Below are 72,089 nucleotides of genomic sequence, written 5' to 3'. Positions count from 1 at the left end.
AGATGCGGGGAGGAAGGGGAAGAGGACAAAACAGGGGGAGAGGGAGAAGAGACAAAGGGTGAATTCCAATTCCTTGCTTAACCCTCAATCTTAACCCTCAATCTCAAAAATGTGCGCTCCCTCTAGTGCAAGTGCTGTCCCGATTCTCAGAAAAATTAAGTTGAGGGGCAAGTTTAAGGGCTGTATCGCCCTCAATATTGAGATTTTCCGAGACCACCTTTGGGAGCAAGGGCTACCCAGAATGCATTGCGTGTTTTCACATAAGAAAGATGGCGTCGAAAGCAGCGAAGCGAGTGCGATACAAATGAAGTATTTTCTTTGTTAATAGAGATATAAAAATGATGAAAACCATTGTATTATCTTAGTTCAGACCCATATTATGGATTACTGACGTCATTGTTGCGTAACATTTATTTTTATTTTACGATCTTTTGTCAATAGCCGGCCGGTGCGCACACGCGATCGTTTGCTATGGTTTACTTTTCAATAAGTCGTGGTGTGTGGTAACTGTCAGCTGAATATGTCTGTGGTTGTGGTATTTGTATGAGTATCATCTTATAACTAACTGACAACCTAATAACTTGACTGAAATAAAATAATAAATAAATAATCGTGACGTAAATGTGTTCTTCTTCTTCTTTTTTGGAGTTGACAGACTGGACGCAGCTTTCGCGTTATTCTGCCCCCTACAGTCTGAAGACGTATCTGCATTTAAGGGGTGTCCCATTTCTAAGTGACAAAATAATCCTCAACACTTGGTTTTGAGGGCAGTTAAGATAAGGGTTAAGATTGAGGGTTAAGATTGAGGGTTAAGATTGAGGGTTGAGATAGGAATTGGAATTGGCCCCAAATACATAGGCAGATTCCTAATGAAATTTGAGCTACAGTTGTGGACCATGTTGTCAATCACAGCCTCACAATGGCTGAGGCTGGTCGGAGGGTGCAACCAAATGTTGGAAGAACCACGGTGAATTCAATCATTCAAACATTTCATAGGGAGAACAGGTATGTATAGTATAGTATTGGACAGTAATCATCTCACATCTCATAATATCTCACTAACTCCCCTAACTACAGCAATGTGTGACTTTACTGTAGTTTTAGTAGTTAGCAGTAGTTGTAGTACAAGTAGTGTATAGTGCTGTCTTGATCATTTTCAGGTAGTGTCACCGAGTTCTGACCTTTTTTGTTGCTTTGGAAAACACTGAGAGAATAAAGTGTCATAATGAAAACATGACGAAGCCATTTGACTATCTTGTTCATAAACGATGGTGTTAAGACTTCTCATTTTGATGACACTGGCAGTTTCATTGACATGAAAACTTGCTTTTGAGGAATGGACTATCCATTTTGAGCAAGTGACAAGCTTTTGCAGGTTATACACTAGGTTTTGGTTTGCACTAATTGTTTTGAGAAATGCACTGACTACTGTGCAAATGTTAATAGTGATGTGAGAAAAGCACCAAAGCAACTGATAAAAACTGTAATGCAATCACATTAGTGATGGGATCGGCAGTTCATTTGAGTGTACTGAATCACTAGAATCCGTTCATTAAAATGATTCGTTCAAAAGATTTGTTCACCGAATCGTTCAGTGCTTAGTCAGTTCGTTCGCAATGCAAACAAGATTCACGTTCACAGCCACAGTTCACCAGTTCTCTGTGTGTCAGTTCGTTCGCAATGCGAACGAGATTCACGTTCACAGCCACAGTTCTCTGTGTGTCAGTTCGTTCGAGAATCACGACGGAGTCAGTGACTGACAGTGTGAACGAATCACAGCAGCACGGCAGACATAGTTCTTCTTACTAGTCACTCCCTCCCCGCTCGGCGCATGTTGGCTGGCTTGCCAGCGAACGACTTCACGATTGATTCACAGTACGCGGCAGTTCCACTCCCAGCCGCCACGATCACTGCTGAGCTCAACTGAACTAAGAAAGGAACGAATCAGTTCATGAAGTGATCCGAGTCAGCCGACACAACACTTAATCACATATTGGAATGGTTACCCAAAATTCCCAGGTTTGTGGAGAAGCAGTTGTACAAGCACATTTTGATTCTGTGTTTACATATCATGCTCTGTGTCTGAAGCAAGAAACAAAGGTCTCTATTTTATTGTGAGTGCACAAAATTAAATGATCCTCCTTGATTTCTGTCAGTGTTTTTTGCCTCTTACTTTTTTCTGTAAATCGGCATGTGAACAATGTAGATAACATCAGTTGAATAAAAGCATTGCCTGTGGACTCATTACTAATCATTACGTTTATTTTCAGTTAAGGCTGTGAGTGCAATAATGTGAATTTGAGCGTGATTGTCTGAAATCTCTGGGGTAATACACAGCTCCCAGCCAAACAGCACGCTCAGCAGGCATGCAATGTTGCCAAACTAAGCACTGTCCAAAATGTCGCATTGGCAAAAAAAAAGAAGGGAAGGCAGGAGACCATCACTAGTCAAACTAAAACAAAGGGTGCAGATGTCCCGTCCAAATTCATTACACACAGTGAGCCCTAAATGCATACTTACCGCTTCCACATGACAAAGCAGCATTACAAACACAATGCAGACATTTTCTAAATTCATAAAAGCTCAGGCTAAGCATCTCATGCCCTTCCTCAACTCTCATGAGGTAGGATTTCACAATTCTTTTGATGTTAACAGCTGAGGCTAAAGGCAACTGGAGAATGAAAAACGGTTAACCAAATGTAGTCGATATACAACACAGGGGATTTATAATTGAGCCTCTATTTTTGCAGCGATTATTTAGCGGTTCAAGACATTGGTTGGGACCAATCTGCAGCTTTCACCACACCTTTGGGCCCATGAGGCAGAAAGATAGTTTAGTCTGAATTGAAATAATCTCTACTTCAGAGAAATACAGGCAGTGTGAGTTAATCATTCTGTCCTGAATTCACTGAGGACTGTGTTTCTTTTATTACTGTCACACGTGTTTCCCTTTATTGAATAAATGTATTTAAAAACTCTTTTTAAAAGTTTTGCCCCAGGCCACATTGTGACACAGTGGCTAATATTGTTGCCTCACAGAAGTAAGGTCACCTGTTCAAATCCCAGTTTGACTGAGGGTTTTTCTGTGTAGAGTTTGCATTTTCCATTTTCCATCTTTTACCCATGTGCACATGGTTTCCTCCCATAGTCCAAAAACAAGCAGTTAAGTTAATCCCAGCTAAAAATTTCTGTTTCCCAAAGTGTTCTGAGAACGTTATCTTTTAGTTGTGGAAATGTTCCCTGAAGGTTCCTCCCTAGATTCTCCTGTCGTTGATATGGAAAGTTTCCTAACATTCTCCTTGTTGGCTTTTGGTTGTGCATTTGGTTCCCAGAACATCCCCTTAAAGCTCACATAGAGTGGTCCTGTTGCACATATATGTTAGTTATGGAGGTCTACTTACATACATTAACTTGTTTTTATGGTCAAAAACCTCCTAGTTGCTGTAAACGAGCCAATATAAATCCTCTTTTCTGACGATGTTTCCCAGCCACGACATTTCATACTCAACTCTCACCCCGGCTTCCCAACTGTCTTGTGATTGGCCAATACCCCGATGTGACATATTCAGCACACCAGCTCTCAGAAGCGCAGCTCCCCCCTCTGGAACAGTGGATGCACTGCTACTCATTATCAAAACATTGTTTTAATAGTGTTTAAAAATAGTTTCGTCACGACTCCCCGCCGCAGTCCCTTTTATGACTTTGACCCGGAGTCAGACCCAGAGTCAGAAGACACTGTCGCTCATGAAACACCTCCACAACGGACGTTATTCTTCTTCTGTGGTTCAATGTACGCAACCGGATGTGCCTGGACAAGTGCCCGGAGCAGGAGGATCTGCTGTTCAGGAGAACCGCTGTTTACATAACCGGACCGGGTTTTTTCAGAGATCTCGCTGAGCCTGAGATTACAATAAAACACAGCGTTCTCAGCAGTGGCTGAACTGTTTGTTTAGAACCTTCAGAGCTTCTTAAACAAGGCAATGATGCAGATACACAATAAAAAACAGCGTTAATTGGAACTTCCGGTCTAGGTCCGCTTTAACTAAATACGTAATTGTGTAAATTTGGTATTTTGAAATCCTGCGTTCATATTTACTTAAAGGTGAAGTAAGTAGTTTATAGTGCCATCTAGAGGAGAGGCTGAAATTTACAAAGAACAAAAGAACTGCTCCTCTGCTCACCCCCTCCCTTCCCTGAGCGCTACGGTATCATCAGCCGGTCAAATGTCGTCCTCGTCGTCTTTCTCCGTGTCAGCAGATGAGGTTCGTGAGGCGAAGGAGAGGGCGAGCTACCACGGCCGTAGCAGACGAAGCGGAGAGAGTGGAGGCGGGAACTTTTTTTCTATGTATGTCCACTGGTGGCCATGTTTTCTAGCGAGAGGCCAATTCCTGTCACCTCACACAACAGGACTTCAAACAACCTGAACTATCCCTTAACACAAACTGAAATCTTCAAAGATGAGAAAATAACAGACGGGATAAATTAGATATTGTCAGCACTGGGAAGCTAAGGGAAGAGTTCCTACAGTTGCTGCTGACTGGCTTCCTTCTCACCGTCTTCTTTATTGAATGGTGGTGAGTGGAGTCCAGGTGGAGGAGCAGAAACTGCAATGAGGCAGAAATAACACGAAGCGTCCAGAGGGACTGAGAGAGCCTGTCTGTGTCTTACATTCTGAGGACTTGAATGATTAAATTTCTTGTTGTTTCACTGGTCCTAATCCAAGAGAGTTACTTCAATCCAAAGTATCACATTAAATTCAACAAAAACACTACATCAGCCTGATGATGGTCAGCCATTTTATTTTAAGATTAGCCATTTTAAAAACACAAACATACTGACATCTAAAAATAAAACTAAGACATCTAAGACAGCAAAACGATTGCAATGTTTAAAGCTGCAGTGTGTAATGTTTGGTGATCTTTGTTGTTGATGTTATTTTTCTCTGTTTGTTCTTTGTGAACTGAAACAGTGTAACATTATTTGTATATCCGTCATCTGACAATTGGACCTGGGGTCCATTGCATAAAAGTAGGATTCAGATATCCAGGATGAATGACTGAGCCTGGTTCAACGAATCCAAATCAAGGGCGTCCAGGCTCAGTTGGTTGTACAAAGACCAAGCCAGGATGATCAGACACGGATTCATCAAGCCAGGTGAAACCAAGCCTGGATAAGTGTGAGTACACGGCTTCCTCAAAAAGACCTCGCTGTCGATCGCAGATTCTCAGATTCACCATGACAACTGCGGCGTTCTTTTCCTCATCAGAGGCTGAAATCCTCATGGAGGAAGTGAAAGACCAAATCAAAAAGAAATTAAACACGGCCGCGATAATAAACCAACGAGAAAAAGCGTATTGCGGAACGTATTGCGGAAATACACTTTAATTCCTCCGCCGAAATCATCACATTTACGATCCAAAAAGTTATTTAACATCTCCGAAAACGTAGTTGTACTCTGATAATGAGTTGAAATTGTGAGTGAAAATGTGTAAATGTCACTTCCTTTAGATTGTAAAATACACTTTGTGTGTGCGCGCGTGCGTATGCGGAGCGTGTGTGCGCGCGCGTGTGTAGTGTGCGGGTGTGTGTGTGCAGATCAAAGATGACTGTGCCAAATCGGACATGGCAGTATAAGTCAAAATTTAATACAAGAACATCCTGAAGAATGGTGATTTTTTTTCTTATTTATTGTACTTGATGTGGACATCACAACTACACTGGACAAAGCAGATGCATTTGAGTGTTGTAGCACATTTCCCAAGTGCCCTGACTAATACTTAACAATGCACAAGAATACATTATTTTACCTACAGGATGTCTACAAACACATTATCTGTGCTGCCTTTCACAATGTGTCCTGCCTGAGGAAGTAGAGGGCTTCCAGAGTGCCATCACACATGGACTGGGACAATCCTGCCATCTATTTCAGTTAATATGCATTAATATTTGGCCTCTTATGATGTTTGTGTTGTATACTGTATGCATACAAGCTTGCTGGAAGGCATCCAGTCATTTGTCTTTTCATTTGTGTATGGATTTGTCCTGCATTCATTTCGATGTGCAGACATGTGGGCTCTGTATTATATACAGACCTTTGAATGTGCATTTATTCTTATGTTCTATAATATGCTTTGAATTTGTGCGTTTGGTCTTGTAGAGACAGAGTTCAGATTTGAAAGGAGCTGATTTACTTGCTTTGATTTATCCTTATTCAATAAAGCAGCATCGTGTTACTCTTTGATGTGTTTTTATATTTCTATTGTGTGTCCATTTGTGGTGACTGCTGGCTGGTATGAGGCATGAGATTTAATAAATCCTGGAAATTAGCCTGCTCCAGACCAGGCTAAGGCCACAAGATACATCTCCATGGTAACTTATGTCATAGCATATCCTGCTTTCTCCTATCCTGCTTTTGAACAACCAGATCACGGATAAATTAAGCCAGGATAAGCTACATAGCCCGGCTTAATCTCTTATACTAGTTTTGTGCAACAGGCCTCAGACTGAAGGAGCATTTGTGTGTATACAGCAGCAGCGCAGGGATGCTTAAGATATATCACAAGGTTCAAATTATTTCATAATTGATTAACCTGTCAATTATTTTTTCAATGTATTAACAGATTATTTGGTCCATGAAATGTCAGAAAATGTTCAAAATGCAGATCAGTGTTTCCCAAACCTCAAAATCATGATGTTCTCAAATGTCTTGTTTTGTCCACAAACCAAAATAATTGATGTTTTAATAATTAATAATAATAAAATAATAACGTTTTCACATTTATGTCGTTCAAACCATTTAGATAACTTGTTTTATTTGTAATTGTAAACGGTTAATACTGGGCGTAATAGTTGCAGAACTGTTAAACTGCAGCAGGTCTTCCATACATCCCTCAACTCATAGCCTCGATATGTAGTTAAATATTTAAAGAGTTGCACATCAGCTAAAGTCTCCTCATAAAGACACCTTGGGCGTAGCCTCTACAAAAATATTCAGCTTTAGTGAAGCTCAAAATATTTCATATAAAGCAGTTTCCAGAGCAATTTTTGCTGATGTGGTAGAAGCCCATGCTCTACATTTTGAGTCCATAAATTCACACCATGTAGTCAATCTAAACAACTCTACAGCCGTAACCAGGGTTATCATTTAAAAAAATAAAAAAATAAAACATTATATATATATATATAGCTTGTTTATAATTTACTTTTTATTCTACTTTTTTAAAAAGGTTGGCGTGATTTCTTGTGTCATGCATAAATCTCACATTGTTCTATAATAATAATAATATATATATTATCTTATAAATATGTAAACACATAATGTATCAGTCAAAATGGGTGAAAGGTCACAAATACTTCACTTTCTCATTCACTCAGGGACCTGAGCACCAATTCATTTTAATTCAGGCCGACAATTTTTTTTTTTACTCAGTAAAATTTAAAATGTTTGTGAACTTACTTCCAAAAAAGCTTAAGTAAAAGTATAAGTACACAAAAACCTATTTAATTACAGTAATGTGAGTAAATGTAATTAATTACTTTCCACCTCTGTATAATACTAAATATGATTGTTAGCGATTGCCATCAACAGTGAGCAATATTTTATGAACAATAATAATTAAACGTTAGGTTATCAAACTTTCAAATGGATTACATTTAACATAAAATAATAAATATATATGGGCTTGTTTCATGTTTTTATAACAATTTTCCATAGGTTATTATTTACTTGTTGCATTTCATTTTACATGATTATGTGTTTTTTTTATTGTCAACTATGTCATTCCATATCATAAAACACTCTTTTACTTTGAAATTCTGTGAAATATCATCATGACCGGCCACCTCATGAAATACCACCCAAAAATAATAAAATGCTTCTGTTGAAACACTCAAAATTCAAACTGAAAATAGCAACTTATATAAAATAGTTTTCTTATAACTTGCTCGTTTTAGTTTCATTTATTTGAGTGTCACCAATTGGATTTTCTTTTTCCAGTGTATAGCACCACACAAGTCCTCGTAATAAAGCTAATGGGACTGATTGATTGATTTATTGACGGATTTGTCTGAGAAATCAATTAAGAGGACACATAATTATCCGTAATTATGTAAAGCTCATTAAAATGATTACATTAAAGCACACCACTGCTTAGGTGTACGACCTTGCCAGGATTTTTGTTGTTAATTTTCCGTCTCAATGTAAATTCTCTGCGTTTGACACAAATTGCATTGAGTGAAAGATTCAATTTATGTGTATCTATGTGTTTCACCATTAGAACCACGACCCGTAATTAGAGACTACACAAAACAATTTGCACACTAATCACCGTGCTCAGGATTGTGTTCTGCATTGCTCACAAGCGACAACCAAACAGTAAGTGCCATTTCTAAATTAAGGGTGAAGTTGAGCTTTGACAATTCCAATTAAATCCAACACTGACCTGTTCGACCTCAAATAGTTGACGGTGAACCCACTTAAACTGAATTTACACACGTTTAACCAACTTTTCTTCTTCTTCTTCTAAAAAAAAAATCATATATGAAGCGTGCTGAGGATGCCTCACAGTATTTAATGCTGAGGGATAAACAAAGTTATCATGGGGTGATGGATAATCAGAGGAAAATTTTCTTTTTTACGAGAAAAAAAAAATCACTATTCTATGTGTACTGTCTGGTTTTATATCACTGATCTTGATACTTCTGATTATTAATATGGGCAAATGTCTTAGCTAAGTTTTGAACAAGCATTTGCTCAAATATATGACAATATATTAACACAAAGGGAATACAAGTGTGTTCATATTGTTTTTGAATTCTGTTCTTGTTAACACAGAACAAGTTTATAGCAAAATTAAGACCAGACTCAGAGGACAGATTACTCTCAGTCTGAGTCAGAACTGGTAGAATTCCTTTCTTTGTACAGAATCTATCCAATAAGATAAATATAAACAATATCACAAAGACCAGTGGTATCGTGCAACAGTTTGAGAGCCATGGGCTGAAGCCAATCAAAGAAATAACCAGCCAAATGGATGAAAAGATAAAGTTGATAAAGTGGCAACCAGTGATGACTTCACACATAGAAATCTGAAGCAAATCTGAGCTTCTTGAATTTTGAATTCACGGACATCATCACCTGCAACCAGCTGCCAATCACACTGGCGTCTACTCACACGTGCCGTACATTATCGTCTGTTTTCATCTAAATGGGAACATAATTTTCTAAATCTATATTTTGTGTTATTAAAGACCTGAAACGAGTGAATGAGACCAGGAAAATGTTTAGTGACGTTGCATAATAAGACCATCCAAACTCAGCAGATAAATCTCTGTAGTCCACAAAGAAACACTTTTATTTTTAGTCTTATAGTGTCTAAGAGTTGCAAATATTACATATATTTAGCATCAGATAAACGTGATCTGTCAGATTAAAGCTATGATCAGTCACTTGTAAGAGCTTCTCGAGTTCCAGCTTCCAAAAAAGGAAATGAATCGTCCTTTGTTCCTAAAATAAAATATTCTGTTCGGACTATAAACTAACTAATGTTTGTTTGAACCCTGACTTTAGTAAAATTATGATGCACATTTTGATTATTGAGAAATAAATGGACCACAGATGAGCAGCCTATAATGCTACCTCACTCCACATGACTTCCATGTCTTAGATCATGGATTCAATGGGGTATGAAGTAGAGATATTCATGTTCGATTCTGATTTATTGTGCACCTTTTTAAAGTGTTATCACCTTGTGTGCACTCTGCACAGCCGTCTCCATGCCCTGGCCCTGGTGTGGACAGTGTTGTGACAGAGAGTCAGTTGCTGAGAGACACGGATCTCTTTTCTCCCGTTGCCTATTTTGGAGAGAGGCTCTTGTTTAAAGAGGCTATTTGAGCTGCACGTAAACACGGACTCAGCAGACGCACAGAGCAGCCTCAGCTGTTGCTGATTAATCATCTTAAAGGCCGTTTCAGCTCACTACATGGGTGTCAGTACCTGAGGGGGGAATCCCTGCTGCTGTAAAGGCCCTAAACTACAGGCGTTTATGGGATATTTTCTGGTATAAATACTCTGATCCCGGTCAAACATGTCTCCAAAAACCAACAATGTGCAGCAGGCCAAGCATGAGAAACCACTGTACTGTAGATATGTATATACATATTTTTAATATACATATATATATGTATATATATACATACATATATATATATATATGTATGTTTATATACATCCATACAGACACACATATATACAGTATAAACATATGAGGATGATGGTGATGTGGAGTGGGGGATCCAGGTGTGCAGCCAATCAGAGAACAGGACAGGAACAACCGGTATCTGTTACTTGCGTTGACAGACGCCAATTATTTTAATGGCACACCCATTAGACGCTATCACGAATCCATTTCAGCGCCTTTACAAATGGATCATATCTGTACAAGGATTCAGGGGCCAGCGGGAGAGGATGTGCAGGTTAAAGCCTGACAGCCATGCGGCTCTCATCACTCTCTCTCACACACACTCACACACACACACACACACACACACACACACACACACACACACACACACACACACACACACACACACACACACACACACACACACACACACCTGATGATAATCACATATTTAATCACAGATGTGACGGTTTCCCACGCTGCATCACTCATGAACACACAGACGGTAACAGATCGGGGAGTTTGCGTCATGCGTCAAAACCTTCACAAACCTACCTGGATTTGTATTCCTGGGGAGTTTATGTGCGGCCGCTGCGAAACCTGCTCCTGTCCGCCCCTTTTGATTATAATTATTGTTGTTTGATCGGATCAGAGTCTCGGGACACGCTGTTCTGTGGATCCGTGGAGTCCAGAAATCGCCCCCTCGGTGGAGCCGCAGGTCCTGCAGCCTGCTCCGTATATTGGCGAATGGATAAAACCGGCCAGAAGGTGATCGCCTCTCGTCCTCTCCTGCTTTGGCGCCCTCCTGCCCAGATCCTCCCCGTCTGACGGACTGACCGGGTCGCAAAGCTGTCAATGACGAGTAAGGAGGGAGGGAGGTATGGAGGTGGAGTAGGAGGAGGCGGAGGAGGAGGAGGTGGTGGTGGTGAGCGGGGGTTTGGTGGTAGGTGAAGCAGCGGATGGAGTCGGTATTTTAAGGTTGTCGGGAGATAGATCTTCAGTGATTTTGGTCCGCACACCACGGCTCTCCCTCCTCCTTCAAGCCGTGAATCAGCGCTCCTCTCCTCCGCCTCCTCCTCTTCCTCTTCTTGATGCTGCCACAGCGCAGGAAATCATGATGTCGAAGACACTGCTGCTATTTCTGTTGTGATTGTTTCTTGTCCCCTTCTAGACTCCACAAACAGTTGACTGTAAATAAAACAAATGAGTGTCTTCCACGAGAAAACGCGCTCAGCTGTGCACACCAGCGCTCTTCTCGTCTCCTCCTGCTGGACCACTGCGCACAATCCGCGCACCCTCTCCGTCTCTTTCCTCCTGCTTCCACAGCTGTCAGTGATCGCTGGAGATGATGCTTATCTTCATCTCTCTCTCAGGATTGTCATCCTCAGATAACGATTATTAATATGAGGCCTCTGAAATGGTTGCGCCCTCTACAGTCCTGCGCACACACATTTTGGAAAAAAAAAAGTCACACATACCCGGCTCAGTGTAATAAGGCGCGCGCGACTACGTCACCATCAGCTGAGAGAAGAAACCTACGACGCAAACCACGAATATCACCCATGCAGAACCCACAGCCTCCATCAGCACTGAGCACACGCTCCCACACAACAGGAGGCGGATTACAAGGTGTACAAAGTGTCATCATCATTTTGTCTCTTTTGAGAAAAGTATAGTGCCAACAGGAAACAGGAAGAAAACGTGGTCAATCAGGACCTGCACATGAGGAACGTGAAAGATGAAATGTATGGTGGCCCTGAAGTGCAAATCACCAACACAACACAAAAAAACACAACATTAACGAGAACACAATTGTTGTGGCGTTTTTGGGTAATATTGTGTTTCAGTGAATGTTGTTGTGCTTTAGTTAATGTTGTGTATTAGTGTTGTTGACTTTTAGTTAAAGGTGCCATATGTAAGAATGTGGCCAAACACGGTTACTACATTTACATTCAAAATACCGAGGTCTTTTAGGTTTAATTTTCTGACGTAACTGGCAACCCGTGGTTGCTCGGCAGCTGAGACTCTACTGACTGCAATGATTGGTAGACGGCGGTAGGTGGCGCCACATGCCAAAACATGATTTAAAAACATAAACATGATTTGCAGTCTGCAAAATATTAGTTTTAATGCAAATATTTTGGCTGTACTTTTGTTGTTGGTGAGTTCAGTTTGTTATATGAACATTATTAAGTCTCCGTGACATAGGAGCATTTTATGGCCAGTTGTTTTAGATTTATTACATAATGCACCTTTAATGTTGTGTTTTTGTTTGTATTTTAGTTAATGTTGTGTTTTAGTTAGTTGCTGTTGTGTTTCACGTAATGTAGTTATTGTGTTTCAGTTAATGTTGTGTTTTAGTTGGTTGTTGCTGTGTTTTAGTTATTGTTGTATTTCAGTTAATGTTGTGTTTAAATGTTTTTATTACTCGGCAGTTCAAAGTATGAGAAATGTCCATCCCCCGTCAAGCTGTGATGCTAACTTAGTCAAAGCCAAGTCTTAGCCAAGCTTAACTTGCCTGTTTAGGAGAGTAAGAGTAGCCACTTCTGCATCCTCTACTCTACTGACTGTAATAATTTGCGCCACATGCCAAAACATGATTTCAAAACTGTAGGGTACTTAACTAGATGGATACCGACTTGCTGTTCATAACTTGTTTACTTCGCCATATTGCTTCACAGAACAATGCACATGGTTGCAGCACCTTGACCTGTCTGGTTACACATATATCTAGTTAACATTGATCATGACCAAGGTTATCATACAATAACTTGTGGGTAAATCAATACCAAATTACCTCCCCTTTTAGCTGAGAATAACAATGGGAATATTAACAACATCAACATCAATTTTCCTTTTACATTAGTAAACATCTAATGTCAGGTGACAAGCAAAAAGAAATGGCTACAATTGAACTCCAGTTACTCACAAAAACATTATGTAGCCTTTTTGGAATTATCATTTCTGTATGATTTATATCATACAGTATCAGTACTCCTGGCCAAACGACAACAACCATTTATGACCATTTACACAGTGTAGATATATAGGGTGAATTCCAATTCCTTGCTTAATCCTCAATCTTAACCCTCAATCTCAAAAATGCGCGCTCCCTCTAGTGCAAGTGCTGTCCCGATTCTCAGAAAAATTAAGTTGAGGGGCAAGTTTAAGGGCTGTATCGCCCTCAATATTGAGATTTTCCGAGACCACCCTTGGGAGCAAGGGCTACCCAGAATGCAGTGCGTGTTTTCACATAACAAAGATGGCACCGAAAGCAGCGAAATGAGTACACTACAAATTAAGTATTTTCTTTGTTAATAGAGATATAAAAATTATGAAAACCCTTGTTGCGTAACATTTATTTTTATTTTACGATCTTTTGTCAATATACCCGGCCGGTGCGGACAAGCGATCGTTTGCTATCGTTTACCCTTCAATAAGTCGTGGTGTGTGGTAACTGTCAGCTGAATATGTCCGTGGTTGTGGTATTTGTATGAGTATCATCTTATAACTAACTGACAACCTAATAACTTGACTGACAAACGGATCGTAATAAATAATCGTGACGTAAATGTGTTCTTCTTCTTCTTTTTTGGAGTTGACAGACTGGACGCAGCTTTCGCGTTATTCTGCCCCCCACAGTCTGAAGACGTATCTGCATTTAAGGGATGTCCCATTTCTAAGTGACAAAATAACCCTCAACACTTGGTTTTGAGGGCCAGTTAAGATTAAGGGTTGAGCTTGAGGGTTAAGATAGGAATTGGAATTGGCCCATAGTCTCATTGCATAAATCTCTTGGGTGGTTTACTAACTCATGCTGAGCGCCTCAGAGCCACAGGCTCAGGCTCCAGGGGCTCCGGTGACTGCACAGTGGAGTCAATGTCCTGAGAACTACTACAGTCCTTACCAACTAATTGTTCAACATGAGGGTCAGTTAACACAGTGTCAGGCTCAGCCATGAAACGAGCGCTCAGCTGGTCTCCATGGCGTCTGTGCACTGTGTCCAAATTTCGCTCTCAGACCTCATAAGGCACAGGGCCAGTCGGTCTCACCTCCAACCCTGGAATCCACTTGGGGTCTCCTCCCACAGTGCTACGCAGGTACACAGCATCATCCACGGTAAATGATCGGTCTGTGGCACTGCGATCATGGCGGTCTTTCTGTTGGTACTGTTTTTTGCGCACCATCTCCTTTGTGCAGGATTTCAGGAAATCCAGCCTTGTAAGGATGTGTCTATGTAAAAACATCAACATGTCCTATTGTGCAGTTTGGTGTCGTCCGATATTGCAACAAGAACAGGGACAGTCTGTCATCAATGTTCACGGTTGGCAAGTTTTTTCATACCTATTTTAAAAGTCTGGACATATCTCTCAGCCAGACCATTTGTCGCTGGATGTCTTGGGGCACTTGTTGTGTACAGAATCCCATTCCACTTGACAAAGGTCTGAAACTCCTCAGAAGTGAAAGTGGTGGCGTTGTCTGTAACAATTTGCTCTGGCAATTCATAGGAGGCAAACAGTCTCCTCAGCTTTGTCACAGTAGCCTGCGGAGTGATTTGTGACATTCAAAACACTTCCAACCAATTTGTATAAGCATCGACGACAATCATGAACATGCTGACCAGAAAAGGTCTAAATGAAGTATTTTCCAGGACTCACCTGGAAATTCCGATGGGTTTAGTGGAACATGTTGAGGTTCTTCTTTGCTCCATCTGACATGATTCACATTCTTTACACATTCGCTCCACATCTGAGTCAAGATTTGGCCACCATACATACTATACCCTGGTGCCCTGAGTGACTTTCCTTTAACACTGCTTTTCTCATTTTTGAGGGTACAATCACTCTGGTCCCCCAAAGGACACAACCTTGCTCTGTTGATAACTCGTTCCTCTTGGTGAAAAACACTTTTAATGTGTCTTGTACTTCGTTCGGCCAGCCTTCCATGACATACTTGTAGAGACGGGCTAGCTCACTGTCAGTGTGTGTCGTCTGGGCTACTGAAGTAGCTTTCAGCGGCGCCTTTTGTAGATGTTCTGCAAGCAGTGAGTGGACAGTAGTAGTAGAGTATTACTGTGCTCTTCTGACTTACGATACACAATGTTATAGTCATAAGCTGACAGTATAATTGCCTACCAATGAATGCGTGCAGCAGCCAATGTACGCAGATTCTTGTGCTCAATGAAAAGTGTCAATAGGGGGCGATGGTCAGTGACTAATGTCTACCCCACAAATACTGGTGGGATTTCTTTACACCATAAATCAATCCAAGAGCATCTTTGTCTATTTGAGAATATTTTTTCTCTGCCGGAGACAATGTGTGCGGGAAGCATAAGCGATTGGTCCCTCCTCCCCATTTAACATGGTGTGTTGGATCACTGCTCCAATGCCATATGCAGATGCATCGCATGCTAGACTGAGTGGAAGACTGGGATCGTAGTGGGTTAGAACCTGGTCACTCATCAACAGGTCCTTGCACTCCACAAAAGCGAGGTAAGGGGTAGGTGTCGGTTTCAAGTGCCTGATTGACTGACACCTAATAATCACCACACAGGCGAAGTGACTGATCCTTCTTTACCACCGGAAGTATTGGTGCTTCCCAGTCACTATGCTTTACTGGAGATATAATGTAAGCTTCCTCCAGCCCTTTGAGCTCTATCTCTACTCTTTCCTTCATTGCAAATGGGAGGGGCCTGTGTTTGCAGAATTTATGAGTCACATCTGGTCTGACTATGATTGAGGCTTTAATGTATTTGAGTGTCCCTAAAGGCTACATTATACTTCTCCAACTGCGTAATGCGTTATCCGACTGCGTAGAACCCTCGAGCCTTCATACTTCTGCGCCGTGGACGGATACGCGCTGCAATTTCGCGCCCGATCAGTAGGGTTCGCTGCGCAAGGTTGTTGTGCTTTTGGCTACAGTGAGCAATGGTGTCCGAGAGAGAAATGAAGAGAGAGACTGTTGTTGTTGAAACTAGTGATGCACGGACCGACCCGTAACCCGCGGGTCGGGTTGGGTCGGGTCAAGAAATGTTCACTTTATTGGTGGGGCGGGTTATGAAGGATTAAATATGTCTGGTAAATCCACCCGCGACCTGACGTCACAAAAGCGCCAAGCAGCGGCCACAACAAACCAGTATCAAAAGAAGCGGGGAAGATGGAAGAAGTGAGGGAAAGATTACGGATCGGGAGAATACAAAGTTAAAAGAAAAGAAGGACAAGCTGCTAAATCTCACGTTCGGGACAATTTCTGTGAGGTAATTAGTGCAGTTGACGACAGCAGCATTGGTTACGTGAAGTGCAATTCTTGTGATACGCTATACAAGCATGAGAGCCACAAGACGGGTACGTCCAGCATGACACGACATGTTTGTGGGGGGTCTAAAAAGAAGGACCAGCTCAGAGTAGTGTAACCGGCTCTCTAAAAAGTAACAAAATTCCAACGCAAGTCAAATCTGAGGTCACCGACGCCTGTGTTGAATTGTGCTGTCAAGATCTGCGGCTGTTTGACATTGTTTCTGGCGATGGATTCCGTGCTGTATGATTTATTTATTTATTTATTGTTTATTTTTATACGTAGGCTATATATATATATATTTTATTAAGATATATTAATATAGCTATTAATATAGCTATATTAATAATAATAATAATAATAATAATAATAATAATTGAATGATCCAGTGTTTAAGAGTTAGCTAATGGCAGGACTTGCCCAAACATTTGTGGGGCTGATTTGATTTTTATGACAAAACAATTACACATGTATATATTCTAAAGGGAATTATATTAAATTTCCAGACTTTTAATCAAGTGTGTAAATGATGTGCTGTTTGTTATTGAGTGTTGGTGCGTAAGGCTCCATTAAAAAATTAAAATAACCATTTAAAAATGTTAATTACACAATATATGAATCAAAAATGCACACACATTTGAATATTAAGCTGTTCCTTTATACAGAGCCTCATCTAGAGCTCCAAATGCTCAGACTCACCCTCCCCATCTTTATGTGTCTTATTGTGTCCCTTCTTGCACTCGTATTGCACAACCAAATAATCTTCCATCGTCACTTAGATGCATCAGTAGCCGGCAGATAATGAGCTTCAGTGGGCACAGCAGTCTCTGCTGCAGCACAATCACCCATAACCACTGCTGACAAGACAGAAGAAGCTCCAGAGACGGAGGATGTTGACACTGCCACCATCTCTAATTACAGCATCACACAGGCCTGAAGCATTGTGGGAAAATCCCTAAAAGTGCCAGGGCAAACAGAACTGTATATAAAATTAATACAAGTCTTGATGTGTATTTTAAATTAGCAAGCAATTAATCAATAATAAATTTGCATTAATCCACAAATAAGCAGCACAAATCAGTCTTTGTTTCTTTTCCTTCAGGGTGGAACGGAAAGTCACAGGCCACTTTATTAGGTACACAGAACAGCTAATAAAACAGGGGTCTCAAATTCATATGATGTGGGGGTCAGTGAGCGTCCAATCTGGTCAGACAGGTAAAAAAAAGTCAAACTTTTTGAAAATAAAATAAATAAAGGCGTTTGTTTTGGTATGAAATGACGAACAGTGGGTGATAAAATAAAACATATATGAGGCATAATTAATCTATAAATAATTTTAACTTGATATTAAGTGGCGGGCCACATGAAATTGATTGGCCTGCAAGTTTGAGACCTCTATAATCAAGTGTCTGCACTTTTATAGTCATTTTATTTTGAATATTTTTGTTGCATTTGTCTTTTTTTTGTTCTGTCTTTTTTTGTGAAATGAATGATATAAATTAGATTGTGTTGCACGTGCAGAGATGTTAGATTTTTGAGCTACTCTTGGGATTTTACTGTTGCCTTACTATTATTTTGAAGGAGTCTGGCTGTTTTCCTCTGACCTCTGGCATCAACAAGGCCTTTCCACCCACACAACTGTCGCTCACTGGATATTCTAGCAATGGATGAGAGTTAAAATCCCAGTAGATCAGCGGTTTTCTACATTCTCAGACAACTGACACCAACATGCCACATTCAAAGTCACTTTAATCACCTTTCTTCCTTATTCTAATGCCTGGTTTGAACTTCAGCTGGTCGGCTTGGGCCACGTCCACACGTAGGTGCGTATTTTTTTGTGTTTTGACCTTTCATACACATGCTAACTTTGGGTAAGGTTTGTGAAAATGCAGAATTTGAAAAACTCCTGCCTGAGTGAACATTGTTACAATCTCTGTTTATCGGTAAAACAGACATTTTTACTTTTCTGTCTCCTTTGTTTAACTTTGAAAAGTTAGACAAACGTGTCATGTTTAGTGTCGCTAAGTGGACTTTTAATATAAATACAGTAAACAAAAAAACTGGTAGTGTCTTTTGTCTATCTCTCTTTTGATTGGCCAACAAGACTCAACAGTTAGTTATAACGCCACCTGTTGACTTGGAAGGCCTGTGACAGAACTTGACAGTGTGTTTTTGTTTTTTCATTTGGACACAAATGTTTTTTGACAACATGTGTGTGGACAGGATTTTTTTTAAACACAGAGGAAGAAAACCTACATTTTCAAAATGACCAACCTATAAAAACATACTGTATATATTTTTTATTATTTTTATTTACATGTTTATTGTGCTTTCCAACTAATATCTTATCTTATCTTATATTTAAAGAGTTATAATTTCACAGTTTTGAGGTCAATAAAGTCCATCTATCTGTAGGTGGACACTGCATTGACAATTTCTAAATGCAATGAGTTGCTCTTGTGATTTGATTTGCTAAAACAAGAGGTTGAAGGGGTGTACCTAATAAAATGGCTGTTCAGTGTATGTGCAAGCAGAATAAAATAGCAAAGTCTGTCAGTGTGGTACAAATTGTCATTAGCCATTTTAGAACAGACCTTAATGTAAAATGAATAGAAGTCTTAACGTGTATTTTAGCTAGCAATGAATCAATAATGAATTTGCATTAATCCACAAAATAAGCAACATGAATAAGTCTTTCTTTCTTTGTGTTCAGGGTGGACCTGAAAGTCACAGTCCCTTTTATTAGGCACACGGAACAGCTAATAACGCAGGGGTCTCAAAATATGAGCATAAAATAGCATATATTAATGATATTAATTTACGTGTTTGTTTTAGTATGGAACGACATACAGTTTATATATGACATATGGTCCCATCGGCAACACCACACCCCCCCCACAATCCGCCACCACCATCTCCATGTAAAGTAATTAGCAATTAGCATGAAGATTACGGTTGGCTGCTTTAATGGAGGCAAGAAATACACTGCACAGATTGCCGTCCAGATTCACTTGTGGCCAGCGTGCATCATGTGATTGGAATTCAATTAAAGTCCGGCATGTGTTCAGTGATGATTAATGGATTATACTTGAAATCAAACACACCAGTCGTGCTCCTGCTCCCCCACTGTGAGGAGCAGCACTCAGAGGTTTGACGGCCACAGCTCTGAAACTGACTGGTTGAATTGATTGTGTAAAAGTAAAGCTACTTCACCGTCATATCCTTTCCCTCTTGTGCCCTGCCACAGTCTGCCTGACGGCAGTGGAGAAGGCCCTATTTCAGTTTCATTTAAACGTTGACATGCTGCAAAAATATCTGGGGCACGGAACGAAACCGTACAGCACCAGAGAAGAGTGCTGCACTCGCACTTTGTGATTTGTATTTTCACTCTCTCTCTCTCTCTCCTTTTTTTTTTTCTGTGTTGCATCCTTTGACACTCTACACATGCCGATTATTTGTGGGCTCAAACTGAAATGACTTCAGTGTGGAACACAGAGAGAGAGGCAGGGATACATTGTGCCAGGCCGAGAAAAAGAAGGGAGGGTGGGAGGGAAGGAAGGAAGGAGGGAGAGGTCATCAGGGGATTTAACACTGACATCACCTCTGGGCGACAGCCGCTTACAAGAGTCGGTAATGAATAGTGAAGTTGTGAAATGAGAAAGGTAACAGAGTCTCCTCACATCAGGATCCAAGGACCTGGGGGCTGGAGGTGCAGCTCCTGTCACCAGTGGGGTGTGATCTGTGATGGTGGGAGTCAGACACAGAGCAAAGTCCCCCGAGGACTCGGTGGAAAAGAAACATGGGGGGACACAGCAGTCAAAGAGAATGAAGCTATAACAAAAAATCATGTATTGCACTATTTTAGTCAAATCCTTGTCGTATGTTCTAAACATATATCAGATTTATCAGAAAGTATTTAAGAGCCTTCATGAGCAGAACATTATTTATGACTCATGAGTAAGTGTGTGATCGCTTAAAATTAAAAGTTAGTTTAGTTTTCAAAGCCCTATATTTGGCCCATATTCTAAACAAAAATTAGTAATCACCCCCTCATTACCTGTTGCAAAATACAAATACCTTCCTTTTCCCAGTAATGCCTTTATTGAAAATAAAATAGGGCTAATGCATATTTATCACACACATACTCATACGATAGTTATTTGTGTATTAAAACAAAATGTTGATCTCATCCTATGTGGACAGTTTTACTTTTTCTTGTGTAAGGCTGGAGATAAATATCATTAATTCATTAAGTTCCAGATACATTTGTGGGCCTTTATTGGAAAAAAAACAACAACATCAAAACAAGTAATTGCTCGTAATATAGTGATTTTAGTGAGTGAGAGGTTTACAAATGTGACCAAGTTTCCAGTCAGAGACGTTTGTCTAATGGTGAGAAGGAAAAACCAGGTCAATTAAAACATACATTTGTCAAAACTGAAGCAGCACGACAGTAGTTCATTACTGGAGCAATGACGAGCATATGAATAGAAATCTAAAGATGATGATGAAAAATATTACTTTTTTCCCCATATAATTATTTTTATTTGATTTAGTGCTGACAGCGTGGAATGTTGTCGACAATATTTTACAGGTTTGAGATGTTGAAAAGCACTGAATATGACCTCAAAATACATCAATGTATAACCTCTCAACTTAAACCATAAAACATTCACTGAGCTCACAATTAAATATTCTAACACACACACATTTTTGTGCAGCTATTCTTAGGATGCTGCATTGCCTTCTATTCATTTGGACAACCTTTACAAAGCATTATCCCTAATCCCGTAACCATAACCAGTTAATGCCTAACCATAATTTAACCTAACCACAATAGCCCTAAACTTAACAGGTTAATCAGATATTAGCTTCTGCCACATTAGGACCATGCTTTGGTCTGTGTGAGGACTACTGGTCCTGACATGGTCTGAGTATTAATCCTAACCCTAAAGAGGAAAAAGAGACAAATTCAGGTACAAACACACTGAATCTGGTTTCCATGACTTTCCATTGACTTACATTCAGTTCCTGGACACTTACTCTAAATACTACTGGCCTAACCCTGACCTAACCATACACTATACCATTAAAATGTAATAATGTACATTATGGGGACTTGATTTTTGACCCCATAAGGAAGACGAGTCCCCATAATGTGACTGTGTCAACCAGGGGTCTCAAACACATGTGACCTTGGGGCCACTGAGCATCTGGTCTGGCATCTGGTAATCAACTGAAAAACCCTTACAGTCAGCAATATTACAACAATAGCTTTTTCACGGGATTTCAAAATAAAAGCATCATGTGTTGACATGAAATATATTTGTGATGCAAAAGATATATTTTACTAAAAAAATAAATAAAATAAAACTCTCCTGGTCATGAACTTTGGTTGATGAAGGCAAGAACGAGATCGCGAATACAGGCAGTCAGGCTCAGCCTTAGAGATAGGGTGAGGACCTTGGTCATCCACGAGGGGCTCAGAGTAGAACCTCTGTTTCTTTACGTTGAGAGGAGCCTCCTGAGGTGGCTCCTGAGGTGGCTCCAAAATGTCCCCAAAAATCTTTAAAAATAAAAACAGTCAAGAGGACACTTTCACTCAGACTACAACCTGTAAGATGGTCTCACCAAACAAATACAGCCTGGTTTGAAAGGTGCAGCATCACAACATCAGTCATCCCATCTTTCAGATTCATCACCTTCACTGGCTGGTATGTACATAATCACACTGGAGAAGAAGAGCTGCTTATTCATTCCTTCATATATAGGATACATGACCTTGACCCTCCCTGCACCAATAAACCTCTCTCCTCAAATGAAAACCCTGACAGCCCATAAATGAATTGCATTTACACTGTCATGTGCCCTCAGCTCCAATAATATCCATGTAGAATCCAGCATCTGCACACATGTAGTATAGCTAGTGCATGGAGAGTGGCTCTTCTACAGCTGCAGCTACTGGAGCTGAACGTTCAGTGGTTCACTGGTCTGGAATATATCTGCAGTAAAAGATGGACGAGAGAGGAATACCCTCACTGTTACATCAGAGACCCTGGACACTCATCTTTCCCCTGTGCCTTACGATGTTGGTATAAGACAAAGGGGAGGGGATAATTAAGGTGCTTTCTTTCTTCACTTAGTCAGATTTTAACTAGAATTTAATTTAACAGACACACACACACACACACACATTTGCCTAACAGCCACTTCGCAATGGCAACGCGTGGCCCCGGGCCTCGGTCCTGGGGAGAGTGGAAGTGATCTGTGCACGTTCTGTCTGGCTCATTATGTGGAGAATGAAGTGAAACAGCCAGGGGGTGCATTTGTTCTGCGTGGACTCCCCTCAGCTGCCAAGCGTCTGTCTATTTATAGCAAGGAGAGAGAGAGAGAGAGAGAGAGAGAGAGAGAGAGAGAGAGAGAGAGAGAGAGAGAGAGAGAGAGAGAGAGAGAGCCTAAATAAAATAAACACAGGGGTCACTTGTCCGCTCGCTCGCTCACTCGCTCTCCTCCTCCCTCTGTGCAGGAGAAGTCTATTTTTTATGGTTTGATTGTGAGACATTTCAGTGAGTCAGCTGAGGAAGTGAAGGTTGAACCTCACACTGTTCACTGCCTTTTACTAAACACACGAACACCAGGATTCACATGGATGATTATTATCGTAATTGATTATTCTCTCTGTTATTTTCTATTGATCAGTTCATCTGTCAACTGTCATACAAAAGGTGAAAATGTCCTGTGTGTTTGTCCAGACTTTTAATGATCAATTCTGGCCTTTTATTTCTGAAATGATGGTTATAGTTTGTTCTTTGTGTGGTTGTTTGTTTATGTTTTGTTGTTTGTATGGTTATTTTTGTTTGGTCATTCTTGTTTTGTTGTCTGCGTGGTTTTTTTGTTTACATTTTGTTGTTTGTGTGGTTGTTTGTTTTGTCGTTTGTCTGGTTGGTTGTTTATTTATCACTGGCACAGACACAAACATATACACAATGAAAGATACAGAGTGCTCCTTAATAACATACTTTAAAAACGTTGGGATTTGGGGAAAGTAGCAAGTCTTTTCAGGTCAAAAGGCTCAAAAGTCCAAGGGAGTCACTGGTGTAAAAGTCCAAGTCGAGTTGCAAGTCTCTTTACATTTTGTCAAGTTGAGTCTAAAGTCATCAAATTCAGGACTCGAGTCATGTGACTCAAGTCCACACCTCTGCAGATTACAGCAAAAAAAGGCCTCACCAACCCCTTGTGAAACTCCTCCATTTCACAAGAACATCAGAGAACTACAGTAGCCTTTAATCACCAAAAAGAATGTAAAACCTATCTCCTCACTCTCTCACTTCATACAACAACATATCTGACCCATACATCATGATTCATTGTTAAATTGTTGAGAGTTTGAGTTTGAGTTTGCACTCAATTATGCCACCTTCTATCAGAGGACCCAGTGGACAATTAAAGGGACAGATGAACATGGTGGAGGGGTTTGCATGTTCCAATGATCCTAGGAACTCAGTTGTCGGGGGCTTCATGCCCCTGGTAGGGTTACCCAAGGCAAACAGGTCCTCTGTGGGAACCTTGGTGGTCCGACCCTTGGCTGCAGAAGCTGGCTCTAGGGACATGGAACATCATTCTTGAGGAGGCTGACCAGAGCTGTGGCCGTAAGGTGGTTGGTGCCTGTTGTGGTGGCAACCCCCAAACCTGTTGATAGACTCCAGTGGTAAGGGATGCCGTCAAGCTAAATAAGGGTTCCTGTTGGGTCTTTTTGGCTTGTGGGACCCCAGAGGCAGCTGATGGGTACTGGCAGGCCAATGTGTCGGGAGTACTTCCTGCTCAATCCCACTGACACGCCTTCCAACGAGGTCTGGGGACTCTGGGGTGGCTGAGGTTGCCAAGGTGGTTAAAAAGCTCCTCTGGGGCAGGGCCCCCACGAGTGGATGAGACCCATGCAGAGTTCCTTAAGGCTCTAGATGTTGTAGGACTGTCTTGGTTGACACATCTGTGAAACATCGTGCGGGCATTGGGGACGGTGCCTCTGGATTGGCAAACCTGGGTGGTGGTCCCTGTTTTTAAGAAAAGGGACCAGAAGGTGTGCGCCAACTACAGGGGTATCACACTCCTCAGCCTTCTGGGTAAGATCTATTCGGGGGTCCTGGAAAAGAGGGTCTGTCAGATAGTCAAACTTCGGATTCCGGAAACAGTGTGGTCTTCATCCTGGTCATGGAACGAATCAGCTCTACACTCTTGGCAGGGTCCTGGAGGGTGCATGGGTGTTCGCCCAACCATTCTACATGTGCTTCGTGGATTTGGAGAAGGTGTTCGATTGTGTCCCTCCGGGACTCCTGTGGGGAGTGCTCCAGGAGTATGGGTTCTGGAACTCTTGGTAAGGGCCATTGGGCCATTGGGCCCCTGTACGACCGGTGTCAGCACTTGGTCGTAAGTCGGATCAATTTCCAATAACAATACAATTTACTGCTTTATTATAAAAAGAAAAAATTAATATTGAGCAGAATTTATTCAGCCAATTGATCCGGCTCTCAACAATATTTTATGTTTCTCATGTGGCCCATTGGGGAAAATAATTGCCCACCCCTGTATTATACCATTCTCTTTATACACTGGTATGTAGTACATGTATTTTTGGTAAGTGAAACAGTTTGTTTGTGAGAAGGAGATGTAGGCTATAATTATTATTTTAGCTGATCGTGTCAATGCATATTGTTGAAAACCTTTACCCTGCCTAAATAAATACCATCTAATGTCACCAGCAGAGGTCCCCATCACCCGAAGTAAGGACTGACACGGCTTCAAATTCCAATAACAGCATTACAGTTTTTCTCAGTCGCTTTGGTGCTTTTCTCAGATCAGAATGAAAATTCTCATAACTATTAGTTCAACCTCCACAACATTCAGTCATTTGTGCACATCATATTAGCAATGTCTCCTTCCTCTGAACAAATTGCAAATGCTTTTGGACATGTATCAGTTGCTTTCATATAATTCTCTGCTGTTTCATAACATTATAATTTTCTTATGTCATGTCAGTCAAGATGAACTATACTTATGGATGCTGAATAGTCATTCCCAATAAAACTAATAGTCTTCATTTCATTGCTTGAGTCATTACATACAAAACTGCTGCGCAAATGGAAATAGTGATGCGAGAAAAGCACCGAAGCGACTGAGAAAAACTGTAACTAGAAAAGCACTCGGAGAGCGCAGACCTCTGCCAAGGCAGATCAGCCCCGTACAAAATAGCAATAACCAACCATCCAAATCTGCCCGCAACTGCTAGAATTATGTTGCTAACAGACAGACAGACAAACAAACCCGGGCAAAAACATATACCTCCTGGCGGAAGTCAATAATAATTTGAAAATGAGAACTTATGATTATGTTATGATGACTTCAGTGATGATGTTTAGCCAGATGTGGCTAAGTCGTTAGCTAGATGAAGAGTCGACCTGAGGGCTTTACCACAGAGGAGGTTCAGCATAGCCAGGCTCAGACAGAGACAGACAGACAATTGAAAAAATAAAGAGCAATTTGGTGTCTTCTTAATAAACACCAATGTCATACAGTATACAATACTGTCAAACAGTATTGACTCAGTATATAGCACCGTGTCATTTTTTTGACTAAATAGCTTAGGTTACATTAGATATACCTATGTGATGTGAGCTGTCAAAGACGCTTAGAAGATGACAGCAGTTAGCAGAGTTAGGCCAGAAGAACATGCAGGTTTAAATCTGAGCTGAGGGTGATTTATAATTATATGCTACAGTGAATGAAGTGCAAAAACAAACACTGGTGGTGCAGTGACTGTGTGGTAAGTGAAGCCAGGTCTGCTGAAGGGTGTTTGTAAAGAAGATGCCGAATTCCTCTTTATTTATTTTTTATTTTTTCAATAGTCCTTATTTATTGCTACACATCCTCTTCCCTTCATGGAGGTATTGATGGTTCTGAAATGCTAAAAACATACAGATAAAATACATGCTCTGTACAGGCCTAAAAGTTTGCAAATAAACCATCAAATTAACATTATTAAATGCATTTGTATAAATAACCTGGATAATTATGGGCCTATGAGCAAACCAGTCATACATAAATACTCTCATACTGCCACCTACTGGTAGAGAGAGTAAACATCACTAATCATCTGTCTGTCTGTCTATCTACCTACACACTAAGAAATCTACGAGAAAAAAAAAAGTACGAGCTCGTACCTAAAAAAGTACAAATGCTTTGTTGCTCCAGTTGTACCCTATCAGGGTACAAGCACTGTACCTTTAAAATCTGTACCTGCTTGTTTGTACCTCTAAAGAAACATTTGTGCACCCCTAGTGATATATATATATTATTGGAATTTGAAGCCTTGTCAGTCTTGACTGTGGATGATGGGGACCTCTGCTGGTGACATTAGATGCTCTTTATTTAGGGTACATACATGTTTTCAGCTATTTGCACTCACACAATCAGCTTATAGCCTACATCTCTGTGTTTAATAGAATAGAAGTTAAAGGCTGAAAGAGAAAAAAACAACATCAGTGGGTCCAAACTCAGTCCCTGAGAGAGACTGTTCTACATTCACAATGTTTTTGTTCACAATCAGAAGGAGCCATTTTGTCCTCCTTTGGACAAGATGGACCTCGAGTCTCCTCTTGTCCAGACATTGACTGTAGTTTATTCTTGTTTATGTTGTTACATTCAGGTTCTTGGTCAGTCTGCCTGTCTGCATGGGAGCTGTGTATCTTCTCTGTGCACAGATCTGTAATAAAATTATACATTTAAGAAAGGACGACTGAGGCTAAAGTCACCGGTTCAAATCCAGGTTTTACCAAAGGGAGCTTTCTGTGTGGAGTTTGCATGTTCTCCCTGTGTGGTCAATGCTGGCCTATCCTCCTCTACTGACCACTGGTCCTGTGCCTGGTGTGTTAACGGGACAGGTTAAATGCACAGGTCAAATTGACTATCACTAATTGGTAAGTGCAAAAATTACCAATACTCATTGTGATGTTACATGGACAAAGAAAACCATCACATTCAACATTTCTACTTTCCTAAAGGTAAACACTTCAGTGTCTGCCTCACTGCAGTTTGAGTTCAGTGTGTGTGTGTGTGTGTGCGCCAATAATCAGAAACAGCCTGGAGGGCCCTCATCCACAATAAGTGCGTGTGATTCACCTCTAACATTACAGATGCACCGACATGTGGGAGCTCTAAATTTAGAGCAGAAACACCAGACACTTTAATCAACACGAGAGAAGCCTTGGTGTGATGTGCACACCCTGTGACACAAGACTTGATTGCTCCTCTTTGTCATTCAGGTCTGTTTGGTAGAAAAGAGGCAATCACGGCAGCGCTGCTCAACAACACGGCCACTAAAAATCCACAAAATCCATTTCTGTCACAGCTGTGCACACAGAAATAATCCTCGTTTATGAAATGCGGCCTTTTAAAAAAAAAAAAAAAAAAAAATCTTAAACATGGAAAATATGTGATGATGGGAAATGTATCCCCAGTCACTGACGTTCAGCACCTGGATATTCTAACATTTATGGACCAAACAAGTCCTCGATGAATCGAGAAAATAGCTGGACAATCGATTAAAGAGCCCATATTATACCCTATTACCCCAAGTTAAACAAGTTCCTGGTGCCCTAATGAACATGTCTGTGTCATGCTTTAGTCAAAATATCATAAGGATGAAGCACAATAGCAGTTCAATAACTCTGCCAAAACAGTCTTTTTCAGAACGCTCGGTTTTGTGCCTGGTCATTTACATGTGAATGAGACCCAGGTAAACACACATCCACTGCTTCCAGGGGAGTGTCGATCTAACTGTCGCCACTTATCACCTATTGTCATGCAGCGTCGTCACAACCCCCGCTCCATATACCCCATAGTAATGTCCGTTTACCCGTTGTTACTGCGTTTCACCGTAATGCATAGAGTGACCATGATTTTGGCTTCTCGCGATCATAAAAACATTAGAATCGAAGAAAAATGATTAATGCGCGGCGTGTATGTAAATTCCTATGCTAGAAAAAAACCTTGAATGCACCAGTGTTACTGCAGCTGCAAGTGACGTGTGTGGATCAATAATGAGGAGAGAACGTGAAAACACGACAGAAAGGCAGCCTTTGGTTGAGAAGAAATGTAGGACATCTACATCTTTCTGCAGGGCTTTCAAACGTGTGCTCTTCATATTATTGATCCACACGTCACTCGCTAAAGGCCACATTACTGCAGCGGCACGTAACTGGTGTGTTCAAGGTGTTTTTCTAGCATAGGAATTTACATACACGATCAACAACAAAGGGCTTGTGAAGCTTGTGAACATTTTTTTCATAAATAAAATATATCCACTGGACACACAAGTCCTCTGAGGCTGGAAGTTTGTGTAAAACACTGTGCTCCGCTGTGCAGCCACTCTTCCTCCCTCGCCTGCACTCTCGTAATGCACAGGGACAAGGAGGAGCTACGGTGGAGCTGTGAATACTCTGCCTGGCGGGGTGCCAACATTCATGGTGAAATGCTCACTGTCGTAATTCTGCGGGAGGTCTAAACATCACACGTTTTATCGCCTATTCTTGCACTAAGTGGAACCACTAAAACATGACTGAGTCTTGTTTTTTCACATTTTTGGGGCTGGTATGGCCCACTGAGTCCCAAATATCAGTACTAAAATGATTAAAAAGTTGATTTTGCACAATAGGGGACCTTTAAGAAAATAATACTGTGTTGCAGCTCTACAAAAGAGTAATGAGGATAAGATCATTTCAAATCAGTCAATATCAATAATGATCACTGTAAAAGTCAGATAATTAATGTTTTTTGTTCCAGAATGATGTTTACTGAATGTTGCTTTTGAAGAAAATATCATGATAATTATTATTAAACTATTGCACAGCCCCATTTGCAACACTTCTTCACATGGACACATACAAGCCTGATAAAGTTCTGTAACGAATAAAGCAGCAGAGTTATAAGAACTGTTCAAACACTCATTATTTTATTCTATTTAAAACACACTTTCACACATTTTTATTCAGGAGAATTATTGTCCTATAATCAGTGCACTTTCAATGTACATACAAATCTATTAGGGATGCACGATATCATCAGCACAGCAACTGTTTTCAGCAGATAATCGTCTTTAAAACTTATTGATCGGATATTGGCAAAGACACGGAGAGAGTTGTCAATTATGACTAATGACTGCAACAGGAGGCTAAATAGGCTGCAACCTCCTTGCCCTCTAAAGGTGGATTTCTTGTCCACCTTTAGAGGGCAAGGAGGTTGCAGCCTATTTAGCCTTGTCTCAGATAATCTTGTGATTGTTGCAAAATGTGAGTATTTAAATGACTTTCACATGAAAGATGCAGTGAAACTCTACACGTTCCCTGAATGTGAAGCAGCAGTGAAACATGACCACAAGTGGGTTTTACGTTATCACATGACCTCTCATAGCATCCTCCCTAATACACAGTTTAGCCACATGTGGCTATGCTAACACTGTAGGGAGGATGGAGACACCAGCCTCCACAAACAGTGTTATCACTTGCTGTTGCTTTTAGGCTGCACAATTAATGTTTCTACTCTAGTTCACTTGTAAGTCTTTGAATTTGTACTTGAATACACTAGTTTAAAGCTGTATTCCAGAAACATGGTGTCCAGTGATATAATCTGTATTTAAAATCTAAATTTTCAACAAAATCAACTAATTATCCCCACCCTCTACGTTTACTTTGCTCAATGAAGAAATGAGTATGAAAAACATGTTAATTTCACTTGAGAAGAGACTAAATAACCTCTGCAGTTGGGTGCAGGGGGAAGTCTATATTAATAAAGTCCAATATCGTGCATCCCTAAAATCTATCGAGTGATTTTTTTTTTTTAACCCACAGTCCTTTTTATTGTCAAATAACAATATATTCCTTGCACATTCACAATGAAAAAAACAGTGCAAATATATTTCCCTGGAAATGTAATGCTTTGTTTCTGTGTTTCCAGGAAAAAGCCTCTCGACTTTGAATGAAATATTTACTCAATGTGGGAATAAAAAAAGTTTCCCTTAATCACGGACCCAGCAAAACCACACATCAAAAAGCCTCCTCTCTTCTCACGAAGATTCCAAGTGAAATGCATCAGATAGAGTAATCGACGCACACGCACACACGCACACAAAATTTGGTCACCAACTCGCAGCTATGCATCCTGTGCAACCACGCAGATTATTCCACAAAACTTTATTAAGTGCTGACAGATATAACATCTCATCAACCGCTGGAAAAACACAGCCCGTAAGTTTTTTTTGGTCCTAATCAACTCCAGATTGAACTGACTAAAATTCACTCTTTTTCTCATCTGGAACTACCGAGTTATTTGCTACTGTAAAGGTCTGGCAAAGATTCTTACAGGACGCACATGCAACACTTTTATATTAAAAAAAACAATGTCACATCTAGTTTTTTGTGACATTGCAGCACTACACAATTTCTTTTCAAGCCTCTTTACTTCCCACATTCACACTTACCCAAACAAACTGGACTTCCCAGGCAAACAAACTAGCATTCGATTTAGAAGGGCTGGTGTAAATGACAGTTAGTGACTCTGAAACTGTCTGAAACAGGCCCAGCTAGTTCAAGAGTAATGTTGAACTGGGGTCACTTAAAAAGACTCAAAACCTAGTGATCACCTCTGTTGTTCCTCGAGGAACCTTCCATAATTTGAACTTCAACCCAAGTTTAATTCCGAGTCACAGCTTGATTTAACAACCACTTGCATCTGTAGGTGGCACTGTTGCTCAGCAAAAGTTACAGAGGCTGTTAACTCAAGGACAGAGGCTACTTTTTGTATCTCATCTGAACACGGTCATGGATTGGGAAACAAAAAAATGCAAGACCGACAAATAAACAGTGCTGCAAAAATAGTCTTCAGTAAAGGTTCAATGTGAAAAACAACAGTTTATAGCCAAACAGCAGAAATGTGGTAAAAATTTGAAAAAATAGTTTGTACGCCCTCTGTGCTGAAAAGAATTTACAAAAACAAATGAACCTCTTCACGTCAAACTCATGAGAAGATGATGTAACATCGGATACATTCATTTCCCTGCGAGTTGTCTACAGTGCCATTATCTGGTGAGAGCCAGTCTTTTTCAAACTCTTCAGAATCATCACCCACAGTGTGGAACACATCTGCTCCTACTTTGAGACAATATTTTAATTTAGATTTTTAATTAGTTTATAATCTCTGCCCTACAATTGTCTTGCTGAAATGTAGAAACATTGTTTTTCTGGGATTCTCCTCCAGTGACAACATGTGACAACAAGTTAACCCTTCCAAAATGTGTACATGGTCATGTCGGAGTCATCATCAAGTCAAAGGAACAATGCCTTCTTAAAGGGATATTTCGGAATTTTGGACATAAGACCTATTTTCCAACTCAGCCGGTGTGATGGAGACGTCTGGAGACTTTTTCAAGAAATTTCATTCAGTTCTTCTAGTTGCTGAGTTCGCTGATGCTATGGCTAGCTTATACCATTGACTTGCGCTAGCCATAGCACCAGCGAACTCTGCAACTAGAAGAACTGAATGAAAACGTCTCCATCACACCGGCTGAGTTGGGAAAAAGGTCTTATGTCCAAAATTCCGAACTATCCCTTTAATCACCTTTAAAAATAATAATAAGAAGAAGAACAAACAGGGTTAGATATAGATCAAATTGGTTAGGATGTAAGCTACAATCATTTGGATGTCTGGCTTAGTAATGATAGTAATTCTGTTTAATTTCAGGGTCTGAATTTACTTTTAAAGTTTACCATAAAATAAAAGGAGAAGGCTGCTTTAGTCCAACTCTCTAAAATCAAGAACCCATTGTTTAAGAAAATTACTACAAATGTTTGTGTTTAAAATGTCCATCTGTGCAAGAACAGAGAGCTTTCAATAAGAAAAGTGTAGCAAGATTTAGGGGTGTTGAAAATAATCCTGTAGTAATGGCTGTTTTTGTCTCTGCTACCATTACCGATGTCGGTCCGATACAGACAGATACATTTAGTTCTTTCCCATCAACTTAGCTGTTGATAAGACATTTGTCTTACCAACACTGATGCGTTTACTCCTACATTTCGAAAACACAATGCGGGTGGCATCAGGTGGCAGATATTTCTCTTTACAAACTGTCACCAGTTGTTTGCGAGGCATTTATGGGATATTAATGATATTAGGTTGATAGTTATTTGAACTGCTGACTATGTGACTTGTTATCTGCTTGCTTTGATTGTTTAAAAGTTATGCATAAACACCGAAATGGGCTGCAGCATCACGATGCATCATGGAATTAAATTGAATCAAGTTGTTGATGTGATAATTATGGTCAAGGATACATGGCCCTCCGGGATAAATAACATTGTCTGAATATGACAAAGGAATAAGACTGTTCACACAAACAGTAAAGGAATTGTTGTGTGCTTTGTTGCAATTGGATACATGCCACTTAAAGCTGTAGTGTGTAACATTTAAAAAATAAACAAAGTCTGTCACATTTAAATGAGTTCAAAGCAGTGTTTTGTTTTCCCGTTGACCAGCGACGTTACCACGCTGGGCGCAGAATGATGCGTTTTAGGTCACAACTGATAAAGGGACTATGGCGGCTACGCTTGTAGCAAGGGGAGGTAGCGATGCTAGCAGTGTTTTTGTTGACAGAACTTACACACTGGAGCTTTAAGGTAAGCAGCAGAGCCAATTACTTTAAATTACTGATTAAGTAAATGTCAGTTTTTCAAGGAGTTTGGTAAATGGTGACACGATTAAACTTAAAGATTTTCGAGTCTACACGGTGGTGTTGCCCATCAAAACAAACAGAGCAGAAGACCAGACTTATCTTTGAGCATTCTTATCCTTCTGAGGTAGAAAAATTTTACTTCCTGTTCAAACTTTCAAGGTGATTTTTAGCAGTGATTCTGAGACGGTTGATAAACACAGGCCCTGGTCAGCAGAGCTTTTCTTGGCCAGAAGGGGGGAACCTGCCAGTCAATTGGCCAAGCTATTGCCCCTCCAGGCCATAGTCCGCCACCTGTGGGTGGTCCTGTTCATCCCTTAATCCATATCCATGATCTGCTCACCCACAATGTCAATGGCTGCAGAGGCCTTGATGGAACTCCCAGCAGAGCCAGAGTCTACAAACATGTGGGGTATCTCACTCCCAAAGTAGATTTTGCTGTTGGCTGCGATGGCCTTGTACTTCATAAGTTGCAGGTACTGTGGCGTTAACTTCATCTGTGAGTGGAGCAACAGAATTTTAATCACAGGACAAAATTATAAAACAGTCATCATTTGTGGCTAAGGTGGGATGTGTGCGCTTGTGTCATCTCTTTACCTTATTGGCCTCTGCAACTTTGTGTGCTGTGTAGAACTCTGCGTCTGCTTTGGCTCTCTGCCGTGCCACGAAAGCACCATCTATAAATCACAAACACTGTCAGTCAACAGGGTGCTTTAAATGTCCACAGTGATTTACAGATCAGAAAGCAGGGATGTGTTAAACAACCACGTTCTGCTTTAACAGCTGGTTCCCTTGGGTCTGTACACAGTTCAGAACTGGTCTCAACATCTATCCTGAGAGATCCACTCCCAGCACTAAGTCTGTCTGTTCATACTTGGAATTAAATCCTGGATGTGTTGCCTGTGAACTTTTGTGATCAAAACTCAATGTTATTCACTACTGTGGTGGGGTCTGCTACAGTAAACATCCTGTATATACTGTGGTATGCAAAAGTTTGGGCACCCCTGCAATGTTCATGATTTTCCTTTATAAGTCATTGGTTGTTTGGACAAGAAATTTTAGTTAAATATATTATACAGGAGACAAACACAGTGATATTTGATAAGTGAAATAAAGTTTATATGATTTACAGAAAGTGTGCAAGAATTATTTAAACAAAATTAGGCATGTGCAAAAGTTTAGGAACCACAAAAGAAACATTTTGTGTATCCTCCTTTTGCAGAAACTACAGCCTCTAAACACTTCCTATAGCTTCCAATTAGAGTCTGGATTTGGCAGAAGGTAATATTCTTTACAAAACATCTCCAGTTCAGTCAGGTTTGATGGTTTCCGAGCAAGGACAGCCCACTTTAAATCACACCAGAACGTTGTATTTGTTCCTCTGCATGAATGCCTAAGTAGATTTTGAGCAGTGTTTAGGGTCGTTGTCTTGTTGAAAGATCCAGCCCCGGCACAACTTCAACTTTGTCACTGATTCCTGGACATTGTTCTCCAGAATCTGCTGATATTGAGTGGAATTCATGCGACCCCAACTTTAACAAGATTCCCAGTCCATGCACTGGCCACACAGCCCCACAGCATGATGGAACCACAACCAAATTTTACTGTAGGTAGCAAGTGTTTTTCTTGAAATGCTGTGTTCTTTTTCCACCATGCATAACGCCCCTTGTTTTGCCCAAATAACTCTATTTTAGTTTCATCAGTCCACAGCACCTTATTCCAAAATGAAGCTGGCTTGTCCAAATGTGCTTTAGCATACCTCAAGCGACTCAGTTTGTGGAAGATGCAGAGAAAAGGCTTTTTCTGCATTACTCTTCCATGCAGCATCTCCTTGTGTAAAGTGCGCTTAATAGTTGAACGATGCAGTGACACCATCTGCAGCAAGATGATGTTGTAGGTCTTTGGAGCTGGTCTGTGGGTCGACTGTGACTGTTCTCACCATCCATCGCCTCTGCATATCTGAGATTTTTCTTGGTCTGCCACTTCAGGCCTTAACTAGAACTGTGCCTATGGTCTTCACATTCCTCACAATGTTCCTCACAGTTGAAACTGAGAGCTTAAATCTCACATAGAGTGGTCCTGTTGCACATATATGTTAGTTATGGAGATCTACTTACATACATTAACTTGTTTTTATGGTCAAAAACCTCCTAGTTGCCGTAAACGAGCCGATAGAAATCCTCTTTTCTGACGCTGTTCCTCAGCCGCGATATTTCAGACTGAATGCAGTGCGCACAGTGCCCCGCACAGAGCAGCGTTACCTCGGCCTGTCCTGATGAAATGATCCCCTGGCTCAGACGGCTCCGTCATTACATACTTGGTGTGATCGATAGATTTGTTGACATGTTTTGTTTTGCAAATGTTTTGACCCGACAGTGTGAACGTTTGTATAATATTAATGTTAGATCTATATTAAAGTCGCACTGTCATTGTATATGTATTTAAATATAATGGACATTATAATGTTTAAATACATATATACACACATTTTAAGTATATATATATATATATATACATACATACATGCATACATACGTGTGTGTGTGTGTGTAATATATATATATTACTTTACACTGCTCTAATTTATCCGTTTTCCACATGGTACTGTATATTTTAATAAACATGAATTAGGCACAGCACCCCCCCGCGACCCTCTGGTGGAGGATGAAGCGGTAGATAATGGATGGATGTATGGATGAATTAATACATAAGTTATATATTCAAAATGTGAAAATAACAATACATGAATTTATTAAAAGTATTTTATATGTTCATTCATCAACACTGTAGGTGGCGGTAATGAGGCTTAAGTGCTTGGCACCACCCGCCATTCAAACAGTAGAACAAGGAAGTATGCCGCTGTTCCAATTGAAGAGATCGTACTCGTGTACTCCCGTACTTGGCGAGTATGTACTCCAGTCGCACTTCTCAAGTATGTACTTCCCAAGTGTGCCAGTACGTACTTGCATACTTGGGAATTGCGATAGGGCCAGAGTGTGTTGTGATTGGCCAGCCAGCATAGAGCCTTCCCAACTGTCTTGTGATTGATTGGCCAATACCCAGAAGTGACATATTCAGCACACCCGCTCTCAGAAGCACAGCTCCCCCCTCTGGAACAGTGGATGCACTGCTACTCATTATCAAAACATTTTTTTAACAATGTTTAAATATAGCTTTGTCACGACTCCCCGCCGCAGTCCCTTTTATGACTTTGACCCAGAGTCAGACTCAGACTCAGAGTCAGAAGACACTGTCGCTCGTGAAACACCACAACGGACATTATTCTTCTTCTGCGGTTCAATGTACGCAACCGGATGTGCCCGGACTAGTGCCCGGAGCTGGAGGATCTGCTGTTCAGGAGAACCGCTGTTTACGTAACCGGACCGGGTTTTTTCAGAGATCTCGCTGAGCCCGAGATTATAATTAAACACAGCGTCCTCAGCAATGGCTGAACTGTTTGTTTCGGGACTTCAGGGTTTCATGAACAAGGTAATGGTGCAGATACACACTAAAAAACAGCATTAATTGGAACTTCCGGTCTAGGTCCGCTTTAAATCTCTGAGATAGCTTTCTGTATCCTTCCCCTAAACCATGATGTTGAACAATCATTGTTTTCAGGTCATTTTAGACTTGTTTTGAGGCTCCCATGTTGCCAATCTTCAGAGAAGATGCAAAGAGGAGAAACACTTACAATTGGCCTCCTTAAATAACATTTCTCATGATTGGAATCACATGTGTATGGAGGTCAAGGGTCACTGAGGTTAGCAAAACAATTTCCAATAATTAGTGCTTAAGCTTTTGAAATCAATAAAATGACCTAAATTGTTTTCCTGCCTAAATATATGCACATGCCTACTTTTGTTTAAATAATTCTTGCACACTTTCTGTAAATCATATAAACTTTATTTCACTTCTCAAATATCACTGTGTTTGTCTCCTTTATGATATATTTAACTGAAATTTCTTACCCAAACAACCAATGATTTATAAAGGAACAGTTACAGGGGTGCCCACACTTTTGCAAACCACCATGTTTGTAGGAGACTCAGTTCATACACATTGTAATAATTCACTATCCCCATACAATAGTATCCAGAAATGGCATTTAAGTGTATTTCCTGTGACCACATGAGATTGGATCAGGCTTCCTACAGTGTGTTGACACCAATGTCATGTCAGATCAAAATGATTTGTCTGTTGTAACTGCTCCTGCATCTGTGCATGTATCTATCTGCCAGTGACTGGTCGGAAAATGGAGAATGGTGAATCAAAGCTCTACTTGCGCTGCATAATAACATGAAAGAAAATTTTAACCACCAGAAAGAGAAATCATGTAATCATCTGTGTTGATACTGTGGCGATGGCGACAAAAAAGTTAAGGAGGTGGTTTCTACTCCTTGTGTTCATGTAGCCAGATTCATTCTATAAACACTTCCAAATTAGGTTTTTGTGATCAGATCTGAAGACACATTTAAACCCGTACTTAGCCCAATCTGCATGTGATTGGATTACTCAGCACGGATGTAAATACAAGTTCTGAACAGGGTGGAAACTAGGGATGGGGCACTAATTGAAGTATATTCCTGTCGTGAATCAAATTGTAATATGTAAGTTAATCAACTTGTAATATGCAGTATATAAAATTAGATGGCTCTCACTTGTGCGGTAGAATTGTGCTTCTCGTAGTATTTAGGTTTATGACAGAAAGTCGCTAGATTTGTAACCGTTTTTAAAATAATAAAAAAAAAAAATGCCAGGGGTCTGTAAAGCCGCTATAAAGTTGTACATGTCATACTTGCCTGTATAAAGGAGTATATTAAAGCCTTATATAAAGTCAACAATAATGATGAAAATAATATTAAAGCAAACAGAGCATCCATAAAGGATTAGTATCTGTATCGGCAGATATCCAAATTCAGGTATTGGATTGGATCAGAAATGAAAAAAGTGGATTGGTGGATCAAAGCATCAAAAATCCGGCAACAAACCTTCAATTTCTGAGATCCTTTTCTCAGTTTCCTTCTCCATGACTTTCTGTCCATACTTGATCTGTGCAACTTGTGCCACTTTCTCAGCCTCTGCAAAATAACAAATCATAATTTGGTGGTCAGCCAACAGAATGTTTCACAAACTGTAACCATCATTGTTTTCATTTTTCTCTCGCGTCTCACCTATGACAGCCTTGATCCTTTCAGTCTCCGCCTCCTTCTCCACAACCTTCTGTGTCTGTTGGGTGATCAGCAACTTTGTCTTCTCACTCTCCCTGCAAATATGAATTCATACTTTACTGAAAGGCTCTACACAGATGTGTTACTGTTGATTTCTCTAAATCCTGGACAGGACTGTGTGGACATTCTGTACAATCTTTGTCAGCATGCTTCTCCTGCTAACACATTTAGGGCAGGACAATGCACACTTTCATCAGCCCACTGGCAAGTTGAGTTATGCTGAGTAACATTATTCCTAATAAATAATAAATAATCCCTCCGAACACTTCGAACCAAGTCACATTTCACGTGATGACCTATCATGTCCTTGAATGGGAGTCCTATTTTGTAGGGTTAGACTTTCAACAATGGGCTATTGGGAAAAATGCAGGACTGGGGTCTTGATGTAAAATGAATGAATTTTCTTGTTGTCAAGCTTCACTAGATTAAAAACACTGCTATATTGAGAAATACAAAGGGAGACACATGGAGCTGAATCAGCAAATAGCAATGGTCTTGATGTAATAGACATTCATTTAAATTTAAACTTTAAACTACAGCTTTAAGGCACAATACTCTTACTTGAGTACACGTCTTAAATGCTCTTTCCACAACTGTAAGCCTCACTTAAAGATATATAAGGGCTCTTCATCTCTCTGACAATCGGAAGTCAAACACTGACTCACTATTTGAAAGGACAATTTAAATTTTACATTGCTCGGATCAAAATTCAACTGCTGGAAAGGGCTGGTTCCTTTCCAGAAGGGCTGAGTAAATACAATCAATGCCCAGACTATCACACAGACTGTTAAAAACAAAACAGAGTTCACATACTTTAACTAGAATTGGTGTAGGTGAACAGGATTAGCCGAGGCTCCTGTTAGCATGCAGCTCAGAGAGTCGACAGACGGAGGAGTGGTGGGTTTCTACACAGCAGATTTATTCCACAATATTAAACATCGACCATACAATGCCAGGTCTCTGCAGCAGTATGTTCACCAAATCATACATGACGTAGTAAAAGTAGACGGCCCAACCAGCACCAACTCGTTACAGCAAGATCCTTGGGGAAGTTCATGGAACTGGAAGCCTGGTGAACTCTCAGGCAGGACTGTGTATAACCAAACAAAAAGGGAGGCGCCACCACCTTGTGGCGCTATTCAGTACTGCAGCAACAGACTGTTAGAATACGCTCTGAGACAACTTATAAGAAAACGAAATAGAAAGTATGCTCAAACAAATTCTACTTGACTGGTGCAAGACACAACTGTATTTGACAATGCAGTAAATGTTTAACCAGCAGACTTCCTTATCTTATCTCCTTCACTTTGTCTTTCTGAACAGACTCAATTAAAAATGCTTTAATGATTGCTACTTTACTGCTGCTTCAGTGTGTCTTTGTCTGGTTGTAACAATGTGCAAATATACATGTGACTTACTGTAGTGGTCAAAGTTAAATCAAGTTATCACAGTTTAAATCATTTTTATATTGATGATTTATTGCTCTTTTTGTGATACAGCAAATAACTGAGTGAACTTGGAGTGACTGCTCCAGGTTATTCTGTACAAGTCTCAGCTCATTACATGTCTGTGTGGTTCATCATTAAAATTGTTAAGTGATATTCATTTATATCTAATGATCAAAGTGGAAAAGGTATGTTATATATGAAGGTCTTTCACTGGTGCACTGTCTGGGTCTGTTTATTGCTGCTTTACTCTCTTGATATAGCAATGGTGGAAAATCTAAACATAATCAACTCCACAGTGTCTAGTTTTCCTGAAAGTGACTATGATTTCCTGTAAATCCTCAATATTATCTGTTGCTCCTCAAACCCTGCTTACTTATCAAGCCGCAGAGAGATGTTCAACTGATATGTTCCCTCTCTAGGGATGTTGGAAGAGCATCAATTCCCTCATTTTCCAGGGAATACAAGCTTCAGGGTTCAGGGAACATTCCTTGTTTGGGTGCAAAAAAACAGAGAACTCACATGAGCTCGTAGTTTCGGCGAATGCTCTCTGGGATGTTGGGTTTTGTCACACGAACTGCCTGTTGACCAGTGAGAGAGAAAGAAGGAGAGAAACTTTGAGGTTGTCTGTCTAACATGGATAGAGTTATAAACATGACATAAAAAAGCCACCGAACAAACACTAGAAATACTGCAGCAGCATCAAAAGACCCTCTGAACCATTTCATTTGTTTTGAAGGAACAGCAAGATCATTTAGTATGTCAACTGTTTGTGAAGATTAATAAGAAACATGGGGCTAGAAAATTAATCCCCAGTGCAGCGTCTTGCAAAAAAAAAACATTCAGCTGGGGCAGAAACAATACAATCTTTTAAACTCCATTTGTTCCTTATTAACTTGTATAATAAGTTATACATACAAAGTGTTTGTTAAAGGACAGGATTGCTATCTATAACCTCTATAGATATAGGGTAGGGTGCTCACTGCAGAACTCTATGATCCTCTAACAGTTTCCCGTTGCAAAGAAATGTGCACAGTCACTGTTTTCATTTAAGAGGTGTAATGGACATGGATTTGATGTTGCAGAACTCTAGCAGAAGTTCCCAAACTCATAACATGAGCCTGTCCTGACAGAGAGCTCTGCTGCACATCACTCCTGATCTAAAACTCCCCTCATTCCTGTCATGCAGCTTCTCACCATTAATAAAGCCAAATATAAAAACAAAAATAAAAAGTCAGGTTAGACTGATTAATACCGTACATGACCAAGAGCTCTTTCTAAAAAGGGCTAGGATTTCAGGCTCCTTAAGTCATTAAAAATTGCACAAACCACATTGTGGTTCAGCTGTCAGAGCAGTCGGATTACACCTGATTGACTTGATGACAACCTCTCTGGGTTTTCGTACCTGTATGATGATTCCTGGTGCCATGTTTGTTAGATCTTCTTGTAGCGTCAATTTTAGGTTTTCATCAATTTGGTCTGAGGGGGAAGAGTGAAAGAAGAGAAAAAGACAGTTAGCTTCAACTGACAAGTAAAAAAAAAAAAAAAAAAAAACAGAATACGACTACAGAGCAAAGACAGTATATAAAAATGGACAAGGTCTTCCAGTTTGAAAAGTGAATCCCAGGAAGTAGGACAAGGTGGCAGTTTAGCCACCAGCAACTCTGCTGGTTGCAAAAAGAAGTCAGTTTCATTGGAACTCTATGGGAAAATGAGTCGACTCCTTAAATGATCACAATCGTTAGCTCTTCTTCAATAGAATATGATGGAAGGTTTGTAAATTATGTTCCCATTTAGAGGAGAACAGACAATAATGCATAGCACATACACTGCCTGGCCAAAAAAAAAAAGTCAGCACCTGACCTAAAAAAAAAAAAAAGGGTCACTAATATTTCGTTGGACCACCTTTAGCTTTGATTCCTGCGCTGTGGCATTGTTTCCATAAGCTTCTGCAATGTCACAAGATGTATTTCCGTCCAGCATTGCATTAATTTTTCACCAAGATATTGTATTGATGATGGGAGAGTCGGACCACTGCGTAAAGCCTTCTCCAGCACATCTCAAAGACTCTCAATGGGGTTTAGGTCTGGACTCATAAGATGAAAATGGCATCTCATGTTCCCTGAACCACTCTTTAAAGCTCCCATAGAGTGGTCCTATCGCACACATATGTGAGTTATGGAGGTCTTCTTACATACATTAACTTGTTTGTATGGTCAAAAACCTTCTAATTGCTGGAAATCTCTCCTCACTGAAGCTCTCATCAGTCATGCCGTTTCAGACTGAAATCTCACCTCCAGAAGACCACGACAGCTTTCCAAACGGTCTTGTGATTGGCCAATACCTGACTTAATCAGCACACCAGCTCTCAGAAGCATAGCTCCCTCTCTGGAACGGTGGAGGCACTGCTACTCACTATCAAAACATTGTTTTAACAGTGTTTAAAAATAGCTTTGTCACTATCTTGCTGAGCCAGAGATTACAATACAACACAGCGTTCTCAGCAGTGGCTGAACTGTTTTTTCCAACCTTCAGGGCTTCATGAACGAGGTAATGGTGCAGATACACACCAAAAAACAGAATAAATTGGAACTTCCGTTCTAGGTCCGCTTTAACAATTTGGCATGTAATGTAATAATAGTCTGTCCGTTTCCAACCGCACTTACCAAACAAGCCGATGTAGACCTCCTGCAGAGAGTGAACACTGCAGAACTGGTTGAGCTCATGATGAACCTTGTTGAATATCAAAGCCTTATCATAGTCGGCTGTGAAGTTCCTCACTATGTCGTACACTGCACAGAGGAAATGAGCGCCAAGTTAAATCACAAAAGAAATCAAACACAAAGCAGATATATATTTGGTTCTAACCTAAACTAATTATCTTGCAGCACCAATTAAGACAGAGACAAAGATATTTAGACATGTATTACTGACTCACAGCTGCAGAGTCCAAAGATGATTTCCCATGAGGGTCTTGGACAAATACAGTGTGTTTGAAGTTATTGGGCTGTTTTTTTGTTTTGACTTTACCTGATGATGGAATGAGATAGTTCACCACTTCTATGCGATCAAAGTAAATCATGACACCTCCACTGAAACAAATACAAAACACTGGCATGTGATAAAGGCATTAAATGGACATTGTCCCGTTAACATTTGAAGAACAGTGAGTCTAAAAAAGGCCAAATAAAAATATTTCTTGTACAGTGCTGTGAAAAAGTATTTGCCCCCTTCCTGATTTCTTATTTTTCTGCGTTTGTCACACTTAAATGTTTCAGATTATCAAACAAATGCATTGTTTAAGTGACTGTTTTATTTATTAAGGGAAAAAACTATCCAAACCTAAATGGCCCTGCACGGTAAATAGCAGCGGTTACAATTCAACATAGTTGCCGTTGTTGTCAGCACTTTGCAGCGATAAGACCTGGGTTCACCCCGGTTGGAACAAGGGTCTTTCTGCTATAGTTTGCATGTTCTGTGTGTGTGGGTTTTCTACGGGTTCTCCAGGTTCCTCCCACAGTTAAAAAATGTGCAGTATAGGGATTAGGTAAATTGGACACTCCAAATTGACTGTAGATGTGAATGTTTTTTTTGTCCCTGTATGTGGCCCTGTGATGGACTGGGGAACTGCGGTTGGGGAAAGTTGAATACACTACACTACATAAAATGATGTGATAAGCCTAGCCAGTATTCTGACAAATGGCACGTTGTCAGTGTAATACTCCACTCTCACGGTGTGTGATCTCACAACAAACATATGAATAACCCATAAATAAAATATATTTTATTATCAGTCTGAGTGCAATCGTGTACTTATGATCATCTGATTAAACTGAGTAAAAGTGTGTGGGGTATATGATAAAAGCCGACTACCTACACGTGATAAAAACTGAAGCCAGTGAAAACAATAAAAGGTACCTTGTGCCACATGGTACGTTCTTCACCTCATCTGTCTGCAGTGTCGTCTGGAAGCCAAGATAAAAAAAGATTCATACGTAATGTATTTTTTTCTGAGCACGGCATATGAACATCAGACACGGCACTGGAGCTGGAACTTGGAAATAAAATCCTTAAAAATTGAGTCAGATCATTCCAATTCCTTCACTGAAAGCAGAATGATGTCATTAAGGCTTACAGTGAAAATGTATTCATGTTCACAAAAGGTAGTTGATCATCATAAAGGGCAGAGTTTCTGTGCCGACTTCCTTTAGATTTCCACACTCATGTGATCATTGATCAACAGCTTTTCATTTCCCTGTTTGAAGCAGCACAGGAGTGCATATGTATTAAAACAAACAAACAGGCAGATGGCAATGGTATCAGTGCCCCTTTAGGCTAACAGCATCACGGTAATGCTGTATAAAGACATAAAAAGACGATAAAAAGACATAAAAAGATCAGGATTCATCATTCAATATCAGCATGTACCTAATAAAGCCCACTACTTTCATTCATTCATATTTTCTATTTATTCACAATGTAGAGAAAAAAGTGCATAAAGTCTATGCATTGAACGTGAATAGAGCATTTCTTAACGCAGCTTTCGCGACCATTGTCCCACTGTAAACTCCATCCTCTTCGGACAGGTAACTTCCATCCAAGTACCCTTCATTCACTTGAGCTGTTTTTGTTTCGAGTATGAGTACGAGTACAAGCTGATCAATTAATCAAAATTATATATAAATCGCAAAAACAGCCTACTGCAATGTTCAAATCGCAGGAGGCACGCTATTTGTTAAAGCAAAATTGTGTGTAAACATATCATTTTCGAGTCATTATTGTCTTGATCTATACACATCTTATTCTACAGACGGAAGAGAACATCTTTGTTTCTTACAGATCTGCACAAATATCAGACCGTAATCCTTTTAAATGTTTTTCGAATGAAAATTAGTAAAAATCACCATTTCCTCAGATATTATGAATCATATCGCAATCGTAATTCCTGTCAAAATTATCGCAATTAGATAATTATTAAAAATCATTCAGCCTTACCAATGAGTGACACTGGCAGAGACTGTTTACTTTAAAGCTCCTAAATGTATCATTTAAAATATCCCACCCCTATAGAAGAATTAATGGGTTGCTGGTTTGAGTCCCCACCAGGTCAACAAAGTGCTGGGGTACCCCTGAGCAAGGTACCCAACCCCCATTGCTCCCCAGGCACGGTTCAGTGGATGCCTGCTGCTCCTAATTCTAGGAAGGTCTCTAGTAGAGGATGAGTTAAATGCAGAGAAGGAATTTCCCCATGGGACGGAAAAAAACACTTCATACAATCAAGTGATTGTATGAAGTGTTTTTTTGACCCCACAAATAGCTTTTTATATTTATATCAAGAGCTGGGCCAGCGCTACATAGGCCAGCTATTTTGGACCACCATGTTTTTTTTTTACAATAGCCCACGATAAACAAATTAAGTATCTTGATCTTGGATGTTTACAGAGGTTCTCCAACACACATGGTAGGGAAGAGTGACTTGAGGAATATTGAGCTGTAATACGAAACGTCAACAACAAATTTAGCAATATTATTGCTAAATGTTACATACTGCACCGATAGCTCAAACACTCAGTACATTTCCTATTTTTGTACATTTCTGTTGTTAGTCATTCAATGTTTATTTGTGCCGTTTGCAGAAATAATATTTATTATCTCGACTCACCTGAACAGACTTGTATGTGGTGATGAATGGAAGCATTAGATGGAAACCAGGTCCACTGGTGCTGGTGAGCAGAGCCCCTCCTCTGGGTAACACACACACACACACACAAACAAAAGACATTCTCTAATGTGCACCAATAAAAACAAAACATTATGATCCTAAAAATGGAGATTAAGAAACAAATTTTCACTCTTGTGGTCAGTAATGGCAGCCATTACCAGTGCTACCATCATCATACACTGCACTTTTTTTTTTTTTTACAATTCCACACCTTCGGTCAACTGGTTTCTTATGGAAATAAATAAATAATCTAATCAGATATTTATTCTTATGATGGCAAATCTGGCCGTGCTCTTATACCTCACAGCCATGAATCATTGGCAGCACTGATGCAGATATTAGCTGATTTTATCTCATTTGTGATGAAACTTATGGTATTTACTTCATGTTAGCACAAGTAGTGAGGCTGCACCTTAAAAGGCACAGAAACCCAGTTGGAGTGATATTTGCTGCCACAATACAAATGTTTTGATACTGCTATACCAGATTTATTGATAAGGTTCGTCTTTGCTCCTGGGGATGCAACGGTACAGTTTACCCACGGTTCGGTATGTATCGCGGTTTTTGGGCCATGGTATTGGTATCTTAATATAAAACTACTCAGACTAGAAAAAGCAATTTTACATTGTAAAAAATAATTAAAAGCACAGACATAATCACACCACAAACTTTATTTAAACAATAGTGCACTATCAGATCAAATGAAACAGCAAACATGAAACCACACAAATTAAAAATAAATAAAGTTTAGTGCTATCCAACAAAAATAAACACAATTTTAACCCATTCAGAAACTACAACTACAAATACACCATGCTGCTACATGACACTGTAAATGAGAGGCTTGCTGTGGGTGGCGCTGTAGAGTGAGTGTCTGTCCAATATCCAACTTCTAACCAACTTCACTGCGCTGCATAACAGATGTTTGTTGACATTCATTTTCTCATTCTCATCGTAGTCTACTATGAATCCTAAATTATCTCACGCAGCGGACTTATACGAAGATGGAGCCACTTCAAACTTCCTTTTTTCAGAGTCTTGTTCACTCGCGCTGATTGACGCTGAAGGCGGCATGAACAGAGCAGCGCTGAGTCATGTCTCTGCTCCTGAGTGGATCTAATAACGCAGCATTGTGTATTTTAATACATTTTGACGGACTGAAACGTAACTGAAATACCGTTGTTTGCCGTTGTGTATTGAACCGAACAGGGTGTACTGAACGGTTCGGTAAAATACAGAATACCGTTGCATCCCTAATTGACAGCAGAAGAAACCAGTTCTTTGTGGGTTTTAAAACTCTTTATGGACAAAACATATTGATAAATATGTAACTATTGATATAGTGCTACTGAATAAATCTATATTGCAATAATTGCAAGCCACACGACAACATGCATTTCCATTAAGAGTTTGGTCTTGCTTTGATTCCATTTATTTAAACCGCTCCATTACAAAACTATGCACATTGACTCCAAGGTCCCATCCAGTACACAATATCTATTTAACATTCAATGTGCAATACCTTGTGCATGCACCTTGTTTTTAATGCAGTATTTAATACTTACTTTCAATATGCATCTTGCTTTTTCAAGGAAATGTTCTCTGCAAAGGTAGCTCTGGAATGTTGTTTTTCTTACAATGGCAAAAGGCTCTACTACAACTATTAACTATGAAGCTGTTAACACATGTCAGTCTTTTCAAAGACATAATTCTCCAACTGTGTAACAAATATTGTTCTTCTAAAAAGAAATAATAAACAGCCCAAGAATGACTTTTTTATTTACATTATTACAGATGTGCAGATAGTGAAGCATACGATACATAGGACCTTTACCAGTATCTCATCTGCTAGACCAGGGGTGTCAAAATTAAATAAGAGAGGGGGCCAAAATTAATAACTGTGTCCAAGCTGGAAAGACACAATATATTATCTCGAGGGCCGAATACAATTGAATGATGGGCCGGATGTGGCCCACGGGCCTCGAGTTAGACACCTGTGTGCTAGACACTAGTCAAAATCAAAGGATCAGATATTAGAAAAGGAAAAAATACAAATAAAATACGGTAAAACAAACTTAAACACGAAAAAAAAGCTTCACAAAAACACAATGTAAAAGAGATGAAAGCCAACAATAATCGGTTCGAATGGTTTCTCTGCTTTTTCAGCTTCTTAAATATGAATATTTTCTGTTTTCTTTGCACCATGTAACAAAGAAATCATTAAATCTGAATAATTTTGCTTTGTGGACAAAACAGGACCTTGTGAGAACATAATTTCCATGTTTGAGAAGCACTGAACCATTTATTTGATTATTCGAGAATATAATAAACAGTTTCATTTATTATGGGAAGGCTACGCAGATCATGATGAATAAATGACTGGAATAAATATAGTGTCATATAATGCGCGAGGCCTGCGCGTTGGGCACACTGAAGCAGACAAAGCGCACCGCTTTGGAGTGCTGTGATGTACTGTGTATCCAAGAGACATTTTTACTTAAGCAGGATCTAGAGAGTCTGAACTGCTTACATAATAACTTTTACGGAGCTGGTGAATCCACTACGACCCAAGTACTAGAATTATACGGGGCAGAATTGCTAGAGGTGTTGCTATACTGTGGCACAAAAAACATGCCCAACTGGTTAATGTGATTAGACTGGGTGTGGACTGGGCCATAGGACTTAAGTTCACTTGTGGAGATAAGAACTTTATTGTCTTGAACTTTATACACCTTATGAGTGCTCCAAATATGAAGATGAATTTCTTAATAGACTGTCTTTTATTATGTCTTTTATACAAGATGATGCCTCGACCTGTTTTTTTATTCTGGGCGACTTTAATGCAGATGTTTCTGATAACCACTCTGTTTTTGCTAAGCATGTTGTGCAGTTCTGTTCTGATAATGGCCTGATTTTGTCTAGTAAAGTGCTTCTGCCTGATGACAGCTACACTTATATTAGCGATGCATGACACACTACCTCATGGTAAGACCACTGCATCTGTACAGCTGATGACCATGATTCAATAGAGGCTGTAAGGATGAATCATGAATTTGTACCCTTCACCTTGTCTGTCGATATGGACCGTGTTAGGGATGGGACTTTTTTTGTCGACAAATTGATCGACAATCGACACGTGCGCACCTCGACAAAAAAAAATGAAAAGTAAAAAAAGTCGAAGTGTCACAAACACCTCAAATTCACGACCACAGAGGTTAAAGAAGCTGTGCACGAAAAGGTGATCTAGCTGTCCAGGTTCCCTGCGCTCTCAGATGATGATGATGCGCGCGTCACCGGCTCGTTCTCTCGAGTGGCTGTGCGCGTCCAAGTGTGTGTGTGTGCGTGCAGTACGAACAAGGTTGTGCTTGTTTAGGACGGGAGTGGGGGACATAACACAAGCGTTACACAAATGAAGACGGCATTCCACCCAGTCAGGATCACTGTACTTCACTCTGGTGGACACCTAACGAGCGCAGGTTCAAAAACCTGAGCCGCCTGGCGAGTGGCAACACGCGCGTTCCAGCGGAGAGTCCGCTTTTTTTCCTTTTTTTTGCCCCTCATTTTTATTATCGCTGTTCTGATGGTCAATAATAGACATTACAGCCATGTTTTTGAGCCTAAAATGAAGTAGTACACTGTAGAATAGTTTACACCCCCGCATTGCTGCTGTCGACAAAAAATTTGACACGTGGACCTTGACAATCGACTCCAAAAATGTGTGAAATTCCCATCCCTAGACCGTGTACCTGCTCAGACACCTATTGACAATAACTTGTATAAGGGAAAAATAGCTTGGGATAAACTGTCTGAAAAATACAGTATCCCATCGGACACAATGCTCAGTAATATATATGTATCAAGAGATGCCATCTTATGCCATGATATTAATTTCAGGAACCCTCAACATAGCACTGATTTGTGTGATATGTATGAGCATATTGTGAAGGCTCTCCTTGCTTCTTGCTCTCCTTGCTCCTTGCCATTGTGTAAAACCAGCTCTAACAGCATCAAGCCAGGCTGGAATGATTTTGTAAGCGAGCTTTATGCAGTAGGTAGAAGGGCTTTTAAAGCTTGGGCTGTTGCAGGTAAAATCAGGCAAGGCCCATTATTTTTCTATAAGAAAAGCACAAATGCAAAGTTTAAATATGCCTTACGTTTTAGCAAGTCACATGAAAATACCTTGAGGTCTGACTCTCTTGCAAGGAAGCTGCATAATAATAATATGCATGATAATAATAAGGAATTCTGGAAAGAAGTCAAGACATTAAATACATATAAAACATCATTACCAACTAATATTGATGGTGTCAGTGGTGTCAATGAAATCACCAAGCTATGGCAGGAGTACTACAATGAGCTGTTTAACTGTGTTAAAAGTAACACATTTGTAGTAGGCAAAATACAGGATAATGAGAATGTTGTTGTCTCTCCACAAGAGCTGTTTGATGCAGTCATGTCATTGAAAGTCAATAAGGCATGTGGTGCAGACAAGATCACAGAGGAGCATTTGAAATACGCAAGCAGAAAACTCTGTCCATTACTTTCTATGTGCTTCACTGCTTTTTTAATTCATGATTTTTTACCCGACTCAATGCTTTCTATTATGTTGCTGCCCATTATTAAGGATAAGGTGGGCAAGATAAACTCCCTAGATAATTACCGACCCATTGCCTAAAGGCCACATTATACTTCTCCGACTGCGTAATGCGTTATCCGACTGCTTAACCACAGAGACCACTCGAGCCTTCATACTTCTCCGTTGTGGTGACGGATATACGCACTGCAATTTCCCGCCCGGTCAGTAGGGGTCACTACGCAAGGTTGTTGTGTGTCTGGCTACTGTGAGCAATGGCGTCCGAGAGAGACTGTTGTTGTTGCAGCTGAGTAACATTGAAACAGTAGCTGGTTCTCACTTTTCTGTATCACGGAACGCAGTTTTAAGATAATTTAAGGCGAGAAATTAGCCATTTAGAGTCTAAACATGTTCTGTGTGTATTAAGATATAACGTATTTATAGTTTGGCAGCGACGTTGTCGGCAGTGATCAGCTCCGCCTCTGTGGACGCTCAGTGCGCACTGTGAGGCTGCACAGAGCAGCTTAGCTCGGCCTGTCCTGAGGACCAATCGCAGCTCTTGCCGTCTTCGTTGTTCCTTGGCGGAGTGACGGACACTTTCGTGCAATATTTCGTGCAGTAGGAGACGACGCAGAGACTCTCCGAGAGGCTCTCCGTCGACGCAGAGTGCCCTGCGTAACCTACGTAGAGCACTTTACGTAGGTGTCTAAATCGGGCTTTAGGTAATATAATGTCAAAGGTCTTGGAGAGGATCCTGCTGAATAGGTTGGAGGAGTTTGCTGTGAAATCTGACAATCAATTTGGCTTTAAACCTCATCATGGCACAGACATTGATGGCATTTTTGCACTAAAAGAGATCCTTGACCTGTACAATAGGCACAATACAAATATTTGTAAGTGCTTTATAGTAGACTCTAAGGCCTTTGATCGTGTAAATCACGAGAAACTGTTCCTAAAGCTACTTAATAGAGGAGTTCCCAAGATTCTAATTAGAATCCTTGTGTACTGGTATGGGCAACAGTCTGTGTTCGTGAAATGGGGTAACAAGATGTCTGACCCTTTTAAAGTTGGAAATGGAGTCAGGCAGGGAAGTTTGCTGTCCCCTTATCTCTTTAACATCTATATGGATGGTCTGTCAAAGCTTCTAAACGGCTGTAAAACTGGCTGCATGATTAGTGACCGCATCATCAATCACCTGATGTATGCAAATGATTTGGTGGTCATGTGTCCATACAGCACTGGATTTCTCCCAGTATGATTGTGACTTTGACATTAAATATAATGCAAAGAAGAGTAACATAATGATTATTAGAAGTAATTTTTTTCCTGTCTGGCACAGTTCTCAACACATGCAATGAGGCTAAATATTTAGGGCATTATACAACAGATGACCTGTCTGATGACTGTGACATATATAGACAGTATTGTATGGTGTATGCACAAGCAAATATGCTTATAAGGAAATGGCACGTTGGCACGTGTTCATCCTATGTGAAAGTAGCATTATTTAAAGCCTTTTGTACACCAATATACACTGCACATCTGTGGAGGAGATACAAGAGTAGTAGCATTCATAAACTCCATGTGGCATGGATATGATGGATTGAGGCTGCTACTCAAATTGCCCAGATGGAGTAGTGCTAGCTACTCTTTGTGCATGTTGATCATAGCATCATTGAAGCTTTAGTGAATCCTGCACCGAGTGAAGTCAGATTTACTTCTAAACTGTGCAACCACTGGCATTGCAATCTTCCTGTGAATATCTGAACTTTTTATGGACGGTCTATGACTTTTTGTTTTGTTTTTCATTACTACTTAATATATTTACATGTCTGTATGACAACAACGGAAACACCTGCTCACCTGTAATAAACTCCAGTGTGTCCCTCATCGATCTTGTGTACCGAGGCTAACAGTGCTGCTCCTCCCAGAGCAACGATTATGGAGAATATGGCACCCAACTGTGCCATCCTGATAAACACACAGAAGAGACAGCATGTGAAAATGAACAGATGCTACATGAGGATTCCCTTTGGGCTTCTCATAATCTCCCACCTTCATTACAACATAATGTTCAGACAGTGTTGTAACTGTAAGTGACTGATAAACCGTCTAACCGACTGTGCAGAAAACATGCCTTGCCTTCACTCACTAGCTTGTGCAGTGCAGCACGAATGCAGCACGACAGTTTGGACTTGGCTTCTCGCTCACTGGTTTATCTCGTGTCAGCTCAGGCTTAGTCAGGCATCAGTGAGGACTGAGTCACCTGGTCACACTTTAAGAGGATTGAGGCTAAAGTGCAAAAACATTCTAACCCCCATTCTCCTACACACTGTATGATAAATCTGTCACTAGAACAGCTTTTTAAACAGTATCTTAACTCCTGTAAAATACAGGTGGTCTAATCAGTGATTTGGGGGCATTTATCTTTCTTCCCTGACATCTGATAAAACATGACAGTTTATTAATCTGCCTCCATCTTGCCCTATCCCTTGTGCCTCCCTTGTTACACCAGCTGTTCTCCAGAATATAAAGGTTCAATAATGGATAATTGTGGTTTGATAAATGTTGTTAGGTGTATTTGAATTGAATATATGTATATATATATATATATATATATATATATATATATATATATGTATATATATATATATATATATACATATATATATATATATATATATATGTATATATATTCAAACAGTTTAATAATACATGAAATACACAATTGCTACACCTAAATAAACAATTTGTAAATAAATATTGTAGTATTTAGGTGCATAATACTCTACATACATAATACAATGTTTGTTTGAAAAAACACATTTATGACATTTTATGGACCAAACAATTATTCAATTAATCAAGAAAATAATTAACAGATTAATGGGTTATGCTTGCATATAGACATGCTACGTTGCACATGTAGCTGATGATAAGTAAATGAAATACATAATGTCCACAGTATCACAGGTATCCCACAGCAACAACATTTTGTAAAATCTAATTTATTTTAATTTTAATTTTACAAAGTTTGTTTTTTTAATTAGTTTTGTTTCATTTACTTCAGGAAACAAGGACCCACATGTATTATTGTCTTACACAGAACCAAACAAGCTATCAATGTGGTTTTTGACCATTTTAGCACCAAACAGCACATGTCTAATTCATTAACACACTATTTCCTCCTCCTCCCTCAATCATTATAACCCGAGCAGTAAAACATAAACAATATCAACATAAAAACACATACCTAAGGTAACGTGTATGCCGAATGGAAGGAGGAAGACCGCAGATGTAAACTTAGTATCAAAGTACACCTTTAATTGAAGGTATGTAGGACTTATTGGCAAATAAACTTGGAATATCCAAACATTTAAACGGGATTATGTTTGAAGGACTTCGGCGCTAGCATTAGCAGGAGCCAGGTTGCATTATATCTCGAAAATGCCTCCTCTGATGGCAGACGTATTTGGATATACTATTAATCACTTGTTTGTCACAACCTTAACATTCAGAGTCAGTGTTAAAGCACAACACAAGGCCATATTCTCATGAACCATTATTACAAGTTAGCAAAATAAAGAAGCACGTCTTCTCTCACGTAGACGCACTTGCGTCGGAACCGGAGCAAAGGTGAAAGTGGCTGATTAAAAACGCGGTGACACATGTGTTTGATACTCGGCAGCTCTTACCTATAAATTCGTTCGATTAAAACAAGAACAGACAAAGTAGGTACTTTAGGCACCCGCTTCCTCCTCCTTCTTCTTCTTCGTTTAACTCTCGCTGTTCGGCATCAACTGTGATTATCGCCATCAACTGTGATTACCGCCATCTGGCGGCTGGAAGAACAGAGGGGGCTATTACGGTGGCCCTGAAGTGCAAATCATATCAACAAACGAGAAACGACATTAACAAAAGAGAAACGATATTAACAAAAGAGAAACGATATTAACAATTAGGAAACACAAAAACAAAAGAGAAACGACATTGCCAAAAGAATAACGACATTAACAAAATAGAAAACACAACAACACAAGAGAAACAACATTAACAAAAGAAAAAACACAACAAAAGAGAAACAATATTAACAAATTAGGAAACACAAGGACAAAAGAGAATCAACATTAACAAATCAGAAAACACAACAACAAAAGACAAACGACATTAACAATATCCATGTCCTGCATCAAAACATTGCTAAAATATTCCTCAATAGCAGCGTGTACACTATCACCCACGGCGCTCATGTTTGGAAAACGTGTAAACTTTCAGGTCAAATGACGTACCAGCTCCTTCATCCAATCAACGACAAGTCATGTCATTTCTGTTTTGTCAATGTTGTTTCTCTTTTGTTGTTGTGATTTGCACTTCAGGGCCACCGTAGTACGCTAGGGCAGGTGAGATAACATGTATCCACCCCATAACTTTGTTCGGGAAGAGATAAAGCTTGTTTAAATTCCCAAATGTTCAGATATAGTACATGCCAAATGAGGTAAATGCAGCATTTGAGCTTTATAGAGGAGGATATATGTGTCGCAGGTGGGAAACAATCTGAAATATTTTGCTGAGCACACAGAGATGGTCTTGTTGTGCATACTTTGACAGTAAAGTAGTCATTTAAGTTACTGTTGCCTTTCTATTTTTCAAAATCAGGCTAGCAATTCTCCTCTGACAAATCATGCCACGTTCAAAGATATTTAAATCAACTTTCTTCCTAATTCTGATGTATTTTTATATATATATATATATATATATATATATATATATATATATATATATATTTGAACTTCAGCAGTTCGTCTTCACCATGTTTACTGACAATGTGATCAGCTGATTAGATGTTAACCAGTAAAACGGATTGTACCTAATAAAGTGGCCAGTGAGTGTACCTGTACTTCCAGTATGCGGACAGCAGATAGCAGCAAAGACCACCTGACACAAGCTGCTTAACTTCCGTAGGAAGCCGTTAGGAGGCACGAATACATCTGTCTACGTTCAAATGTGAACAGGTTTTCACTGTTGTGTTGCAGAGGGTTTGTGTTTCATTGTGCATTCATTTGCAGTGGATGAGGTTTGTGGTTCAGCAGATGAACAGGTTTCGCATACATTAAAGAAAACAAGGCTGAAATCTAAGAATCAAAAGTTGCAATCACTGCAAAACTCAAAAAGGTAAATTCATGTCATCCCCACTCAGCAGCAAGCCTCCAGCTGATGCACACGCAAAGGTCTTGACACTAAAAGGGCTGTGCACTTTATTTTTAGACACTGGCCTCTTGAGAAATTTTCAAAGGACCACAACTAACCCCAAGGTGCTGCAGTGGCAGCTCTGTGCCATGCATTTTAAACAGGGAGGGCCGGGGTGGAGGTGGTGGAGGGGAGCGGGAACAACAGAGCAAGGGAAAAGAAGTTTGTCAGAGTTCATTAAGTATCAAGGGAACATCGCTGGAACTGGCAGCGTAAGCCGCACCGGGGCCCTAGTGCCATTAATCACGAGTGACAAGGAACCAGGGGCTGAGGGAAGGAGGGAGAGAGGGAGAGAGGGAGAGAGGGAGAGAGGGAGGGTGGCTCTGCCAGAGACTCTGGTAGTGATTATAGAACAGGGTCCAAAGTCCAAGCCAGGAGTGCTGAAGGTAACACCGCGGCCAAGGCTATGAAGTTCAGCATCCTTCACACAGATCAAATACACTCACACATACATGAGACATGAGCAGAAAGAGACAAAATGGACTGGTTTACAAAGGGACACAGTGTGGACGCTGGAGCTTTTTCCCTGTGTGTATTCTGTCCTCTCGCTCTCCCTCATTTATATGAGCAGAGCCTCTGGCTTTAATAGCATGCAGGAGGAGGAAGAGAAGTGGAAGTGCAGCAGTAACAGAGCATCGCCCCATACATCTCTGTCGCCTGGCCTTATTCCTCTTGCTGCGCCGCCAGAACCCCTGTGCTAGCTCGCCACACTGCTGCCACCATGGAAGAGGAAATAAATGGGAGCGAGGGAGAGGGAGAGGGGAGAAAAGAAAGAGGAGAGCTCGTGACTTGTGAAGATGGAGGCCTCTGTTAAGTGCTGTGCTTGAAAGCCCGTCTGGCCTCATTAGCTGTCAGTTGTAACAATACTGAGCTGGCAGCAAAGACTGCTCCCAGTCTCGGTGCCATAAATCACAGCCTGACAGGGCCTGACAGGGCTGGGAACCAACACACATGCAACACTGGCTCGCTTTCTGTTTCTCTCTGCTGTTTCTCTTTCTTTCCCCTTTTTCTACTGCTTACTCCTTTAACTTCGGTATCTCAAGATATAACTTCGATCATCCACTCTTTTCCTCTATTTATTTATTTATTTATTTACCCCTTCGTCTTTCTCCCCTCTCCGTCTTTCACACACACTTTCCCCAGGACGTTGCAACACATCAGCAGCTCTGGACACACATGCTCAAAGCATCACACACATGCAGCACTTTTCAACCTACACATACTGTGAGTGTTTCTGACAGGGTGAGTTGGAACATGGATGAGATAATAAGTGAGTGTGAGTGAACATGTGGTTCTCGGTTCCTACGGTTGTTTAATGGCTCTGATATCACTTGGTTGCAATTCAGGAATTGAAATGTACTGTTTTGTGAAATGGGAAATTGTTAGTGGGTAATAGCATTGTAAGAGCCAAAGACACAAATGGTTAAGTTTACAGAATATTTATTATCAGTATCTGCTCAAATTAAGAATGGGTCAGAACTCAGAAGTGAACTCTGTTCCCTTTATTGACAAATCTTTGAAGCAAAACAAAGAAAAAACAGGATATATAGATGGATGAAAATAAACAGAAGGATAAACTGATCAGTAACAGTCAGCAGGAGGTCCCTGTGAGTTTGGTTACCATGGTGACAACTGAAGCCTCTTGCCAGAGCATAATTGAAAATGGTGATGATGATTTTTTAAACTTTTTGTAGATGTTTCTTGGTGTTTTCAACCATATTCATGTGGCAGCCCTTTTAATTAACTAGAACTATGAGCTGTCATGCTTCCTTCTTGTCTCCATCATTCTTAACCTTAACAAATCATTTCCTGTGTGCAGCGCATTAAGGAGATAGCCAGCCAGTATACTGTATGTCATGCATCGGAAGGAACTAATAGTGCTTTTCTCATTACACAGTACGAGCACGACTCGATTCTCCTTGGTTTGGTATCAGACGTTTTACATCACTATAGTAACTTCTCAACATCGGTGGGGTCGCCGTAGCATGTCGCTTTAAATACGCAACACAAACACACAAACTAGTGATGAGCAAAGCAGTTATTTTCGGTGTAACTGAATCATTAGAATCGATTCATAAAAAAGAATTGTTCAGTGAATCGTACCTGAATGAGTCGTGACACAGCTCACCATCGCCGGCTTTCAGCAGTGCTGTCGCTAAATACATGTTCAGAGTTTAGACATTTCCTTGCTAAATGTTGTAGATAAACGCATGTTTTCAGGATTTTAAAGTCTTTTTTAACTGATCTACAGTTCAGCATTGTTTAATTTTGATTCTTGGCGACACTCTCTGACTAATCAGTGGCCGGCAGTCTGTTGATGCCAATCGGCTCAGCTCACTTGGAACCAGAGCAGATACCAGGTATCAGGTACTATCCCTAATGGAAAAGCAAAAATAAATTGTGTTGAGCCGAGTTGAGTCGTGTTAGAACAGTATATTGGAAAAGCTCCATAAGAGGAATACTATAATTTCTTGCAGGAAATACCACAAAACATTGTCATATAGAGGCAAAGCCATATATTTCCTCAAATGTCAAGTTGACATTTGGTTCTACTTTCTTTATCTAAATGAAATCCTTTTCACCTTTAACAAGAATAATAGTGGAAAAGGTTTGTTATAACAGGAGTCACTGCCTGACCAAGAGGAAAAGAAAAGCTGACCCAGTTGCTGATGTGACATTATGGTGCTACTGACATGCAAAGTCCTCCAGAGCAGATTTACATGTAAATGTGTGAAAGTATTTGCATGTGGACGATGTCACAGTCCGTTTGTATCCATGAGGCTGAGCAGGTGCTGCAGCAGCCGTCCGCCGGCCTCTGTTATGGTGCCGTACAGTACGATGATGTATGTGTGATGACTGGAGGGGAAGGAAGTGGAAGAAAGCCCAGCAGCGAGGTCGTTATGTGTTTTGTAACATCCGGGCAAATATATAGATACATGTACAGTAGCTAAATGTATACATGAAGTGTTTTACATTGTGTAAGTGCAACTGTGTGTGACTGAATGATGGCAGATAGTTGTCTTTGTAACTAAATAGTTACAGCCAAAGCCTTTGTTTAAAGGTGTTTGTTATTAAAAGTAATGTCAGCTGCTTTGAAAAATTAGATTGTAATGATTGTATTAACTGTATTATATGTGAATTTAGTCATGATAAATCTGTAATTACTAATTACAGATTTACATTACTAACTATATTAGTCATTTTATTTGCTTTAACACATTTCTGGAAACACTCTTTTTGGTCCATAATTACATGATAGCATCACACATTTGCTTCAGATAACAGCTGCACTTCCATCCTGTGCTATAAAATTTAGATCTGATGAGTGTGTGTGTGTGTATGTGTGTGTGTGGGTGGGTGTGTGCGTGCGTGTGTGTGTGTTATACCACAAGCAACCTGAACAATTGATATAAGGCAGGATCGATCCATGCTCTTATGTTGTTCTAAATGCTGAAGGGGGTCCAACCTATTACCAGCATGGTGTACCTAATAAAATTGGTTTTGCTGGCCATATTGAAGGCACACAGTACAACGTTTCTTCCACTTTTCCCAATTTTTTTTCTTATTTCCTACTAGTATTTGAGGGTTTGGGATGTCCTGCTGCTCATGGAGTCCCAGAAGAGGTCCAAGCTCAAAGTTACACAACTGGCTTTTCTCTGCGGCACAAAATTAGTCGTCCTCCAGTTTCAGAAATCTCTTTTTAACATCTTCCTCATGGTTTTTACTGTGTGGTAAAATTTTATCGTTTGTCCGCATATGTGTGTGTGTGTGATTATGTGCATGCATGCCTCTGTGTGTATGCATGTGTGGGTGGACAGGGTAATTGGTCCTGTGAATGTGCTTAGGGTCTGTTCAGGCCAAGTGATACTGCAGTGTACGTACAGTGTGGTACTATACGCCGAGCTGTGGGGGTGTGGGAAAGCGATCACAGTGGACTTCAGAGGGAACTGAAGAAGAAAGAGGAAATTGCAGACAGATAGGCCTAATGGTTGTGCTGAGGGAAGAGGTTGTAGGGCCAACAGCTGCTAGTCATCCATCTGGACCGGCCTAGAGAGCTGGACTGGATCGCCCCGCAGTGACGTACTCACCTTCACTGGACGAGAGCACTGGGACTTTCCATCTGAGCAGGGTCAGTAAGTATCCACAATAAATTCATGGAGTTTCTTTTAGAATCCCCTGAAAGCCCAGTATGTTCTGATACAATAAGATAAAATGCTATAACTGGAAAATCTGCTCTTGCTGCAATAGAAAATATTGAGAGGATACAGGCAGGAAAAATAAATAAAAAGCAACTTAACAAAACATTATTTACAAAACTACAGAAATGAGATGTGCTAGATCCATTATATTTTGTCTGGATGGTACTAGATTAATGGAAAATAAAGGGACTATATGCAGGTTTTTGCTCTTGCTTCATATGCCTATAGGCTGTGATTAACACATTTACAAAGAGCTAACACATGACTTAGCCTTCTTAGCATGCTAATCAACTAACCACTCTTTCCTCACTTTCCAGTGCTCAGTCACTATAACATCCAGTGAGCCTTTTGGAAGTAACACTGCTCCGATAATCTATTACAACCAAACAAACACAGCAAGGAAAACTGAAAAAGCACCTGGATTAAATTGTTTTTGAATAACTTTCATGACTTTGGATGACTGAGAATCCAAATAATTATTCACAGCAACTTTAGATGCTCGTTCAACCAAATGTCATTCGCATGTTCTCTCTGAGTGTACGTGGATTCTCTCCAGGTACTCCAGCTTGCTTCCACACATGCAAATGTGGGGATTAGGTTGATTTCACACAGATAGTGACTGGTGGCCTTGCAGCCTACGTCAGCTCGGATTGGATCCAGCTCCCTCCACGACCCTCGTGGGAGGATATTCATGCTATGCTATGCTAATGGTGCTTTTCCATTATACAGTTCTACCACGGCTCGACTCAAACTGGTGCTTCTCTAGTGAGGTTCCAAGCGTATAAAACAATGTTACTGCAGTTTCGTTCAGCCGTGCTATAACGACCCTTCCCATGTTGAGAAGGTACTATGAAGTAATGGAAAACAACATGACTGATACCAAACAGAGTAGAGCTGAGTATAGTGCTAAAGCTGTATAATTAAAAAGCGCCATAAGTGAACCGGGATGCTGGCTCGAGCTTCGTATTCATCACCCAGATACACCATGGGAAAGGTATCAGTGTTTTTAACTAAATGTCAGCAACAAAAACAACGACTTGTGCTCCAAACAATTCCTTTGGGACATTAAGCACATTTTTAAAAAAACATGTCACGACATCGCGCTGTTTATTAACTCCTGACTGAGTATTGCCTTGCCCTGCGAAGCGATAAAGTTAGGTAATAATGTTATCTACAACTCGTGCTAGATAAACATCACTTACAGTTGAGCAATAAGGGAAATATTGTTTTTTATTCTGTTGCAATCTCATCTGTGAGGAGGGATTATTGGCAAGTGACAGATGAAAGCCTAAGTACTTCTGGACATCTGTTTGATTCACTCTGGCAATAACATAACATCGATCCCGTTGTTGATGTTCAATCATGGAGCCATAAAATAAAAAAAAGGGCTCAGCTGAGCTCTGGTTTGTGTTGCTGATTTGTCAGAACAGAAGGTGAATTTACTCACTGCTTGGCACTGTGCTCTGATCCCTGCTAAACTGGGCTGTGGTCACATGGAGCAACTCATTGCTTTCTCCCCCTACGCCATTACACACACACACACACACACACACACACACACACACACACACACACACACACACACACACACACACACACACACACACACACACACACACACACACACACACACACACACACTAACTCACAGTTTAATATAAGCACACACATGGACACACAAACACGCACACACATCCTGTAACCTCACTATGGTCTCACACAGCAGGCCTGCCATAAATCAATGGGTAGGATCGTGTCTGCCAGTTAGACTAAACAAGAGCATTTGTGAGGATTTGCTCTGGCCCATTAATCATCTTGACAGCTTGAAAAACACATTTCCCGTTTAATGACTGTATTTGGATAATCAGCTCTGTTTCCCTTCCCGCCCTCTCCCTGGTTCTCTCCTGTGCTCTTTTTTTTCCTTTTTTTTTTTTTTTTTTGCCCGAAGCACCATCACAGGCATGTGGGTGGAGAGCAGGAGGTGAAGGAGGGATTGTAAAAGTGAGGGAGGGATTTTTCAAAGTCCAAAAGGGTTCTCCAAAAAGTAAAAATAATCACGCTGCCTGTGGAAAAAAAAAGAAAGAAAAAAAATTCCACTCTACAAACCGCAAAAACTCTGGTAATACAAACTTTGTGTGCACACACACATCCAATGACACAGTCCTGCTAAATCAAACACAGAAAACCTGTGGATGATGTAGAGTCACTAACACGGGCCATAAAAGTCTTAATGTGTAAAGTTTGACAGGAATTTTGTAAAACAAACTAACTGTGAGATGTGGAAATGTGACGATGTGAGAGGATTTGATTCCAGATACGATAGATTTAAACGTCCAGTGTGTCTCATTTAGGAGGGATTATTGGCAGATTTTGAATATACTAACCATAAGTATGTTTGGTTAGAGGTAAATTTACTTTCAAACTAACAGAATAGTGTGGTTTTGTAGTGTTATGAATGTATACTCCATCCCAACTTTGCATTTTAGTAGCAATGATTTCTTCTCTTTTGTATATGCTTGTATACTCTGAGCACTGAGTTGTACACGTGTGATTACCAGAGGCCTTCCTCATAAAATATAAATTTTCACAGTTACTGTCGTCTCCATCATCTCGTCTCTTCTGACCAAAGCAAGAGTGCGCCACCAACTGGATTGGAATGTGTCAGGCTACATGAAAAGGGTGTGCTCATGGTCATCACTGGAAATGGCCAGATGACCTTAGTTGACCTCTGCATACATTCGGATGTTGAAAATATGACCAAGGCCTAAGAAAAGGAGTCCACGATAACCACGAGATGTCATTAATTCTTACACACTGGACCTATTTTCTTGCAAAAACAGAATGTGATATTACAATACACTTTAAGCCTTTAACACTTTTAAATTAATTTTAAATTAAAGTATTGTATAAGACGTTATTTAAAATAACATTGGTTTGAGTTTTCCTCTCAATGTATTCTTTCTAACTCTCTCCTCTCTGTCGACAAAGATGCTGATTCGCCGGCTTCCTGCAAACAGCACAAGTGAAATTATTGTAATAAGCAATTGCAGTAATGCAAACTGAGTTTGTGCAAACGTGTCGTCTGCAATACGCCTGGTGTTAAAGGGTTAAACACGATGGGTAAAAATGACTCCACAGTTCCATATCTGCCTGTCTTTTAATCTGCAGGACAATACAGTAAGGGTGAATTCCAATTCCTTGCTTAATCCTCAATCTTAACCTCAATCTCAAAAATGCGCGCTCCCTCTAGTGCAAGTGCTGTCCCGATTCTCAGAAAAATTAAGTTGAGGGGCAAGTTTAAGGGCTGTATCCCCCTCAATATTGAGATTTTCCAAGACCACCCTTGGGAGCAAGGGCTACCCAGAATGCATTGCATGTTTTCACATAAGAAAGATGGCGTCGAAAGCAGCGAAGCGAGTGCGATACAAATGAAGTATTTTCTTTGTTAATAGAGATATAAAAATGATGAAAACCATTGTATTATCTTAGTTTAGGCCCATATTATGGATTACTGACGTCATTGTTGCGTAACATTTATTTTTATTTTACGATCTTTTGTCAATAGCCGGCCGGTGCGGACAAGCGATCGTTTGCTATCGTTTACCCTTCAATAAGTCGTGGTGTATGGTAACTGTCAGCTGAATATGTCCGTGGTTGTGGTATTTGTATGAGTATCATCTTATAACTAACTGACAACCTAATAACTTGACTGAAATAAAATAATAAATAAATAATTGTGACGTAAATGTGTTCTTCTTCTTTTTTGGAGTTGACAGACTGGACGCAGCTTTCACGTTATTCTGCCCCCTACAGTCTGAAGACGTATCTGCATTTAAGGGCTGTCCCATTTCTAAGTGACAAAATAACCCTCACTTGGTTTTGAGGGCCAGTTAAGAAAAGGGTTGAGCTTGAGTGTTAAGATTGAGGGTTAAGATAGGAATTGGAATTGGCCCAAAGTGTGTTCATTTCAAGAGAGACACATGAATTAAAAAATATTTTACAGATGAAATGTGATCATGGAGTCTGATTGTGTGCTGAGACTCAACAGGAAAATGTTGTAATTGTAGCCCGAGTAGCAGCCAGGTGACTCCCCTGGAGACCAGACACTCGTGTAGATAATGGTGGTTGATGACTTGCTGAAACTCATAAAGAATGGTGGAGCTGATGAATCTGCAGAGACTGGGCAGTGGTGGGGAGGTGGAGGGTGTGCATTATTGCAGCAGTGGGGATGAACCGAGGCAGGAAAAGAACAATATATGGTATTTAAAAAAGGCAACATGAAGATGATGTGGGCAGACAATGACAGTTTGTTGCTCTGCTTCTTGAAAGACGAGATTGGCCCGACGAACAGCTGATCGTTCAACTGACATGAAAGAAATGACAGCAGGAATTGAGCGTGTTCATGCGCATACGAGGAGTTAAAGGTAAGATGAAACATAAACACACGACCGCTGCGAAGCATGCCAAGACTTTCTTTACCAAACTCATACAGTAGAGCACTTTGAAGACAGTGCAACACCTGAGGGTGACAAAGCTTGAAAACATTTAGATCTTTGAGTTGTAGACTGTAAACTGGAAAAAAAGGCTTTTACTCGTCACATAGAAAAGGTTGTGTGTCTGTATTATACACTCTTTCTTGGTCTGTATGAACTCCCAAGGGAAATATCAGGCGCTTTAGCCACAAAACGCTCCAATATGTCCACCAGGTAGTTGCTAACTATGTGTTTCAGCCAGCTGGTGCTCAGCATATCAGTGCTTTCTCCTGAAAAACAACACTAATGTCTTCAAAACAAGATTATTAGAGTCGCAAGATTGAACCGACAGTGAGGCAGTTCTACCGAAACAAAAAGCGGAAATATGTTAAGACGTTTCATTGATCTCAGGAAGAATGCAGAGTCACGGAAATTCCAGGTTATAATTGGGTTTAGATTCTCAGGTTAGTGTGTGTATAAAGGGATAATTCAGTTGTTTTGTGGTTTTATGAGGTAATGACACATTATGGTATCTTATGGATATATTACATCTGCTTTATCTCAGTGTTAAACAGCCTTTTGTCCAGCAGGAAACTGAAGTTTATACACTGCTAACTCTCCCACACCAAAGTCCATAAAGAAAATCTGTACAAGAGTTGCTGGTCTGCTGCATTATTAGGTAAGTTCACTAAGGTAAAGTTGCCCAAAGAATTTCAGACTTCAAAGTTACAAAATATCACATTTGAATTTAGTGGATAGTGGAGAAAGCAGTGGATCACCAGCTTCTGTGATCCACTGCATCCATTTACTCTATGGACTTTGGTGCAGGAGAGTGAGCAGTTCTATCTCTCCAATGTTGTTATGAGTAATGATTACTAATTGTACTGTAATTATTACAGTATAGCAGTATATGCCTCTCTAACAACTTACATTGTAGAGCAAACTTGCAGGCTACATGTAAGACGGGCCCATGACCTCGTCTATCTGTAGCTAGATTATAGACTATAATACTAAATATGATTGTGAGCGATTGTCACAAACAGTGAGCAATATTTTGTTAGGTTACATACATCAAACTTTTAAATGCTGATCACTGTCACCAAGAACTGGTGACAGTGACTGACTGATCGCCTGACATTAAAATTGTATGTTCTACCAACAGTGATGTGCTCCCTGAACACATGTTTCTTGAGTATGTGCCTGTACTAATAATATCACAGGCACATTATTAGCACAGTAAGTATGTGAATTACTATCATAGCGAGAAACTGTCAGCCTGTAAAGTGCATAATCGTAGAGAGTAAAACTCTGTAATGCTAAATCTACTTTATTTTCTATTTTCATGGAAGATGTGATGACACACCTTTGCAGCAAGAAGACGCAGGCTCGCGACCTGGTCAGAAAACCTTTCTGTATGGCGTCTGCATGTTCTCCCCGTTTGTGTGTGGGGGTTTTCACCAGGTTCTCCAGTTTCCTCCCACAGTCCAAAAACAGATTTGGGGATTAAGCAAATTGGACATACTGCATTGACCGTAGGTGTGAGTGTGAGAGTGAATGATTGTTTGTCTCTATATGTGTCCCTGTGATGGACTGTCCCGCCTTTGGCCCCTATATCAGCTGGGATTGGCACCAGTGACCCTCATGTGCAGGATAAAGCGGTAGACGATGAATGAATGAATGAATGTGATGACACATCATGTCACAGCAGCAAAAACACAGGTCAGCCAAGTCAGTAACTAACCAATGTATAAATTAACCCTTAGAACACAGAGCATTTCGGCTGCTTTTTCCATATGTTAAAACATACAGTTTATACAGAGGCTACACGAAAAAAAAAAAGTAATTTTCACCAACTATATAAACACCTGATCAAAAAGTAATTCATAATTTTTATGAACAAAAAGACTGTATATAAAACAGTATAATTTGTGACTTCTGCACAATTATTGCTTCTTTATATTACGACTAAAAATGCAAATTAATTATAATTTATTGTAATTAATTATAACTTTGACTCAAGAACACATAAGAAGATGAAAAAAAAAACTATTGTAAAAGCCATTTTACAATAAAAACTTACTGAACTCAGTGTACGCCAATAAACCTATCGATATGTTACAAAGTGGACCTTTAAAACATCTCATATACCCAGCTATTCATAGCTTTAATAGATCATTACACAGGTTGTGGATGCAGGACACATGCACTTCTATGAGTGACTGTGTAATGTGTGCATGTGATGAGCTCTTACAGTGTTGACATGAGGAACAATGCATCTGTTTGTACAGTTGTGAGGCAACTATGTCTGAATGTCTCACAGCAGAGCAGAGTGATGATACAGTAACACACGGACACAATGAGGACTGTTGAGTCCTGGCAGCTGCAGTCACTCTCTCTGCTGTCACTGAACAAACATCTGTGTGAACGACTGAGGAAAGATCCGTGACATCTCACAGGTTTTTTCAGTGTTTGGCCAAAACACTTAAAGCCGCAGTTTGACATTATTGTGTGCTGTGTCCTTCATCTAAAAACAGGCTCTGTCAAGCAATACTACCAGACCTGACTGGGAGTGTTTGTGTGTATACAGCAGCGGCACAGGGGCGGTTTTTTATCAGGGGCAGTTTTTATCCCGTTTTTAAGCAGTAGCATTCATTTCTGAAATGTTGCATGTGCACTTCTTTGTGTTTTCAGTTGTACTTGTCCACTACGGGCCGTGACTGGACTGCAGATGGGCCGTGAAAGGCCGTTAAATAAAAATAAATTAATACTTTAAAAAATAAAAAAAATCCTTTTATGTGACCTAGTAAAGCAGGTAATATGTACATACTAGAAGAGTATTAGGGTCTTGTCAAAAAACAACTGGAAGAAAGAAAATGACTTTTTTCATTCCGAGATTAATTTCAGAATTCTGACTTTTTTCTCAAAATTCATAGTTTTTTGGGGTTTTTTTTTCCACATGGCCCTAATACTCACTCAGATTTTCAAATCTTAAGTTTAGCTGCACTACAGCTTTAAATCGACATTATTGTTACATATACAGTACATAGTCACACTCATACTTGGGGTTTTAAGTGACATATTCCAGTTCATTGAATCATCATGTTCATGCTTGTTTCTTCCCAATTTTTTCCCTAACTGTCCATCACCTTTCCCGTTTCTCTTTATTGTTTATGATCTGGGACATATGAATACACTTATTAGAAATGTAATGGGGCAATGTGCCATTAATGTGGCTGCAGTAATGTGAAAAAATTCAAGCATCTTGTATGAAGTGGATACAAACTGTGTATCCTGGCTTGTAGTGCAGTGGTTAAGATGAGTGCAACCATCATGATGGCAGCCTCCAAGTCTGGATGCCAAATCCGAGAGGAGACATAAAACAGACGTAAAGCCGATGATACTTAAAGTGAGTACATTATGACCACAGGCTGTCCCCAAGTGGAAGAAAAAAAAACAAGATGTCACTCAGAGCATGAATCATGACCGTCAGCAGTCCCACTCGTTTCTCGCCAAGGCACGTACATTTCCAAAAGCTCGTGACATCCTTGCCACGAACTCCCAGCAAGGCAACAAATGGAATCCAGCTGGTTGCACGGTCCAAGCGCTATTAGCAGGGCAATGTACTGTAATTGAAACGTTCATTTCTCCTCTGGTGGTTAGGGAGGGTATGTCTATTAACAGTGCATGCTCACACCACTGGAACTTTGGAGAGGCCACAGCAGCTCTGGGCAGTTTTCCACGATGAGGCCAAGTGAGGTTTGCCAAGGTCAGCACTGGCTGAAAAGTGAATTAAAAGCACTATTTCTTTTTCTGAATCTACAGCTGAGCTGACAGTCCTCTTTATTACTTGTCTATAAATTAGTCAACCCAGAAGAAGGGGATTTAATAATATGACCAGGAAGTTGCATTATTTGAATTATTACAAATTGCTCTAAATTTGTATCTTCTGTCTGAATCCAAAAATAAATATTTATTGATCACTTAATTAATTAATTAATTTATTTGTTAAGTTAAACAAAACAATAATCTATCCATTGTATATAATTAACTATATATATATAAATATATATATATATATGTGTGTATTTTTTTATTTATTTGCCTGTTAACTTTTATGCGTTTTACTTTGATCTTCTTATGTAAAGGTGAAGTAAGAAGTTTATAGTGACATCTAGAGGAGAGTCTGAAATTTACAACAACAGACTGCTCCTCTGCTCACCCCCTCCCTTCCCTGAGCGCTACGGTATCCTCAGCCGGTCAAATGGTGGACCATGGACAATGTTATTTTACATGACTTTTTGAAACACTACGAAAATGATACAAAAACTATTATACAGCGACTAGACAATGCAGGAGCACATACTATGTATAAAAAAGTGGATTTTGGGTTATATAAACCCATAAATACTACGCAGTGTCCCTTTAATATGTAAAGCGACCTTGAGCATAATAGAAAGGTGCTTACAAATAAAATGCGATAGGCTCCACAGGGGATTGCTTACAACTTAACCTACAACTAAAACCAGCCAGTTCATTAACTTCTAGTCTGGATTTTGTAAGGTAACGTTGAGAGATAAAACTAATGATATGTATCACATTGTCTTTTAGGAGTTAGTTCTGAGAGATTTGATGTTAACTAGAATTAAAAATATGTTTAAATGAGAACAACAGAGCACTGTGAGCACGCCCTCCGCTAAATTCTATCATTCATATAAAACCCCCCTGCATCGGCTGACAGCTTAGCAGAAATAGTTGGGCTGACTTATTTTAAACCAGGAAGTGTCTGTCCATAAAGTCATTTTCAACCACAGTCGTTCTATCCCACGTTTCAACAATCAAACTGGACAAGTTTGGACACTGAGGAAGTCACTTCCAACCACCACACAAATCTGCCGTACAACCTGCAAGACGATAACGCGAAGACTATAATATGGCTGTTATTGTTTTCACAGCGAGCATTGCTGCATGCCTGACTGCAGACGTGGATGAGTGGGGAGTTGAAACAGGCGTGTAAAAGAGTCAGTCACAGGGTTTATGTAGAGAAATAAAGCAGAGGTTTGTGTGACAGCCCTGATGAAGGATGTGTTTCACGCCATCTGGGTTGCTTTAACACTGCGGTCACTGCTGGATGCCGAAGGCTCTGTATTGTGTCCTGATGTTAAACACAGAGGTGGTAGCCATGGAGTTGAGGTTAATGTTTTGTTCTGGAGACAGAGAGAGAGAAGGAGGGGGGGGGGCAGAAAGACACTCAGCTCTCACTCTCTCTCTCTCTCTCTCTCTGTCCTAACTGTCGGCAGTGATGGTGAGCCAGCGTAGAGCTGGCGTCTAATTGAGGAGCAGCTCCACACCCTGTCGTCATTAATCACCCAGGCTGTCAGCCGCTGCTCGGGACCCCACAGTGGTGCTGATCACAGTGGACCTGCATCTCTGCACTGATGCTCAGAGGAGAAATATTAGCCCCCTCCATCCCCTTCACCACCTCCACTGATACTACTACTTTGATCACTGCCATCATTCTAGTAATGTTATACTGTTACTTTTGCCTTGTAAAAATTGTTTGCCATTTTGGGAAAATGTTAAATTACTTCTTTATATATTCTGGTCATTTGTTATAGTGCTTTTCCATTACACAGTTCTAGCACTACTTGGCTCGACTCAACTTAACCTGGTGGTACCTGGTGCTTTTTTTGGTACATGGTCTGGCAAGATTAGAGGCGAGCTGAACTGATACTAAAATATGACGTCAACAGACTGCTGGCCGCCGATTGGTGAGAGAATGTCATCACTGGAAGAGTCACGAGCGCGACGTCCAACACAAGAATCAAACTGATATAAATGAATGTAATTCATTAATTAATTGTTATTAATTGTAATTTTGAGAGAGATGCTGCTACATGTGTATGGTTGTATTATTTTGACAGTTAGGCACTGTGCGAAATACAGGGGGGTCTGAAAGCCTCAAATGCAACATTTGAGGGGGGTCTAAACTAGGGCTGGACGATAAATTTAATTTTATTCATGATTTTGATTTTGGCTTCTCACGATCATAAAAAGGTTATAATCGAAGAAAAGCGATTAATGCGCCGCACGCCGTGTATGTTAATTCCTATGCTACAAAAACACCTTGAATGCACCAGTGTTACGTACAGATGCAGCTAGCGAGTGACATGTGTGTATCAATAATATGAGGAGCACAACAGCATATTTTGCACACTGCAGTTAGGGCAGCATTTACCTCTGTTATCACAATGCCGATGAGGCTTATCAGCTGCACATGACTCACACGTGTTTCTCATTATGTTGGTGTTCAGATATTTTGTTGCTCAGTGACATCGCTGCTGCTCACAGGAAGTTATTTGTTGTATGTCAAGACAGACGAAGGCAGCAGAAAACAGGTTGGAGTATGACTGAGAACACAACAGAGTTTATGACATGAATTCTACTGATCAGAAGACCTGTTTGTCCAGCAGTTTGATGATATAGATAAATGCTTCTCGCCCACGTCCAAGTCCGTGCTGCTGCTGTATACACATAAATGCTCCCTTAACCAGGTCTGATGAATATACCGTCTCTTTTCACAAAAAAAACACAGGCAAAATAGTAGCATCAACATAACAAAAAAATCACCAAATGTTACACGCTGCAGCTTTAATGGACATTCATGAGAAGGTGCATGAATTGTCTCTTGTAATAACATATGTACAGAATAAGTCCAAATTAGCCAGCTGACTTATTTGAAGGCTGCTTATTTAATGGAGATATGAATTAACTAAAAAAAAAAAAAATGCGGCTCCCTACTCAATTTCTAAACATTCATATTTATTCCAATAAAACTTTAGTTAAAAAATGTTTAAATAACATTAGAAAATGTACCACTATAAACAAAGGACTCTTTGTATTCATTTAAAAACAGGACATTTAAATAATGGTACACACTTATTGTGTGGATTATTAATATGGGTATTAATGCAAACTACTGGGATCACATTAAAAAAACCCACAGAATTCAGTCACATGTGTCCCAACATGGACAAAAGACTGGGACTGAATACACACACACACACACTGGCGACGTTAACTGAGTGTTTGGGTGTTGACTCAGCTGCATGAGTGTGTGTGTGTGTGTGTGGGGGGGGGAGATTGATGAGCATGGGGCTAGGGAGAATAGTGAGGCATTTGATGAACGAGTGCAAACTGGCAGCAGTGGAATTAATTCCACCTCCCCGACAAGATTGAAAGTTCTCCCCTCTGCATGACCTCCAGTGTAAATCATTTCAAGATTCAAGCCAGTTTGCCCTTTTAGCTATTGTCCAACATCATTTCAACATTCACATTCATACTTAGATAACACTGTGTATTTACATTTACTTGTGTAGGAGGAAAAAAGTACCTGCCTTCTTTGCAGATTTCACCTGTACTTCACCAACAGATCTTTAGGGGGCAACACAATCCACTTTATCTCTTTTGGCACAGCTGTGTGACTTACAAAATATATGTTGCACTGAATTCAGTACAGTATTTGCAGTGTAAGATTAGAACCAGACAATCTTTGACCCAATTTGTCAACACTGTTTTATAAACTTTATCCAAAAAAAGCAACATTTAATCTCCCCCAGAAAAGTTGCTGCATAGCTGTAGTTTCTCAAGAAGTCCAATAATATCTGTGTTGCTCAGAGCTAAGCAGAGCCGTGATTGTGACGCTGTGACCTTGTTGGTATGGCATGGGCTGGATGTGGTTTGGGAGGGTCATCCATTTTGTTAATGGTCCTGTCAAGTGACACCTGTGCTCGCCTTTCCCCTGTCTGGAGTGCTAATGAACCGCAAGGAGTCTGGGAGTCGGGGTCAATAGCTGCCTCTGAGACTACAGCTTCTTCGCTCTATGCCACCACCAACACCCTGTCAGCCAAATAGAGAGGAGACATGGACACATTATCAAGGCCAAAACACTCTTAATGGC

General features: G+C 40.2%; 2 protein-coding genes across 2 annotated transcripts in view; both read right to left on the bottom strand.

Annotated features, from left to right (window-relative positions):
• slc8a3 (solute carrier family 8 member 3) overlaps positions 1-10,988 on the bottom strand; it is a 141,903-nt gene extending 130,915 nt beyond the window's left edge. Inside the window, exon 1 of the mRNA XM_083886262.1 lies at positions 10,737-10,988. The gene's annotated coding sequence lies outside the window, so the exon portion shown is untranslated. The remainder of the gene's footprint in view (positions 1-10,736) is intronic.
• A 22,572-nt stretch (positions 10,989-33,560) lies between these two features.
• On the bottom strand, positions 33,561-53,971 carry erlin2 (ER lipid raft associated 2). Its single transcript, XM_083885975.1, has 12 exons — positions 53,910-53,971; positions 52,078-52,185; positions 45,582-45,663; positions 43,838-43,884; positions 42,950-43,011; positions 42,586-42,711; positions 41,325-41,398; positions 40,442-40,500; positions 38,418-38,509; positions 38,235-38,324; positions 33,844-33,923; positions 33,561-33,743 (listed from the first exon to the last, which is right to left on the bottom strand). The coding sequence occupies exons 2-12, from the start codon at positions 52,182-52,184 to the stop codon at positions 33,564-33,566; spliced, it is 999 nt and encodes a 332-aa protein (XP_083742101.1). The 5' UTR covers position 52,185; positions 53,910-53,971; the 3' UTR covers positions 33,561-33,563.
• Between the last annotated feature and the right edge of the window lie 18,118 nt (positions 53,972-72,089).

Source organism: Microchirus variegatus, assembly GCF_963457635.1.
Source record: "Microchirus variegatus genome assembly, chromosome: 3".
In the NCBI taxonomy this organism is placed as follows: Eukaryota; Metazoa; Chordata; class Actinopteri; order Pleuronectiformes; family Soleidae; genus Microchirus; species Microchirus variegatus.
The sequence above is the reverse complement of the archived record's forward strand: the minus strand, read 5'-3'. Positions and strand labels throughout refer to the sequence as shown.

Excerpts from the sequence above, each read along its gene's own strand:
- erlin2 (XM_083885975.1), bottom strand. The coding sequence starts at position 52,184 with ATGGCACAGTTGGGTGCCATATTCTCCATAATCGTTGCTCTGGGAGGA. Across the intron at positions 43,885-45,581 it reads CCACATACAAGTCTGTTCAG|ACGACACTGCAGACAGATGA; the intron begins GTGAGTCGAGAT and ends CTTGGCTTCCAG. Across the intron at positions 33,744-33,843 it reads AAGTTGCAGAGGCCAATAAG|ATGAAGTTAACGCCACAGTA; the intron begins GTAAAGAGATGA and ends CTCCACTCACAG.